This window comes from Lissotriton vulgaris, chromosome 3_2, assembly GCF_964263255.1.
Source record: "Lissotriton vulgaris chromosome 3_2, aLisVul1.2, whole genome shotgun sequence".
Taxonomy (NCBI): domain Eukaryota; kingdom Metazoa; phylum Chordata; class Amphibia; order Caudata; family Salamandridae; genus Lissotriton; species Lissotriton vulgaris.
Window position 1 is genome coordinate 222,332,574 of NC_141690.1, and position 72,089 is coordinate 222,404,662.

Genomic DNA, 72,089 nt, shown 5'->3' on the forward strand with positions numbered 1-72,089 from the left:
GACTACCATCTTCTGCATCTTCTGCATAATAACTATGTATAGGGTCATCCCTTTCTTCATCCTTGGCTGACATGACAGCGCAAGGTAGACCCCTGAGGGTACCTTTTGGGTATATAAGCACCATATCTTTGCTGGGGCAGGCAGAGGAGTAAGACTTCCATGCTGACACACTGAAGTGAGACGCTGAGTTCCTGCACACAGACATGCCAGCATGCAGTGCTCTGTCATCCCTCATGGGATGTCCATCTTGAGACCAAGACGGGGTCCTTCATTCTACCATACCAGGTAATGGGTTTGGTTATATCCTAGGGGGATTCTTGGCTATACACATACATACATTTAGGTACGTCTAGTTAGGGTCTGTATTGTAGGAGTGCGCATTATTACTGGCATGTACTTACATGCCTGCATATATTCATTGTTTTAGCACTATGGTAGAAATCGACCATCTATTTACTCTGTTGGTGCTTATAATCATTTATATCTGGTTCTGCCTTATGGTTGTTGCAGCACACATAGTTTACACCAGAATGACGCTGGTTCAATAAATGCTTATTGAAAATGTCCCCACTGTTTATTCTGTGTATCTCTCTGAGACAAAGTGCGCAAGAGTGACAGAGCGAAAAGTACTGTACTGTTTCCATGATCCCTGAGGGGACAGGGTTGTCATGTTCGATAGTTGCCAGAAACTATTCACTCCTTGGTAAGAGGAGGTCATAGTGGCACTGTGAGCTAGCTGGTAGACAGGCAAGCATATCCGGTGGATGTGTTTGGAATCAGTCTGGACACCACTCCTTCAGTTTACGTTGTCTAAATGTGCAGGTCCTATATAGGTTTAAAGTAACCCTGGGCGGAGTTCGCGGAGTGGGGCTTCGCGGAGCTACGCGAAGTGGGCGAGAAACTACGCCCACCTCCGCACTCCGCGTAGCCCCACTCCGCAAAACCACTGGCCGCCAGCCCCGCCACCCGCCTCCCTCCCGCCCTCCCTAAATACTTTAAAATAAAGGAATGCTAGAATTTAAAAAGCACTTACCTTGCCGCCGCTGCCCGCCGCGTCCCCGGGGCTCGCTATCTTCCGTCTTTATCAGTAATGCGCATGCGCGGGCGGCCGCGCATGCGCATTTTCTCGTGAAAATGCGCATGCGCGGCCGCCCGCGCATGCGCATTACTGATAAGGACGAAAGACGGAAGATAACGAGCCCCGGGGAACGCGGCGGCCAGCGGCGGCAAGGTAAGTGCTTTTTTAATTCTAGCATTCCTTTATTTTAAAGTATTTAGGGAGGGCGGGAGGGAGGCGGGTGGCGGCCAGCTACGCTCCGTCTGCGGAGCGTGCGTAGTGCCGCCTGGCTCCGCCAGCTCCGCAAAATGCGGAGTGGGCGGCACTACGCACACTCCGTGCACGGAGCGTAGCTGGCCGCCCACCCCTAGTTTAAAGGAACTACATGACATGGCGCCCACTGTTGGTTTGCTTATTATTTAACAGTAAGATTTGAGTAGTTCAGTTGTGGTTTCTCAGAGACCCCTACTATCCAGAGACGCCTAGACGGGAAGGAAAGAATTTGCTGCAGCTAAGTAGGCATATCCTATGAATTGGCTGAAGGTTTATTCAAGCTTGAAGAATAATAGTTACATATTGTGCATAAAATCTTATATCAGTTTCCTTGAAACTCTTTTCAACAATGTCTGTCGAAGAGGACGCTGTGGTAGTATTAAGTGCAACTGCAGCAGGGGAAGGAGAACAAGAATGTGATATAAATATTTCAGAATATGTCAGAACTGCCCTTACTTTAGGAGTCACAGCAAGGGGTGGGACAGAAACCTTCGTGATTGAGGCACACGAGTCATACAGGACAGAGGTGTGCTATTCGTGGGTCAAATTCCCACCAGCAGATGCACGCACAAATACATTTCATTCATACAATGAAATATTCCTGCAGTATGAAGAAGAATATCCTCTCCCGGATTAAATATTGTCTCTAAATCAGTATGAATACAACAACAATGAGGTGCCAGACAGTCATACGCCTTGGAACCGAGGAGGAAACACCCAATTTGCATGTTCCACCCTCTCTTGTCACAAGAGAATTTGCAGATGACCCCTACCAGGAACACAGAGACCAACTATCATTAGAGTCCATTGTTATCCCACAGCAAGGGCCTAAAACTCTCAACTGCAGCAGCCTGTACACTCTTCTACCCGGAATATAGCTCCAGGGGCCTGGTTGATATTTTAAACAGGGTCAGCATTTTCAAACTTGTGTGGTCATTAAGCTCGTTTAGAGAAGTCACAAAACGATACATCCTTTCAATAGAGTTTATCAACCTGGGCCCTGGGCAGAGATACAAATTGACAAAGGTAACCTGGCAATCTTCTGAACTGGCACAGAAGGTCCTGGAAAATGGCGAGACCTTTAAGAACTGGGGGATCATAATCACCTCTCCAACGATCTACAGGTTCTGAAGAGCTTGAGCAAAGAAGGCCCTGATCCGATTCGACTTAGGCCAGTCTGCTTGGTCTTAAGAAATGCCCTAAGAAAATCCCCAAACTCTCCGCCTCGTCAAATTGATAAATATGGGAAAACTGTGGTTCCAGTGGATAATAGGAAAATAATTTAGGCAATAAGTATGCACATTCGCAATAAACCTATAAAGGACCTAGTAATGTCAGAAAACAAAATTAACTTTCTACACAGTTTGCTCTATAAAGTTTTTTTTTTTTAAATAGCGAATGAGTATAAACACTTTCTTAAATTCAAAAAGCGCAACACTTTGTGCATCGTGTCCACAAGTGAAGGGGGCGTGGTTTGGGCGCTGATGGCGGAGGCGGCGTGAGCGGCTAGCTCCGTGCCTGATCCCGCCGATTATCCTGCAAACTGCCTGAGAAGCGGTTCTAACGCCGGGGAAGGACGTCGGAACGACTCCGGAGGCCTTTCTGCCTGCCGGGGTGCACCCTGGTAACTCGGGCACCCCTTAAAGTTACAATTTTGTAAGGTAGGCGACATCGGCAGTGCAGCCCCAAGATGGCGGCTGGGCTCGCCAGGAAGAACTGACCCGCGACCCACTGCTCACAATCTATTGAGGTCGGCGCTGAGGGACCAATAGCAGAGGGAGCGCGGCTGGCAGTCCGTCGCTCCGCACAGGATCCGGTGACGATCGATGGGTGGCGCAGATAACGGACCGACACGGCCTCGGAACGGCCGAGAGGACGGGAAACCTAAGATCGCGCCCGCACCAGTGAGGGCGTAGGCTTCGTAGCCCTAAGCCGGTGTCGCCGTAGTGCAAGCGGCGGCCCAGAGGCAGAACAGTGGTGCAGCCCGCAGCAACATCGAGACCGCTGGAGAGGACCGGCGGGGAGACGCGGCTCTAGCACAGTGGGAGCTGTGGTAGCATCGTGCGCCTCCGAGGCTCCGGGAACAGGCGCTTGGAGCCCAGAAAGAAGCCCGACTGAGAGGCAGATGCAGCAGAACTCCGCAGCCGGACGTATGGTGTGGTGGCTGCTGGAGGCCCTTTCCTTGGGCGACCGGTGAGTGCGGTGCTGCGGGCCTGGTCTTGCCGCTGCGGAGGTGGGGGCAGGATCGGGCAGGCAGCGCTGGGCAGCCGGGGGCCGAGGAGGGCAGCACAAGGTGCCACGAAGGGGGACAAACAGAGGTGATACCCGGGAGTGGTAGCAGCGAGCTGTGCGGAGCGGCCTCCATTGAGCACGTGCAACGCATACACCGGCAGGAACAGAGGCACTACCAGCGACCAGCTGGGGACACAGCGCTGCGGCCCCGGAGACGGGGTGGAGGCACATTGCGGTGCGGTTTGGTGAGCGCTGTCACAAGGGGCTGGAGTCCTTCACTGAAGAGTCGGGGGGCACCCGAGAGGGGAATTGCGGCTGATGCGGCTTATACCCAGGAGGGAGGTGATGGGGCCGGAATGACCGTGTTGGCCTGCTAGGACTGCGCAACTGGGAGTCCCTGTGATACCCAAGTGGAGAGATAGCGGAATAAGTTATCCCAGGCTCCAGAAAAAGAGGAGAGGTTATAGGGGGACACCTTCGTGTTGTGGCTCTCCGGTGGAACGCGCAGATCTCAACCCTGGTCTGTAACTTGGGAGAGTTGGCGTAGGCCTTGACGAGCTGGACGAGGTTGGCTGGCAAAGAGGGGTGCCACATGTCCTTAAGGAATGAAACCTAAAGGCAAGAAAGAAGAGGCAATGGACCCTGCGGGAGGACACGGAGACGACGGGGACTGGGCGACTGCGCCCTCGGAACAAAGACTGAACAAGCGCCTTGATCAAATTCTGAATGCTATAACGGCGAAAAAAGAGTCCCTTCATCAGGACATTACTCAAGTGGCGACAGGGCTGGGGCTCTTGAGAGCAGATCACTCGAAGTTGGCGAGCAGGGTTAAAGATAATGAGTCGCTTCTTCAGGGCCTCAAACCAGCGGTGGTCACGGTTGAACGCAAACTGGAGGACGCCTTCAGGAGATTGGAGACACTGGAAAAGAAGGCCGAGGATGCTGAAAGTCGTAACGGACGAAACAACGTTCGGGTCGTAGGCCTGCCCGAAAATATTGAAGGGACGGATATGGTTGCGTACATGGAAAATTGGTTCAAGACTGTGGTTGCCCCTGAGGGCCTCTCTCCTTTCTTTACACTCGAGAGGGCTCATAGGGTCCCGGCCAAGCCGCCTGCACCAGGCCGACCCCCCCGCCCTGTGGTGGCCAGAGTCCTTCACTATAAAGACAGGGATTTATTGATCCAAAACGCACGCTCAACGGGCCCCTTCCAGATAGACAATAGCACTGTAACGATTTTCCCGGATTATACTCAGGACATACAATGGCGTAGGGCCTCATACCTGTCGGTCAAGAAAGAGCTTAGGGAGGAGGGCATACAATATTCACTACTGTTCCCGGCCAAACTGAGAGTGATACTGGACGAGTCGACGCAGTTTTTCCTGACACCTGAAGATGCCTGGTCTTGGCTCGAAAGATATAGGGCAGGTACTGATCGCAGGGGCAGAGGTGAAGGGGGCACACTCAAGCCGGTGCGGATGCACCAATCACAGCGCCTCCGCAAGAAGAACAAAGCACAACGGGCATTGCAACGTGTACAGATAGAGGCTGAAAAACAGGGGGCCCTGGCGGCTACAGCGGCGATCACTGGTTCTCAACGGGAGGACTCGACCAAAGGGACTGAGTCCGAGGAGGACGGGAGACAATCTGGTACAGAGGTGTCGGAGGACGAGAGTACCAAAGGCCCAGAGATGACACCTAGATTAGCCGATGATCTGTAATAGAATTACCTCTGTCCAGAACTCACTGCTGACGAACTGAGGGTGGTGGTGCTAGAGTGTCCAGTCACAATTGTGAATTCCGTAACTGTGTCTTATTATTGCGGGATGTAGAGGGTGGGGGGCTGGCGCGGGAGCTGCCACCTGTCGGAGCCGGATCACCAACCCCCTTGCCCTTAAGGCGACCTGTGGTGGCTACTACAGGATAGTATTGTGTGAGTTGTTAGGGTAGTTTGGATGGGGATTGATATTGCGTTATTGGGACCTGTTCTGGGGGGGAGGGTAATGGAAGTTTGGGGGGGTGTTTTGTGTTTAGGGGTTGACAGCGCTGGTGTGGGCGAACGAACTATGCAGGAGGGGAAAGACTGGGAGTGCTGCAATGGGGACATTACCTGATTTGAAGTGTTTCACGTGGAGCGTACGCGGATTACATACCATGTCGAGGCGCCACAAGGTGCATGAATATCTGATAAGAAGAGGTGTCCAGATAGCGTTGCTGCAGGAGACCCATCTCACTAAACAAGAATGTACTGCGCTACAGAGAAGGTGGAGAGGTCAGGTGTTTGGTACTGCTTATTCTGCGTTTGCTAGGGGAGTGTTAATATGGGTGAGGGCGGGGACACACTGTGATAGACTCTGAGGGTAGATATGTGGCGGCAGCAGGAAGATTGTATGACACAGAGGTGGTGTTATGTAGCGTCTATGCGCCAAACACAGACCAGCCCCGATTTTTGGATGTCATCTCCGGAAAACTGGCTCATCTCTTATCGGGCCGAGTGATTATGGGGGGAGACTTTAATTTGCTTACAGATGTAGCTCTAGATAGTTGGCGGAATCCCAGGTCCGCAAGATTGCGAGGAAGAGGGCAGAGTGGCAGAGCGGATGGGGGTTGATTGACATGTGGAGAGTGCATCACCCTGAAGATAGCGATTATTCCTTCTTTTCGGCTATCCACAAACTACATGTTAGAATTGACACTATTCTATGCACCCAGGCACTGGCTCCCTTAGCGGTACACTCGGAATACCTAGCCAGGACCATTTCAGATCATAACCCACAGGTAGTCTCCTTTAAATGGCAGCGCATGAGAACAGAGGTCCCCACTTGGCGTTTACACCCAGACACCCTGGAGGATCTAGTTGTTAGGACCACAATCAAAGAGGGTATTGAGAACTACTTAGCCACCAATAAGAAATCGACATCTACTAGGGGTATGGAATGGAATGCGTTTAAAGTGGTGGTGAGATGGCTATGCATCAGTAAGCACTCGGGTGAAAGGGCAGTGGTTTTAAAGGAGGTCGCAAAAGCGGAAGAGGCGCTACAGGAGGTGGAGAAACAGAGGCCAGAACAGAGGGACTTGCAGGACCGGCTACTGGCGGCTAGGGAGCTCGTGGCCACTGAGACAGAAAGGCTGCGTAGTTACAACTATAAGCGATATAGGGTAAAGGTACATGCTGAGGGAGATAAGGTGGGCATGCTCCTGGCAAGAATGGCGAATCCGAGGCAGGGGGGTTGCCAGGTCCTGAGTGTTCGTGAGGAATCTGGGAATGTGATCCACTCTCAATCTGAGATCATCTCGCGCTTCCTAAGTTACTATACGACACTGTATCAAAATAACCGGAGGCGGATGCACTGGAGATTGAGGCTTACTTATCGGGGATACAGCTACCGCAACTAGAGGAAGAGGGCGCAAAAAGTTTGGGTCAAGCTATCCCCGTTGCTGAAATTAGGGGAGCAATTATGGGTATGTCAAGGAACAAGACTCCGGGGGTGGATGGACTCCCTATAGAGTTTTATCTGACGTACATCGACCCATTGGCGCCCCGGCTGCAGGAGGTCTATAACGAGGCGCTGGAGCTGGGATACCTGCCCGAATCCATGAGGGTAGCGCTGGTAGTCCCCCTGTTGAAACCTGGGAGGGAGGGAGATAATGTGACCTCTTACAGAGTGCTGTCTATGTTGACGGTGGACAACAAGATACTGAGTCGTATACTGGCCACAAGACTAATGTCCCATATGACTGCCTTGGTCCATGAGGACCAAGCAGGGTTCATACCAACTAGGAACACCTCGACCAATATCCGCCGTCTTATTAGAGTATTGGATAGTGATCTGGTAGATGAGACGACGTCAGCGGTGCTGTCAGTGGATATAGAAAAGGCGTTTGACAGCCTCGAGTGGGAATATCTTGATAAGGTACTGGAAAGATTTGGCTTAGGCGCACGTTTTAGGCGCTGGACGAAGGTCTTGTACTCCTTCGCTATGGCTCGGGTGCGACTGGGCTCGGTCATATCATCAGAATACCCGGTGCAGAGAGGTACGAGACAGGGGTGCTCGCTCTCGCCCCTGCTGTTTGCGCTAGCAATAGAACCACTAGCGGTCTACGCCAGATCGGGTATGGCATCCGATGGCCTGGTTTGTGGTGGACACCCGCACTATATCTCGTTGTATGCGGATGATTTACTACTGTTCTTAGCGGACACAACGTTGGCACTAGAGGGGGCGATGAACATGTTGTCGGACTTGGGGAGGCTATCGGGCCTCCATGTAAACTGGACTAAAACGTGTGTCTTGCCTCTGAGGAAGGATGCACCCCAACCGCGCCTACCCCCTGATTTACTGTGGGAATGGTCGTGCTTTACCTACTTGGGAGTCCGGATTTATCATAGGGCGGAGGATATGCTGGAGTGGAATATTGGACGCTGCATAAGAGCACTGAGGGGCAGTATGGCGTTTTGGGCAACCTTGCCTCTCTCGGTATTGGGGAGAGTTGCACTGCTCAAGATGGTGGCTTTGCCACGCCTCCTCTATTTTTTCCGTACACTTCTGCTCTGGGTGCCTCCTCTGTACTTTCGGGAACTGCGGACGCTCACTATTGATTTTTTGTGGGGGACGGGAAGGAGGCGGGTAGCCTTGGACACGCTGTTGAGGCCTAAAGTGGAGGGGGGATTGGCAGTTCCAAACTTCGAACTTTACTACTTGGCTGCACAATTGCAGATCCTCACACAGAATGTAGCTAGGGAATTTAGGGGTCCGGAACAGGCTCGTCGATCTGGGATACAGAGGCATGTCCTCTCCTACATTGTTATGCAACAGCACCTGGTGGTCAGGAATTTATCTTTGGAGGAGAGGACGCTGAGGCTGTGCTGGAATAAAAGCCGAAAGAGGGCGAAAGGGGCACATCCCTATGCGCCCGAAATCCCTCTGGGCATGCTGACGGCACTGCCACATGGAGGGGACTGGTTCCAATGACTGGAATGGGAGGAACTGGGGTTACAAATGGTGGGCGACTTGTATGCTGAAGGCGAGTTGCTACCCTTCCGGGCGCTGCAAGACCAATTTGGCATTCCAGACGGAGATTTCCTATTACATATGGCGGTTACCACTGCCATGCGGAAACACTGGAGAACAGGGCAGTTGGAACCACAAACCACGATGGCATGCCAATATGTGGTCATGGCGTTAGGTACGATTAAGGCAGTCACCTGACTACATCCATGAATGCTGTGTGAAGGACTGGAACCCCAGATGACTCTCAAACAAAAATGGGAGGCAAGCATAGGGAAACCCATTCCGGATACGGTTTGGGGTCATATTCTGACGAGGACATGGAAAGGGTGTAGGAATGCGAGGTTTCAACAAGTACACTTTTTTATACTACATAGAGCCTACCTCACTCTGGGGAAGATCCGAAAATATTTTCACGTGCAGGACGCAGCGTGTCCCAGATGCCTGGCACCTGATGTGGAGCTCGACCACATGATGTGGGAATGTCCGAAATTGGGGCTATATTGGTCCCAGGTAGGGAAGCTCCTTAATGAAGTGACGGAGCGGCAAGTGGAATATGATATGGCGACCTGTTTGTTGCTTTGGTTTCCTCACACTAGGACAACTAAGATCACTAGTAAATTCATTGACTTGGGCCTTATATTGGCCCAGAAGGAAATCACATGGCACTGGAAATCGAGGGAGGGCCCCTCTAGCAGGCGATGGGCGAATGAACTCCATAAATGGGCCCATAGTGAGAGCACAATCAGATTACACCAGGCAGCCCGTACTGCTAATGAGAGGAGCCTAGAGGCAGCACGTGCATGGGCAGAGCTAGTGAATGCGCTCAGTGACAGCCTTTTACCAGCAGAAGAATAGTGGTTGAGTGTTCTGTGCGATGTTCCTTGTGAGATATGGATGGTTGCATGCAACCCTACAGATTTCCTCCCTTTAGATGCTCAGAATCTGAAAGTAGGCCCACACCAGCTACAGCAGTTTTAGGGGGGGTGGGATTTGTTGGGACATGGAAGGCATTTATTGTTTGTACGGGGAAGACGGCCCTTTTAGCATTAAATAGTTGGTTCCTGGGAGGGTGTAACCAGACTGGTGACTCCCCGTAGGGGCAGCCGAAGGGTACAGGCTCTACACTAAGGATGACTATGGAACACTAAGGGGCTGACATTAGGCCGGGGCCTCATACTTATAGCACCCACGGTACACACCACACAGGTCATTAGTCCGGTTAGCGATAGGGTCACGCATCTGGGATCACAAGAAAAGCAGAAACTAGATGATCCGTGGAGTGGAGATTGGGGTCCGCCGCAGGAACCATTAATTGTGACACTGATTTGCTATCGTCGCCCGACCTCCGGGATGTGGGCTAAATGGCTGTGTTATACCAGAGTTAAAATGATGATGAAGCATTGATTTATTTCACTGGCAAGGTACCCAGTACAGGTGGATGTCTTCTGTATATTTCTGCATTAAAAATAAAGTAAAAAAAAAAAATTGTGTCCACAAGTAAAAAATGGAACTAAAAAGTGACTGTACACAGTGAACAATTTACAAAGGGTTTCCATAAATTGTAAGTAGCGACCATTCAAATATAAATTGTCAACAGCCTAGATATACAGTGACACTAGCTGCGTGATGGTGTCAAGCGGAATGATCTCCGCGTGTGGCGTTGCAGGCGCCTCAGTCTGCAGCAACCCAGCCTTGCAGTAAAGCTCTTGGTGTGATGATACACACGGAGATCGTTCCACTTGACATCATTCATCAATCAAAGCGCTCTGTGAAACACACAAAGCCTGCGCCTTTTTTAAAAAATCCAGATGTCCCTACATCGTTAGTCCTGAGGGCACTCCACATTCATAGGAGGGTCGAAACGCCATCGACAAGTTCACAGAATGGACCATCACACAGCTAGTGTCCCTGTATATCTAGGCTGTTGACAATTTATATTTGAATGGTCGCTGTTTACAATTTATGGAAACCCTTTGTAAATTGTTCACTGAGTACAGTCACTTTTTGGTTTCATTTTTCACTTGGGGACATGATGCACAAAATGTTGCACTTTTTGAACTTAAGAAAGTGTTTATACTATTCCCTGTTTTAAAAAAAAATGTATAGAGCAAACTGTGTAGAAAGTTCATTTTGCCTTCTGACATTACTAGGTCCTTTACAGGTTTATTTCGATTGTGCATACTTATTGTCTAAATTATTTTCCTATTATCCACTGGAACCACTGTTTTCCCATATATAACTAGAACCCTGGTTTATTTATTTATTTATTTATTTATTGAAAAGTTTTGTATAGCGCGAACAAGACCCGTGGGTATCAGAGCGCTTTACATAGAGGTAAGATACGCATGTTAATAATATGAAGCCCATTAAACAGCATATAGGTATGAGGCAGATGATTATAAGTCTTTGGTGAATGCATAAATAACTTCCTTCCATTCTAAGATGTTAGTCTATTACATTATATAGTACTTTCAAGCATGAGATATTAACATAGTCATTTTCGTCGTACATATGAGGTAGTAGGTTATATGGTTATATAGTTTCAGGTAGAAATAATGGAATAAGTTCACTTTAACATGAGGTAGCAGTAGGTGTTCTGATTAATCACAAGAGGTGTCATCAGTTTTGCCTCATCGTTTCTCTTCATCTAAATCACGTCGAATATTCTCATTAGAAGGCGTAAGAGTTTAGTTTGAGTACAGGATTGTATCACATAGTGGTCCATGAAATTCTCTACGTAAAGTATTTACTCATCAAGAAGCTCTTCGCTTCCCGCTTAAATGTTGAGGTGTTAGGAGTTTTCCTGATGCTAGGGGGGAGTGAGTTCCAGATTCTAGGGGCCGCTCCAGAGAACGCTCTGTCATAAGTTTTTTTCTTTCTGAAGATGGCTGGTCGCAGCACCAACTCCTTGGCACTCCTGGCCGGTCTGTTTCCTCCTGACAGCACAATTTTCTTGGATAGGTATCCCGGAGTATTGTGGTGAAGTGCTCTATGGGTGATACATGCGATCTTTAGTTGAATCCTGGCCTCATAGGGTAGCCAGTTTAGAGCTTTCAAGTGCGGGGATATGTGGTCAAACTTCCTCGATCCAGAGATGAGTCTCGCCGCAGCGTTGAGGCAAGCTTTGGTTCCTTTGGTTCCTTTGTGAGTAGCGTTCCCTGTCTTCAGTTGTGACTCATCAAATTGATAGGCTTCCGGATAAGCCTGCCCCTAGTCTTGAAGTGGACAGCTAAATGGGGTTGGCTGTCCGGTGCTCTTAGTTCAGCCAGACTCCTACAATGACAATGTCAAAGCACTCTGGCAGCCGACTCTACAGATTGGATGCTAAAGTAAGCTCTTGGAACATCAACTTCCTGGCTAATAAAATGGAAGACCCTGAAATTCTTCAAAATCTGTGCTCATTCTATATAGTGCTCATACAAGAGACATGGTCAGAGATGGCGCACCATTTGAAGGGATATATCAACCATGTAATTCCAACAATAAGAGAACGCAAGTATGGGCATCATAGTAAGGGTGAGCTTGCCATTTACATTTCAACCACCAGCGCAAACTAATGCAAGGAACAGGTCCCTATAGAGGGTCTCCCCGAACTGGTGCATGAAGCTAAACAATTAATAGCAATTACACCCAGGCTGGGGGAAATCCCTCTGACTGGATGAGAAACGTTTACTCCAAAATTTTCCAACCTGCATGCCAAGCCAGCCCCGGTCACGAAAATGCTTCAAGGACACCACACGTCCCTCACACCAGGGCGGGGAAGCAATAACACAATATGAAGGACCACAAGAAGGGTAAACTATCTGTGGAGAGCACTCAAATGATCGCCAATGGACCATACTATACTGCACAACATGTGGGAGGCGAGAAAAATATTAAAAAGAGAGATAAAGAACAAACAAAGGGAGTGCCGGAACTCCTTTCGGCAAAACTGCTGCATGATATCAAAACAAATAACTCAGCAAACTTCTGGCGGACCGTAAACAGAATTGGCTGACCGCTGTCAAATATGGCTTCCGCCAATACATTTGAGCCAACCTGGCATACATTTCAGTTTTATCATTTTAATGCGCAGATACAGCCAGGTCAAGTGAGTGCTCAGGTAGATGACTAGGACCCCAAAAAGCCCTGCTAAAGGACACTATGGGAAAGGACCTAAAATCAACTTAATGCAATGTCTCCACAGGAACTCTAAAACAAATTGCAAAGGGACACCGGGAGGGGGCCCCAGTTCCAAATGGAATTCCTCCTGCTATCTACAAAGATGGTCCAACATTTTGGACCACACAGCTATCACCTCTCTGCTCCACCATCTTGCATCTTAAGCATACACACCCCTCATGGCAAAGCTCGGTTTTTGATGCCAATCTTCAAAGAGGGCAATAATGGGGGTCACTGAAAATTGAGGCCAATGCCATCATTGGAGAAGTGTGGCTCAATGATTAGAGCGGCAGACCCTGATGCAGAGGTCTAGCCCGGGACCAGGGTTCAATTCCCGCCTCAGCGGGTCTTGGGCTCAAAATTCCACGGATCTGATAATTCTCGCCTCGTGCCTATTCCAATCATGGAGTCCCACTCTGCAACTCTGGGCAATAGCTTACTTAATCTCCACAATGGCCCCCACAACGCTAAGGATGCCTGGCCTCCACCTTGGGGGTGCCCAGGAGTGGCGCCTCACAGGGAAAGCTAGGATGGGTTCCACAGTGGTATTCGTGCAAGCGCCTTGAGACCCTTGCGGGTGAGTAGTGCGCTATACAAGTATCAATTTACATCATTCCGCCAAATCAAACTGGCTTAACCAAGAACAATGGGACCTAAGTCAACATCATGACACTCTCTCTATTTACTGACTAGGCAAAGATCCATCACCTCCCAGTCTATCTGGGCTTCATTGACTATAAGTCAGCATTTCATAGGGCTGCACGAGGGTAAATTGCCCAACCTAATCATCCTAAGGGCCCTCAAACTCTTGCACACTGATATATGGGTCAGAATCAAAATTGGAGAAAGCACTTGCCTATGTAGCCAATCAAAACCATGCAAGACCTTAATCAGGGTTGCAACCTTGCCCCCACATTATTCAACTTGTTCATATCTGATCTTACTCTTAGTCTCAGTGCAGTTAACTCCCATCCGCCCAAACGACGGGCTTTCAGCTTTCGAGTCTGCTATAAGCGGATGACCTTGTATTGGTCAGCAGACCCCTAGATTGGCATGCAGCGCTATCTTGATGCCGCCTTGGCTTTACTCTTCAAGGAATGGACTGACAATCAACAGAAAGAAAAAAAAATCTTAGCAGTTCAGAGTTTCAGAATTCAAAAGCCGAAGTGGTTCCTGAACCAAGAAAAACTAGGGTTGGCAAAAAGCTTTAAGTATCTGGGGTCTTCTTCAATGAGAATGGGAAATACAGGGAGCAGCTTAAAAAAAGACAGGAGGAAGTGCAATTCCCTGGCCTTTGGCCTAAGGTCACTCTATAGCAAATTGAAAGGGCCATAGCTAATGCCGATCCTGCAGGTGGCCCAGGCAAAGGTACTTCCATCCCTGGCCTATAGAAGCGAGGCCCTTAAACGGCGGGATGGTGCAATACTGGATCAAATGCTTTTGAAGGTGTATAGGTCAACTTACTAACTACCCTCTTACTCATCACCTGCCCAGATTACTCTGGAGTTTTGGATCATCAAACAATCACTGGCAACTTTCACTGTGTGAGGCCACAAGCTTAAATTATAAAAGGAGGGCTTCTTGTGGTACTATCTCTGGTCGGATCTAGAAGCAAAGCCTAGGACTTATCTTTCACAAGCCTTGAGCCCCCTTGGCCTAAATAGTGCTTTGGACTCATCTGTTAGCAATCTGGAGCTCAAATAGCTGGTTAAATCAAGTACACAGTTGCTATCGCTGCTTGAGGACAAGGATTCTCTGCCTCCTTGCAAACATGGCTGGATGACGTTGCACAGCTACGCCAGGGTGAAACCCCATGGCTACCTCGGTGAACCCAACAGTAAGTGGACCAAGATCCCGTTCCTGAAATATAGATTGGGTGTACTACTGATGTTAAACCCCTTTCCTGTATGGATTAGAGAAAAAATACAGGATAAATGTTGTCTATGCGCTCAGTGCCATGAAGACATCATTCACATCCTGTGCCTGTGCACCACTGTTAAGGAGGACCGGCGAGAGCTCCTACGAAGAATATGGAACGAGCGAGGTTTAATGTCTTGCAGGGAGGCAGTGATGGCCTGCTTTGAACCAATGGGCATAAAGTTGAACTGTACATTGGTGCAAATCCTTCAGAGACATAGGAAAAAGATCGAGGCCAGGACCCAGCCGCTACAGAGGAGGGTGGTGTCTAGTCAAGGCATAGTTTCGAAAACTAGCACTTTCTATGGTTAAAATTCCATCATCCCTTGTCCAGAGTATCTGTCGGAAGACACGAGTGGTCGGAGAAAGCACTTTACTTATGGTATCTGCTGCGCCTGCACTTTATGCTGATAACATCTACTTTAACATTCTGCTTCTGCCCCTGCACGCCACACTTAATACTTCCTAATACTCCTACTTGCTATTTACACCTGGATATCTTTGGTAGCACATCCCCAATGGCACCTTTGCTGCGGTACTTGCACATTATTGCTGAATGACACTGCACCCTCACTTTATATCGAAAAAATCTACTGCAACATTTTCCTTCCATCTCTGGACGTAGCACAGAACACCATTGCTTTATTTATTTATTACTTACAATTGAACATTTAATAAGTGAAGCACTTTTTCTGCAGTACTTGCGCATTACTGTTACAACGTCGTCTGCACTGCGCTTGTACTGTTTGGTTACATAGACCTCAACATCAGCTTCCTCTTACAAAGCCAATCTGCAGCCCTGGGGAGTCTCAATTACACCTGGAAATAGGCACTATCTTTAGGGGCAAGGTATTGGCACTTTCCCGCCACTGATCCATCTGACTTCTGTCTAGGGGACATTTTAAACTATTTTAAGCATGGGGCAGGAAGGGAGAATCCCTTGTAATTTTTCATAAACATTGAATCCTCTGCTGTGAGGGTGAAATTTTTTAATGATAATTATTTACTATATACATAATATGAATTTTACTAATATTTATTTTTTATGGCATTGCAATGGTTTTTAACGGATCATGCAATAAAGATTTAATATTATTCAGAGGAAGATTCACCATCTGGAAAAGATTTGTCAATCCACCCAGGACTACTAGATCATTGAGGCCCTCTGGTAGACAACATGTGCCAAATGTCGGCAAATCGTGACAGACAATGGTGAGGTCAAACTAGCTGAGCCTTGCAAAAATATGTTTATTAGCATCTATCTTCCACCTGATGAAGGATGAAAATTACCAATTTTTGGTAGTTGATTAATGCATTGTATAAGCAATTAGTTAGACAGTGGACCTCATGCACCTTTTGCACTACAGATATCATGCTCACAATATCGAGACCTCTGGAAAAAATAACTTTCACAATAGCTCCTTTCTCTGTTTGTGTTGCAGTTCGTTCCTTATGGCACAAGTTATATTTGATCGAATATAAACGGCTGAGAGGAAATGCCCAAAACGTACAACTTCCTGATGCATTCATTCATACCGTGCAATCCTAGTTTCACCAAATTTTGTACAGCTTTCTACTAGTATATAGTAGGCAACCTCCCATTAGGAGATGCAAAGTGAGAAAGCAGAAATGCATAAATCTTAGCTGTAGTTGAATTTAGCATGACAGCTATCTGAAGTATGGTGGAGATGACACCGCTTCTGCTGGCTGATCCAGATTATACCTGCACCTTACTACAAACCAGCTTGCTGCACATACCTTCTGGTCTAAATCCTGAAAGTACATTTGTTTGATTTAAATTTGGAAGAAAATTGAATATTGCCCATAGATAAAGCACTTACCCGAGGTCTTCCTAGGGTTTATGCTTTCTAATCCATTGACCAACCAAGTTTATTGGGCAGATCAAATAGCTTCGCTGCTGCCTCCAGGTCGCAGTCTTTAGAAGCTATCTCTGCTGCCTTGTCTTTGGATGAATGGCAGCAGGACAAACCATCTACTCTTTATTGAAAGGGTCATATTGCCATTTCCAAGAGAAGACTCTATGGAATTGCACAGACTTGCCTCTTTCTAATGTTTCAAACTTTCTAATGTTGGGCCAAAGCTTCCAATCTCAGGAACTGAAGTGTGAAAGTTCTGTTAGCGAGAGAAAGGTGTCCACTAGCTGCAAACACTTCCCTCTATCTGTTTTCTTCCATTTCGACTCTCTTCTGGATTTATGTCTATACTCTCTGGGCTGCTTTCAGTTTAGCCTTGATTGCCTTTTGGACTTCTACCCATGAAACTAGTCTTAAATAAGGAAGCACTAATGGATAAATAAGGAAGGTCCTTCATCTCTGAATTGCTTCTGAAGGGTATTATAGGAACAGAGTAAATCTGTTAGTTATGAGAGGAGCAGTCCAGAATGGCACTTTTCATGACAATAAGATCTGCTATGATAAAACCTTCATCAAAATATGAATCTGTTGCTGACAAGGTGACAGAGGAGAAAAAGGGAGATGATGTAACTGTTGAAAAGTGGACAGTGGAAGCCACTCCAATGCTCTTGCTTTCATTGTGTGAATGTGATGGTTCCCAGTGGCAGCTATAGGATGTCTCACAAGCCCCACCCGGGACACCCCTTGTTTTTTTTGCCCCCGTGGTCCCACTGGCTCCTTGCAAGTGATCCCAGTCCACAGGGCTAAGAAGGAGGTTGGCTTCACATATGATAATAAAATATTACGTTATGGAGCACCACGCAGCTGGTCCTTCATTGGGGGCTGCAGAGGGGTGCCCAGAGCCCCTGCAGCCCCACTCACACCCCTGCTTGCATCCATCTCGGATAGGAGCAATTTGCTGTATTTCTCTGCCCCGGGGTGCAGGTAGGGAAATGTGTTGGACTCCCACCTGGCAGGAGCAGTTCTCAGATGGGAAATAGATGGTGTCCCATGGGTGGACTCCCAGGGCACTGTTCCGGAGCCGGCCCTAGGGGACGGTGTCTCCGGAGCCATTCTATGACTCTAGAAGGAGGCCACGTACCCTGCCCTTCCCATTTGGTGACTTGCGCCCGCGAGAATGAGGTCCAGAGGGCATTTTTAAGCTGGGCCTCTCCCCTTCATTAAACCGATGCCCTTGGGGAATGTGGTTCTCAGTGCCTCATAAAGATTAGAGGAAAGGACCACGTGCCCCCTCCCCTTTATAAAGATGTTGGCCTGGGGGGAATGGGGTCCCCGTGGCATTTTTAGGCTGGGAGAGGGAGGCTGCATGCCCTCTGCATCTTTGTTAAAATATCTGCCCTGGGGATGGAGTCTCCGGGGCCCCTTGGAGTCTTATTATTATTATTATTATTATTAATAATGAGTTTTATATCGCACCTGGTTACCCTTGGGCATCCCCGCGCTCATCCAGAGAGATACGCCAAAACAAGAGACACAGGAATTAGGCAGGGAACAAATGACTTTTTAAAAGTTTGCGAAACCGTAAGGTGCTCGTTTCCGCGCTCAGGTGCAGCGGAAGGGAATTCCACAATGTTGCCACGTTTATGGAGAATCTTCTTATTTTATTTATTTAATGTATTTGTATAGCGCAGCTGACACCTTGCAGGTTTCCTGGCGCTGGAGAATACTCTTAACTGAGGAGAACAAGAACGGGTGGCAGGCGGATGGAGTTAGGGAAATAGCCAGGTCTTGATAAGTTTCCTAAAGGGGAGGAGTTGTGAAATTTGGCGGATGTCAATGGGCAGACTGTTCCATAATTTAGCCGCTGCGACCCTGAAGGATCTGCCCCCAGTTCTGACTTTGTTGTATCTAGGCACTTTTACCAGACAGGCTGAGGCAGAGCGCAGGGTTCTGTTAGGAGTGTACCAAGAGAACAAGGCTTGCAGAGGTCTGGGCCGACTCCATGCAGAGCCTTAAAGACAAGGCAAAGGGCCTTGAATGCCACATGCTGCTTCAGAGGTAGTGTGTTAAAAGGTAGGGCTGATGACCTTTTTCAGAGTTGCCCGGCGTTAACCGCCTCTATACCCACTCAAGTTACCAAACAAAGAGGCAGGCGCTGGAGACTGGAAGGCAGGAAACAGAAGTTTTATTCCGACGGAGCAGAACACATCAAATCAGACAACAGGGTATCTTCTCGAGGTGCTCTAACCGCATCTCTGAGGCCTGGCCTCTTATACACAAGTTTATTGTTTTATTACGTTAAACACATCTCTGTCACTACTTTGATGTACGGAAAGACATCCTCGGAATCCCCGCTTTAGGCCCGTTCCCACACACATTTACAGTTGAAGTCCCCACCCCGGTCACAACAGGTGATGATTATCACGCAGCTGGACATTCCGCCGATTCACGGAATGTATGTGGTTGATCGGATCTCATGGGGTGGGGGCTTTGATCAACTCATGGATCCTTTGATGGGGGAAGCTTCCTACTGTACAGGGGGGGGGGCAATAAACAGTATCCGCAGGGCCAGGTGGCGGCCTGGGAACGAGTAAGACAAACGGGCACAAAGGAAAGGGGGTTTTATCAAAGGATCCGGGACCATGAAAGGAATGGAGGGAGGTGTCGCGCTGGGAACAGGATGGGGTTCCGAGGCAGAGCTGCGCTGAAGAGGGGTTTATGACCCAAGGCATGTGAGAGCGGGGGCTGTCAGCGTGCGGGGGATGCTTTGCGAGGTCAGGAGAGAGAGAGACGCGCTGGCTATCAACGATGGGCAGAGAGGCCATGGTACTCAAAATGGCTGCCGCTTACGCGCACGAATGGGCTCGAAAAGGGGCAAGATGGCGCCGATAATGTTGATGCTGCAGCCTAAGTTTTAACAGTCCTCCCTTTTCAACATATCTAGCCAGCTTGCCTACTCGATATCGATCTTCATGAAATTCCTAACCTCGGTATCATACAATGCTCCCATGCGTTCATTTCCAAAGTCCACAGTCTTAGGGCAAATACAATTCGTACATAATGAACACAGAGGGGGCAGGCATTGAATTCCTAAGCATAGTCCACATATTACAATTACAGGAATCAGGATAATGGAAAACAGTCTCCAGCCCCAGTTCTTAATAGTACTCCAGAACCATCCACCAAGTGACCATTCTTCCTGCTCCTGGTGGACTGCTGAAGAGAGTCTGTGGAGATGTTCGATGGCCTTGTACACTGAGGGTGAATTGTCCGGTATATATGTACAGCAGCTGGACCCAATAATGCGGCATGCTCCACCACGGTCCGCAAGAACCACATCGAGAACAAGGTGGTTCTGGAGAGCCACCAAGTGGACTGCTTGAAGCTAGGCGGTGTTGTTAGCAAGGATACCAGCTGTGATGTTCATTGTTGTCTCAACTGCCTGAGTCAGATGTCGGATGGCACGGCTGTTTGCCATCGGGCCCCAGAGCGGAACAAGTCCCTTCATAGCATCGAGGAACTGTGCTCCTGTTGAGTCGGCTTGTTCAATATCCTTGGCTCGTTTTTGTCTATGGTGATTCGCTGGAGCCACATAAGTCGGAGGAAGGATGAAGGAGATGAAACAAGTGCCCCCCCAGCCTTTGGGGAGCCAGGTGTAAGCCTTTGTGCCGCAGACGAAGTACATGTTTGGAGACGATACGAAGGAAGGTGGATCGGTGGAGTCCAAAGTTCTGGTAAAACGGCAAGCACTGCGGCCTACCAACTGTGTCCCAAGCCCTTCTATGCACATGTGGCCTGTGACGTTGATGACAGATAGAGCCACAGTCAGGGTAGCAGCCGTTCGTTTCCGTAGGTAGGAGAAGGTGAGTCTGGTTGGATTGTTGAACACCTGCATTTCAATTTGTTCTTTAGCAGGGATGTCCATGTGGATAGAGTCGTTGGAGGTCTGCGGGCAGAAGTGAGTCTTGGTTTTGTTTCGCCAGACCTCATGAAAGAAATGTGTTATGGTTTTGCTGGAGGTAGCATTGTCCTTATAGATTTCTTGCAGGAGGATCAGCCAAGCAAGGCAGGAGCCGTGAATTGAGAAGGGTGAAGGGATGAAAGGTATTGAATGTCCAGTGGCATGGGGTAGCAACCCACAGATCCAGCAGTTGGTGGCATTGGTGGCAAGATTGTGCTGGTGCAGCAGCTGTACAAAGGAGTTATTCCAAAACTCCTTTCGTCTCTCTCTGAGTTGAGGAGAGAGCGAAATCAGATAATGTTCCTTCATGGTGGTAGGCTGAGCAGTGGTCAGGAATGTTTCATGAGCAGGTGCATTCTCTTCCACAATCCAGAGTGTGGTCATGAGGAGAAAGCAGAAAAGGATTGTGATGAAAAGTGCAATTGTCTTTGAGCTGTGTAGTCTGTCTGTTTTTGGGTTTCTGTAGTGGGTATTTCCAGTTGCTTCCATCATCTTCTTATTAGGCGCTTCCATCATCTTCTTATCTGGCGCTTCCATCATCTTCAAGGTGCTCGGTAGTGGGCAGAACCACAGACTTCATTTAGCTTCTCTCCGGGTGACCCTTGGTGGTGTTTAGGTCACCGTTCTGAGATTTAACTTAGTCCGTGGTCTACTTAGCCGAAGCTCCCTCCTTTCGACGCAGGAAATACCCTTCTCTGGATGGCACAGTGGGATCAGGGAATTTTGCAAGTTCAAGTGCCTCGGTATCAGGATAGCAGTTCAGTGATGGTCGGTCCTTGTTCAGGAGCTCTTCCTGGTTGTCGATGCTTTCTGTTGTGGCCAAGGTCGAGGAGACCTTTTTGCAGTGGTGTGTGTGCAGCCAGTGCCGTTTCCCCTCCACTCGAAGAGCCGTCCGGGTGGTGATCAGTACTTGCCAGGGGCCCGTCCACCGGGGTTCCAAACTCTTCGCCCGTTGAAAATTTTGGATTAGTACATAATCCCCCGGTTGGATGTCGTGGCCCGGACCCCTGGAAGCATCGGGGATGGCCTGCTGCACCTGCTGATGAATGACAGACAGAGTTTCAGTCAACTTATACAGATAATCAGACATTAGGACGTCCGGGACGTCATGAATGGAAGTCGGTTTTGGTGCAGACCAGACGCTCATGGGTCGGCCGAAAACGACCTCGTAAGGTGTCAAGTGGTGTTTGGTGGGGGTGGAACGCATCGATAACAATGCCAGGGGAAGAGCGTCTGGCCATTTCAGTCCTGTGGTAGCCACTATCTTGGGCAATTTTAGTTTTAATGTGGCATTGTGTCGTTCGACAAGTCCAGCAGACTGGGGGTGGAAGACTGCGTGGAACTTCTGCTTGATACCCAGCCCCTTTAAGATGAGCTGGATGACTTCGGCTATGAAGTGGGGGCCATTGTCGCTCCATAAAATTCGACAAAGGCCGTAGCGAGGGAAGAATTCTTTTAACAGTACTTTTGCAGTGGCCATAGCAGTGTTGTCACGGGTTGGGTATGCCTCTACCCACTTGCTAAATGCACATACCACAACAAGTACGTATTTCAGGCCTTGGCATCTGTCTAGCTGGATGTAGCCCATCTGCAGGACTTCAAACAGGTGATTTGGGACCCCAAACCCTCCCCGGGGTACCACAGTTCCTTTCCCGGGGTTGTGTTGCAGGCATATCAAGCATTGTTGGACCAGACGTTTGGCGGAGTCTGTGATTTTATCATTGTGCCAAACTCTGGAGATAAGTTCAATCATGGGGGCTGATCCTATGTGAGCAGGGGAGTGTGTCATAGTCAGTATGGGAATCAGGTATGAGTCAGGTAGCAACCATTTGTTTGTGTCTTTTGTCCGCCAGCAGCCTTCGTCGTCTTTTAATCCCACCCGTGCCCATTCAGTCAATTCGTGTTGTGTGCTAGCCATTTGAATGTCTCTAATAGTGTCCCTAGCGTCGGTCCATTTTTCTGCTTGTGACCTGGTCACGTACATACGTGTTGTCGTCCTATTTTCAGCTGTCGTTCGGGCAGTGATGTCGGCTAGTGCATTTCCCTGTCCAATAATGTCTGTCACCTTCTTGTGTGCCTGGCATTTGATGACCGCAAGTCTTTTGGGGAGAAGGACAGCTTCGATCAAGGCGGAGACTAAATCCCCATGTAAGATGGGAGTGCCGTGTGAGGTCAAGAATCCCCTTTCCTTCCAAAGGAGCCCAAAATGGTGAACCACCCCGAAGGCGTACTGGCTGTCGGTGTAAATGTTCGCTGTCGTTCCTGCTGCTAGGATGCAGGCTCGTGTCAGGGCAATCAGTTCCGCCGCCTGAGCAGATCGTTGCGTGATGCGGGCTGTCTCGACTACAGTTCGAGCCGTGGTGACTGCATAGGCAGCTGAAGTGGTGCCATCGGGGAGTTTGATGCAAGAGCCGTCCACCCACAGCTCTCCGTCGGGGTCAGGAAAAGCTGTGTCTCTGAGGTCAATTCTACTTCTAGTCTGTTCGTCCGTGAGGGTCACACAGTCGTGTACAGGGGGCGCATCGGGATCATTCTCTGGTAGGGGTAACAGAGTTGCTGGGTTCAGGGTGGTGCATCTTTTCAGGGTGATATGGGGTGCAAGCAGAGTCAGTTCGTATCCAGTCAGTCGTGCACTCGTCAGGTGTTGTGTCTTGGTCTGATTCAGGAGGGTGTCAACTGCATGGGGTACTAGTACCGTGAGGGAATTCGAGAGTACGATCCCCTCACTCTGTCGGATAGAGATAGCAGCGGCAGCTACAGCTCGAAGGCAGGCAGGTAAGGCTCTGGCTACAGGGTCAAGAGTGGCAGAGAAGTAAGCGCACGGTCGTTGCTTTGGGCCAATGGACTGGGCAGGACAGATAAAGCGCACCCCTCCCTTTCGTGAGTGTAAAGGGAGAAGGGCTTAGTGTAATCAGGGGTACCTAGGACAGGGGCCGAACAACGGGCATCTCGTAATTCCGTGAAGGAGGATTGGCATTCAGTGGTCCAAGGGAGGGGGGAAGGGACATCTTTGGCTAGCAGAGAAAGCAACGGTTTTACAATGAGACTGAAGTTTGGTAACCACTGTCGACAGAAGGAGGTGAGGCCTAGTAGGGAGCGAACCTGTTTCTGAGTCTTAGGGACAGGGGTGTCAAGAATGGTTTGGATCCGGTCGGGAGTGAGTTTCATTCCGTCTTTGGACAGGAGGTGGCCTAAGTAAGTGACCTGGGGTTGGCAGAATTGCAACTTCTTTTTGGAAACCTTGTGGCCATTTTCCGCAAGGAAGTGCAGGAGTTGAATGGTGGCTGTGACTGCTAGTGGAGTGGTGTCAGCTGCCAAAAGGATGTCATCGACGTATTGTACTAACACCACTCCATCGGGTAACTGGACTTGATCCAGTTGTCTCTTGAGGGCCTGGCTGTAGATGCTGGGGCTTTCTGTGTAGCCTTGGGGTGCTCGGCAGAACCTATATGAGCGGGCTTTTAGGGTGAAGCCGAAGAGATATCGGCTGTCTGGGTGGATGGGGATAGAGAAAAATGCATTTTTGAGATCAATGACAGTGAAGGTGGTGGCAGTAGAAGGAATCAAAGTCAGGATGGTGGTGATGTCTGAGACCACGGGGTACTGGGGTACAACCACTTTGTTGATCTCCCGAAGGTCAATGATAAAGCGGTATGCTTTCTCATCTCCCTCTCCTTGTTTCTTGATGATGGGCAAGATAGGGCTGTTGCAAACGTTGCTAACCACTTCCTCTACCACTCCTGCGTCTATCAGTGACTGAATAATCTTTACCAATGCCTTCTCGCCCTCGGGCGATATCCGATATTGTGGGAGTTTTGGGAGTATCGCGTCCGGTCGGACAGTAAGGTGTACTGGGTCAATCATCATGCGCCCTACGTCCGAATCTGTCTTGGCCCACAGATACGGAGGCAGAGTGTCAAGCAGGGATGTGTCAGCGTCAGTGATGGAAAACATGCGTCGGGAAGGGCAATGTCTAAGCAGAACGGGGTTGTCGTATAGGAAAACTCGAACTCCGTCTTGGGAACATCTAATGGTCGCTCGGAAGTGTTTCAGTAAGTCAAGTCCCATAATGGCGTCAGAACTATTGGAGGAAAGCAAAAATGTGGTGTCAGTGGTGTTGTTTTCTAAGTCGAAGAGGATCGGAGCGGACAAAGGGTTAGTGGAGGGCGTTCCATCGAAACCTGTCGATGTTATAAGTGAGCCAGACAAGGGTGCCCTTGGAATCAGTCGTTTAGATAACGCACTACGTGTTGCGCCAGTGTCTACCAGAAATGGAGACTTTGTACCCAGGACCTTAGCAGTGACATAAGGGCCTTGCTGGTCAACATAGAGCTCGACTGGATCCCTCCCTTGCCCTTGGCAGTCCTATGCAAAGTCGTGGGCGTCGTCGTAGTCAGATTGCTGGCACTGGTTCTGTCTGGGTCGGTCAAATGTATTTGGTCTGCTTGATCTATCGTTAGTCGTGTCATTTGCGGGCCCTCGTTGCTGTCCCCTATTTCTCGGTCCGCTTGCTACGTCCTTGGGGTCCCTATTTCTGATTATTTCCAAAAGAACCGGGCACTGGGATTTCCAATGGCCGGATCCCTTACAGAAAGCACACTGGTCCTCTCTAATGTCTGTACGTCCAATGTGGGGAGTTGAGGTGCGGTCTTTGGGAGGTGCGGTCTTAGGGACATTCGTCTGATAGTTTCCTTTGTATTGGTCTCGTCCTATAGTCACCCCTTGCAGTTGTGCAATCATCACCCTCTCTTTCAAGTCTTTCTTCTTTTTCTCTGTTGCTCTATCGTTTTCATTTTTCTGGTGTTCGTAATATTGGGCCATCTGAAGGATAGCCGCAGGTTTGGAGGCTGCCCAACTACTCTCGCTGGCCTGCAGTTTCTGGGAGACCTCTGGTGACAAACCCTTAACATAATTCTGGACAAACAGATGGTGTCCGGTTGCAGTGGTCATGTCCTGGCCGCTGTAATCGGAGAACACCGTTTCAAACCGGAAGAAGTAGTCCGATACATCCTCCTGGGGTTTCTGACGACAAGCCGTTACTATCGACCAGTCCACTTTCTTTTCTGGAATCAGTGTTTTCAATTTCTGTATGATTTTATCTGGGAGGTCTAAAATGGATTTCAAAGGCTTCTGTCCAGGTTCTCGTTGCCTATCTATGCCATCGAGTTGTGACCAGGTATGTCCAAACAGCTCAAGGTGGTCGACTTTCCGGATTTGCTTCCACACATCAGCTGGTAGACATAACCCGAAAAACAAGTCGATGTCAGCCAGGGTCATAATGGTTGAACCTAGGGCTGTACCTAATTCAGTATAGAAGGCAGTGGGGTTTTTACGTAGATCAGGCAGAGATTTCCGGAACGTCAGAATATCTTGCCGATCCCTTGGCTGGTAGACCCAGTTGTACACTACCCTCCCTCTTGCATCTTTGTGGTTGACGTCATCGTTAGTTCCTTCACCTCGTGGAGGAACCCAGTAAGGGGCAGCCTCTCTTATTGGCATCATGGCGTTAGATCGCTCAGTTTGTGGTTCGGTTGCTACGGGTGTCGTGGGTTTAGCTTCCGATTCTTGTTCAGTGAGGTGGCGGAAAACCTCAAGCGTACGCGTAAGGAGGTCCGTCACATCACACTCGCCCTCATCCCCGATATCGACCTTCCTGTACAGAGTCGTTAGGCTCTCGGGACCTTTGTCTCGATATCGGTCCTCGTATGCGTTCAAGACATGATAACACAGTCGTACGGTAAAATGTCGTCTGTGACTCCCTGCATACGAGTTGAACATATCCGTGATGTACTCTTCACCTTCCTTTCTTTCTACCAATGTCCTCGCTATCTTGTCAACCCCTGCTCGCTAATCCTTGCTTAATCTGTTTGTTCTTGCGGAACCAGCCTTCGGGTCTCAGGGTCGCCTGACGTTGTCGCTTGTGTAGTATCTAATACAAGGAGTTCGGCCGGCACAGAGGCCATGGGGGCCGAAGCTGTGGCGCTACTCTCGTTTGTGCTTGGGGGTAGCGGGTGCTGTGCTAAGGGTTGGGAAGGGGCGTATGGAGGGGGCATGTAGATGATCGGAGGACCTAACAAAAGATCATCGTTGGCCCGTTGTTTCAAGGGCAATTCAGGATAGAGCGTAGAGGACGTTCTAACCGGACACTGGTTTGATGTTTCTACCTCTGGTTTCTGTTTGGCTTCCTCTCTTTCCTTAATCTCTTCTTCTAGTTTCTTAGCAGCTAGGTGGGCTGCCTTTTGCAGCTCTTTTCCCAACCTACTCTCATTTCTCTTTTTACGCTGTTCGGTTTCTTTGCGCCACATGCCAAGACTATCAAGCATAGTGGGCGTTGTCTTGTGTTTCCCAAGGGCTGTTTCTAGCGCGCTTATTTTATCCTCATGAAAGGACCCTATCAGTGGCCACTGACTTTCTCGATCCTTTCTCGTATATTTGTGCCACAGCTTGCTATACGCTATAGCGGTCAATCCATGCTTCATGAACATGTCCTTATTAGGGGTGCCTTCCAGTGGAGCTGGATGGTTCATCTCTAATAAGCGGTCCGGGCTAAACAGGCTACCAATCAGTGGGGAGAAGACAGGCATGACGGATTACAATAGGGACAAAAGTCTGCACTACCTATCTTATCACTGCGTGCAAAGACTAGACAGAATATTTCTATTCTTCGTTGTTTGCAGGCGGTGAATACCTCAAAAGAACCAATATCGAACAGTCAATGTTCGGTCAATCAAACAATCAATGGGGAGAATAGGTAGGTACGACGGGTTACAACGGGAACAAAAGTCTGCGTTACCTACCCTTTCACTACCTGCAAAGAGAGAACCTGTTCTTTCCTGTTTGCAGACAGAGAATCTCCAGAAAACAATCCGCGAACAACAGTTCGGGTCAAATAATCAATCAGTGGGGGAGAAAAGATAGGCACGACGGATTACAATGGGGACAAAAGTCTGCGTTACCTATCCTTCACTGCTTGCAAAGAGAGAGCCTGTTGTTTCTCCGTTTGCAGACAGTGAATCTCCAAACAAATCAACAAAAGAGTAATACTAGTATTGTCCAAACAATCAAACAATCATTTCGCAATTTGTCGTGTTTACACGACCTTACCCGGACCGCATGGACAGTTTCTTGTCTTCCGAATCCAGCGCCCGATCGTCCTCTATTCTTCGTGATCCTCGCGGCACTCCTGATGGTTCCCAGTCAGGACCGTAGATCACTCGAGAGAGGTCTGTTCGGAACCAGTGAAGTTCGGATGATCGGCTGTCAGACGAGGGTCTATCGGACAGGAGCTCTCCCGATCGTTGCAGTCGTTCACTCTGTCGCCGGGACCTCTCCCACTGGATCCACGAGTCGCTGATGGGCCCCACGTTTGGGACGCCAATTGTGGAAAAAGGTAGGGCTGATGACCTTTTTCAGAGTTGCCCGGCGTTAACCGCCTCTATACCCACTCAAGTTACCAAACAAAGAGGCAGGCGCTGGAGACTGGAAGGCAGGAAACAGAAGTTTTATTCCGACGGAGCAGAACACATCAAATCAGACAACAGGGTATCTTCTCGAGGTGCTCTAACCGCATCTCTGAGGCCTGGCCTCTTATACACAAGTTTATTGTTTTATTACGTTAAACACATCTCTGTCACTACTTTGATGTACGGAAAGACATCCTCAGAATCCCCGCTTCAGGCCCGTTCCCACACACATTTACAGTTGAAGTCCCCACCCCGGTCACAACAGGTGATGATTATCACGCAGCTGGACATTCCGCCGATTCACGGAATGTATGTGGTTGATCGGATCTCATGGGGTGGGGGCTTTGATCAACTCATGGATCCTTTGATGGGGGAAGCTTCCTACTGTACAGGGGGGGGGGGGCAATAAACAGTATCCGCAGGGCCAGGTGGCGGCCTGGGAACGAGTAAGACAAACGGGCACAAAGGAAAGGGGGTTTTATCAAAGGATCCGGGACCATGAAAGGAATGGAGGGAGGTGTTGCGCTGGGAACAGGATGGGGTTCCGAGGCAGAGCTGCGCTGAAGAGGGGTTTATGACCCAAGGCATGTGAGAGCGGGGGCTGTCAGCGTGTGGGGGATGCTTTGCGAGGTCAGGAGAGAGAGAGACGCGCTGGCTATCAACGATGGGCAGAGAGGCCATGGTACTCAAAATGGCTGCCGCTTACGCGCACGAATGGGCTCGAAAAGGGGCAAGATGGCGCCGATAATGTTGAAGCTGCAGCCTAAGTTTTAACAGTAGCCAATGTAGCTCGGCTAGGGCCGCTGTGGCCGAGGATCTCCTGGTCCAGCCGAGAGCTAGCTTAGCAGCGGCCGACTGAATTCTTTGAAGCCGATCCAGCAGCACAGCTGGAGACTCAAGTAACAGCGCGTTACAGTAGTCGAGGTGACTAAGAATAGTGCACCTGACTATCAATGCCCGAGCATGTGCGGGGAGGAGAGGCATAATTTTGCGCAGGGAACGCAAAAGGGCTGAGCAAGTCCCTACTGTTTTTGCAACCTGGGTTTCCATGCTAAGCTTGTTATTGAGCATGGCCCCTAGGTTGCGGACCGAGGTTACTGGCAGAGGTTTATCCGGTGTTTCCGGAGGCCAGAAATCGCTCGGGAACGGGCGAGGTATTCTATTTCCAGCGCAAGACAGACCCTCATTTTTGGAGGAGTTAAATTGTAAGGAATTTGTGTGCAACCACCCAGCCGTCTCTCTTAGGCAGTCACGGAAGGATGTTAAGGGGATAGAGTCTTCTCCCTCCCAAGATAGAATGAGCTGGGTGTCGTCGGCATAGTTGATCGTTTTTATCCTGTGGGACTTTATTAACGTGATCAAGGGCTTAAGATACACGTTAAAAAGAATGGGACTGATGGAGGAGCCCTGGGGAACTCCCTGGGGCACGGATGCAAATGCGGATTGGAATGGGGGGAGGGATACCGCCTGTCTCCTGTCCCGCAGGTAGGAGTTAAACCACAGCAGAGCTATGCCATCCACACCGGCCTCACCGAGTCTCTCCAACAGAGTCCTGTGGTTGACCGTATCGAAAGCTGCAGACAGGTCCAGCAGTATCAAAGCTACTGCCTGGCCCCTGTCTGCGTGCATACGAAGATCCTCCATGGCTGTCAAGACAGCTGTTTCGGTGCCGTGGGCTGGGCGAAAACCGAATTGGAGGTCATCCAGGATGTGGTTCTGCTCCAGGTGAGTGGAAAGACAGGAGCTGACCCATCGTTCGGTGACTTTTGCTGGGAATGGCAGGAGGGAGATAGGCCGATAGTTTGACAAACAGTCAGGACTTAAGGAGGGCTTTTTCAGAAGCGGGGTAACAAGAGCCTGCTTCCATAGAGTTGGAACATATCCACAATGCAATGATTGGTTGCAGATTCTGCGCAGAGTGCCGAAGAGTTCGGTTCCAAAGCTTTTCCAGATTTTAGGAGGTAGAGGGTCAAGAGGGGAGCCCGAGGTGATTCCGAGCGCCAGTCTTTCAAACTCGGTTTCTGGAATGGGGGGGAATTCCCGCAACCTTACCATGGGGGGGGACCTAAAAGCGTCGAGTCGTAGCTAGTGGTGCTAGCTCCCGGGCTGTTGGGGCAGCCCAACGAGGGGGAGGTCTTCAGATTGTGGATAATGGTGTTGATTTTATCTATAAAAAATGCTGCAAGATTGTCACAGAGTGCTTGTGTAGGTGGCAGAGTCATTGTGGCACAATCTGGGTGGGTTAGATTTTTAAGGATCTGAAAGATACTTTTCGAGCTGTTGGAGGCGTTGGCAATGGTTGAGCAAAAGTAGTTGGCTTTACTTTGCACAATAGCAGTTTTATATGCCCGAAGGTTATCTTTCCAGAGAGATTTGTTGGTGTCGGAGTAGCCTTGCCTCCATTTTCTCTCCGATTGTCTGCAGGCTAATTTGAGGGCTCTCAAGGAGTCGTCAAACCAGGGGGCTGGTGCTCTGCTCTTAGGTTTGCACTTTTTCTGGGGGACGAGGGAGTCCGAGGTATTGGAAATCAATGTGCAGAGGGTCTTGTAGTTGTCCTTCACAGATATAGAGGGGGAGAAGCTGTTTTCCACATTGAATACAGAGCCGGCCGATCTTAATTTGTCCAGAGCTTTCCAGTCTCTGTACAGAGCATCGGGAGAGGTGCTTTGTGGCGGCCTGCTGGCTCTGCTACCAGCTATGTGGAATTTGATAAGTGCATGGTCGGTCCAGCACATAGGCAGGATGTCGCTTAGGTATACTAGCTGAGGGGAGGAGAAGATTAGGTCGAGTTGATGCCCTGCAGAGTGGGTGGGTTTGTTGACCAGTTGGGAGAGTCCCATACTTTCACAAGACATGATAAGATTATTCAAGGCAGTGTCCAGGCTGCCGTTTGGCCAAAGATTGAAGTCGCCCAGAACAATTAGCTTGTTGTGGGTGGTGGCCATATTGGTGAGGGTGGTGAGTAGCGACTGTTGCTGCAGGGAGTTGAAGGCTCCAGGGGGGCGGTAGCATATCATGGCCGTGAAGGTGACTCCGGGGTGACAGTTTATGGAGAGGCCGAGGATTTCCGTTCCAGCGACTGGATCCATGTCTAGGATGTTTATGGACCAGGAGGCTCTATAGATGATGCCTACTCCACCACCGCGACCCTTGGGTCTGGGAAGATGTAATATTTTAAAATCTTGTGGACAAGCCCAATCCAGTTCGATGTTACAGTCGGAATGGGTCCACGTCTCAGTAAGAAATAATGCATCGAGGTGATGATTATCAATGAGTTGTAGGATTTCATTGGCGTGTTTAGGCAATGACCTAACGTTCAGCAGGCCACCCGATAGCAGACCTCTGCAGGCAAAATCATGCAGAGGGTAGGCAGTGTCAGCGAAAGAGAAATGACCTTCATGAGCAAAATCTCTGAGACGGAGTAGAGACTCGCGAGTTAGATGCGGAAGGAGGGGGGTGGTCTGGGGGGCCAGGGCATGGGGAGTCGCTCCGGTCGCGGCCGAGGCGCGGACGAGCGCAGACGAGCTTGCCTTATGCGCGCCTTCGGCGCGCAATCGTCGCGCCCGCTGCGCTCGTCCACTGCGCTTCCTGCAAGGACTCATGTTATATAGTGGGGCTTGGTGCGTGGGAGGGGGGGCGTAGCCAGCCGAGGTGGGCGTGTCTGGCGGGTCCCTCGACCAGGAAATGGCGGCAAGACGCGAGACCAGGGCAGAACAACAAGCTGTCTGCTGCTCAGCGCTAGCGCGGTAATGCCAGGAGATTAAAGTGCAAGAAGGTAGTAAAAACACAATAATTACACTTTTAAAATACGCACAAGTTTTAAAATAGCTGCTCCCGGCTTTCCGCCTCAGGAGTTTTCTCGGAGTGTAAATGCAGCGCTAGCGGTCAGCGCACATTTATATAAGCCGGGGAAGGGGGGGCGTGGCCAGCCGAGGTGGGCGTGTCTGGCGGGTCCCTCGACCAGGAAATGGCGGCAAGACACGAGACCAGGGCAGAACAACAAGCTGTCTGCTGCTCAGCGCTAGCGCGGTACTGCCCCCGGTTCTTGCCTTCCTGACCCTCGCAACTTGCAACAGATGTTGGTGATCTGAACGAAGGGCACGGGAGGCCTTATAAGGTTGAACCATATCCCGTAGGATAGGAGGGCCTTTCCCCTGCAGAATTTTGTGGGCCATACAGAGTGCTTTGAATTTCACCCTCTCTCTGACAGGGAGCCAGTGTAGCGCCTTTAGCGCAGGGCGAGCTGACTGACGCCTAGGAAGATCCGTCAGGAGCCTGGCGGCCGCATTTTGTACTTGCTGCAGTTTATTTAAGGTAGATTCTGGGGCCCCCAGAAACAACGCATTGCTAAAATCCAGCCGTGAGATGATAAGCCCCTGGATGAGTGACCTCCTAGAGGCGACTGGGAGGAGAGGTAAGATCTTCCGGGCTGACCGGAGCAGACCGAAACACACGCATGCGGTCTTTTTAGCGTGTGTCTTAAAAGAAAGGTCCTGCTCCAGCCACACCCCCAAGCTCTTGATCTCCTGTTTGGGGGTGGGTGCCGCTCCCAGGCAGCTAGGCCAGCTACTAGGAGACAAGGAGGGAGGGGAGTTCCCCAGCATCATCAGTTCCGTTTTTGAGCCGTTAAGTTTAAGTGCTGAGCTGCACATCCAAGTAAAGATCTTAGCCAAACACGTGTGCAGCCGGTCGGGTTGGTTTGCCGACTGGGGGAGCCCTACCACCAGCTGAGCATCATCAGCGTAGCTGATGGTCTTGATACCCAGTGGCAGTACCACACTCTCCAGTGGGGCCATATAAATGTTAAACAATGTAGGGCTCAACGATGAGCCCTGTGGCACACCACACTGGAGAGGGACCGATGATGACTTCTCGTGGCCTTCCCACACCTCAAACGTCCGGCCTTCCAAAAAGGACGCCAACCACTTCAGGGCCATCACGGAGACCCCCACCCCCGACAGCCGTTGGAGTAGCACCTGGTGGTCTACGGTGTCAAATGCCGCACTGAGGTCCAGGAGGATCACTGCCACCGATCCTCCTGAATCCAAAATGCTCCTGGCATTCTCCACGACTGCCAGCAGGGCAGTGTCCGTCCCCTGGCCGGGGCGAAAGCCCGTTTGGGAGTCACCTAGAAGGGAGTTGGACTCCAAAAAACCCGATAGGCGACTATTCACCAACTTCTCCGCCACCTTGCTAAGGCCAGGGAGCAGGGAAATAGGCCTAAAGTTTGCAAGGTCGGCGGCATCCAGGTTAGGCTTCTTCAAGAGGGCCTTAGCGAGCAAGCCAACCCTAGGAATGTTTTTGTTAATTGTGCAGGCTTTTTATTTTTTATTTTGCCATGGATTCATGGATCCTCTGCAAATTTGTGGCAACATTAAAAATAGATATTTTTGGCCCAGTCCTAGGGTTCAGGATATCCGTACCCTGCCCCTTATGGTTTTTTTAACTTTTTATCTAGGACTCGGGACTTAGTTCCGAGTTCTAAGATGGCTGTCATCACATCTCTTTTGATGTGGTGACAGCCAAACAGTTCTCACCATGAGATCTGTTGGCCCCATGTATCCTCCGCGGTATGACATATGTAGTGTCTTCCCAGCTGGGGTACCCATAAATGACTACACCACAATATATAGACATATATACACTTAAATCTCTTCAATTAATCTCTGTGGCGCAATTGTTTGACCTGAACATGTCGTATGAGGTTGACACCTGCCACCATCACGATCCAAGATCTGTTGTCGATCCAAGATCTGTTGTAATGGTGAAAAGGCAGCAGCAGTCACTGGTGCTTCAGAATCAGTCCTTCCTTCAGCATAGAGGCTGGTGAACGATGAATTAAATGCTGAAATTGAGAAGAGTCTCTGGTAATAGACTTCTGATGGTGCTGGGCAGTCACCATGTGTCCTTTGGACGACTTGAAAAGGTTCTGCATCAAAGGGAGCATCAGATTTTTTTTTCTGCATCTGACGTGCGAGCACGCTACCTCCTTCAGGAAGACAAAGTTTCTCGTATGTCGTCTTCGGTCAGCATATATCTTCATCTTTTGTTTCGGAACCAAATCCCTTGTATGAGATGTATTTTCAACTCTTTTTCTTTGATTGGTCCACTGAGGTATCTTGGTCATCATCGCTCTCCCAAACATCAATGCCCCCAGACTTTCACTGGTGGTTGAGTGAGGTGTTAAATGGTGAGCTCTCAACATAGAGTTTAACACAGTTCGTAAATTGAGATTCTCAAGGGTAGCACGCTGCACAGCTTTCTTTAGTCTGCTCATAAATCTTTCAACCAGTTTGTTGGCCTGTGGCCACGGAGGAGTGTTCTTTTGATGTTTTATATTCAGATGCAGCAAGAAGTCTTTGAACTCCCGACTATTAAATGGCGGGCCATTGTCAGAATTTAGTACGGCTGGACCACCCTATGTCGCAAAGATGCCATCCAGTCTCTCTATAACTTGGTCTTGAGTGGTGGATGAAAGATCCTCAATAATGGAAATCTGGAGTGTTCGTCCACAATCACCACAAGGTGATGTTCATTGTTGAGTGGACCGAAGAAGTCAATGGTCATTTTCTCCCAGGCATGCTTCAGGAGTTCTGACAAGTTTAGGGTGTGTTGAGTAACTTTTGTAGATAGGCAGTTGCATAGATGTCAGGCCTTCAATTCCTTCTCAACCCGTTCGTCGAGATTTGGAAACCAGACTCAGTCTCTGATAGCTCGTTTTGTTGCAACGATTCCTGGACAGTTCATCTTTGACATTTCTGTATTTTTGATATTCACCTCGCTGGTGAGAGGTCGATTGCACTGGTTACACACCTGATCTGTAATTATATATTTCAGCTTTGTCATGTCACTATCATGGAACCTGGCAGTGATAAGCTGCGCTAACGAAATGGCAGCTGGTGTGTTCGAGTTTACGATAAAATTGATAGCTTCAGCTGACTTGGATTGAGTGCCATGACCTTGAATGGGCACTCTGGAAAAGTAGTCAGCAGGGTTCTGATCCTTTCCTGGATGATGCAAAATGTTATAAATGTACTCTTGTAGCCGTAGTCCCCAACGTTTAAAGCGAGGAGGCATCCTGGCCTTTGGATTACCAAATATTGTTAGTAAATGTTAGATTTGGCATCTTTTGGCGTGTTTCCCCTGAGTTTTTGCTTTCTGACCTCCCGGTTTTGACTGTTTTTGCTGGCGTAGTGTTGCTGCGCGTTTTTCTCACTGATCATCAGTGGTAAAGTGCAAGTACTCCTGTGGTAAATTTTGTTATGGATTGGTGTCTCCATGATTGGATATTTGATTTACTTTTTAGTCCCTGGTAAAGTGCACTGAGTGTGCCAGGGCCTGAGAATCAAGTGATACTAGCAGGCCTGCAGCACTAATTGTGCCACCCATGTGAGTAGACTTCAAAATGTAACTCAGACCTGCCATTTATTTATTTTAATTGTTTTTATTTAAGAAGTTTTATATAGCGCTAGCCTGGCCGGTGGGTATTGGAGCGCTTCACAACAATTACAGAGCAGTGCAAAAGAAAGCAGAACATATTACAATAAAGCGAGACATTCAGGATAAGAATTATAGTAGAGAGAATGTTGAAGAGTTCCATTACAGGGTCTTGAAAATCTGCATCCGAGAGAGGAGCAATGTCACTTTAAACACTCCGCCTGCTCCTATCTGATAGATAGGGAACTGTTGAGGAAAAGGATTTTGAGCTGACTTTTGAATTTAGGGAAGGAGTGAATAGTTCTGATGTAGGGGGGATGGAGTTCCATATTTTGGGTGCATTTCCGGCAAAGGACCTGGCCGTAGTTTTTTGTTTTCGAGCTTTTAGCGGGATAAGAAGTAGGGTGTTAGAGCTTCTGAGGTTCCTTTTCTGACCTGCTTTTTTGAGTTTGGACGCCAGATATTCTGGTTTGCCTGTGTGAAGGGCTTTGTGGGTGAGGCCGGCTGTTCTGAAGTTCGCCCGCATTTCTATTGGAAGCCACTTGAATTATTTTGGTGCAGGAGAGATGTGATCAAATTTCTTTATTCCAGTGACCATTCTGGCAGCTGCATTGAGGGTTGTTTTCAGAGGAGCAAGATGAGTTTTGGCTATTCCCGAGAGGACTACGTTTCCATAGTCCAGTCTTGACAGCACCAATGCTTGGGTGGCTTGTTTGAGATCTTCGAATGGAATGAAAGGTTTTATTTTGTTTTGTAGTTTCAGGTTAAGGAAAGCGCTCTTAGCCGAGATCTTAATGTGTTTGGTCATGTCTAGTTTGGAGTCTAGTGTGATACCTAATGATTTAACGGAGTCAGCCAGGGTGAGGTTCCCACTGAGCGCATCGATATGTTTTAACCACTCAACCATTTGTGGGTTCTCTTCTTTGTTCGAGATGAGGAGTAGTTCGGTTTTGTCCAGATTCAATTTCAAGTGATTGCTTGACAGCCAACGTTGCATTTCCCTTAGTGTTTCAATGAGTCTAAGAATGTCTTCAGCAGAAGAAATTTCCAAGTAGATTTGGGTAGCATCGGAGTTTGCACGCAGTTTGTAACTGCCATGTCAACTTAGCCAGTGTACACACTGGCCAGTCCCTCACCTTCCCTTTTCTTACATGTCAGCCACCCCTAAGGTAGGCCCAAGGTACCCGTGTGGGCCAGGTGCAGTGTATGTGAAAGGTAGGACATGCCCTGGTGTGAGCGGCATGTCCTGATAGTGAATTACGGGCAATTTCGTTTTTTGCTATTGCAAGGCTACCCGTTCCCCATAGGACAGAATGTGGAGTTTGTTTATAACATCTTATAAAGATATCTGACCAAGGGAATCAGGTAGGAAAATAAAGTTTAGTATGCCTGAACTCAAAATATCACTTTTAGAAAGTAGGTATTTTCTTGCTCAGTCATCCCCTGTGCCTCTGCTGGAATGTGGATTGCCTGTCTGGGTTTTGGATGACAGAAGGATGAGGAGGCTGCAATTGGGGAAGTGGGAGGAGATTTATTTGCACCTCAAAGGGCCTGGTCTGCCTCTGACCATGCCGTCTCCACCTCCACACACCAGAGAAGGCAGAACTGGTTCTGGCTGGGCACAGACACTCTCTGCCTAAGAGATCAAAGGATTTTGGGATATAAATATTGGGGACCAGACCCCTGAACTTTAAAACTTTTTTGGATCAAGAAGACTGCTAAGAAGAAGAGCTGGAGAATCTGTGAGGAGGAACTACCACTTTGCTGTGTTCTTTGCTGTGTTGGTCTACAGTAGCTGCTTCTGTCTTGGGCAGTGAAATGACCGGACTGAACTTTCTGCAATCTACTTTTATGAGTTTCTCCAAGGGCTTGATGTAGAGCTTTCCCCTGTTCAAGAAGTCTCGGGAACAGCAAAGAATTCAAGCTCTGCTGCCATCAGCACTGGGAACTGTGTGTTTTGTGCTGCAACAGAGGAAAAAGCAACCCTCCGCCGTCTATGACTCCACTGCTGACTCTGTGTCCTGAAGAAACCGCAGCACCGCAGAGGGCACTGCCGCAATGCTGCATCGCGACCCTGGTCTCACCGACGACACTGGCTGATGCTGCCATCGAGCCGCTGCTTGCACCGCGACCTGTGGGCACCGCTTCACGATGACGCCAGGGCCTCCCCGACGACGATGCTCCATGCTGAAATTGCTGCCGCTGTTTGCACCGTGGTTCGAGGGCACCACTCAAAAAGTTACATGAAGCACAGCCCTGATCCCGCACCGCAGCTTTGGCCTACCGGCGCCGGCGCCATTGACTCCAGATGACAGCGCTCCAGCAACAATGACGAGCACCGCATTAACTTCGCACCGCGACCCTGGTCTCACCGATGACGCCATCTGTTGCCACCACTGAGCCGCTGCTCGCACCGCAACCTGAGGGCATTGCATTCCGCACCGCAGCACCCGATGCCTGCCGACGCTAGCGCTCCTGGCTTCAACAGAGAGGAGTTCGATCTGCAACACGTGTGACTTCGAGGGCCTCGACGACTCCATCACCGACCTCCGGAACCAATGCCTGCGAACGCCGCACTTTCGAAAGCTCAATGAGAGGTCATTGATGCATTGCATTTCTCAAAGGTACTGTTTGCGGATCTTCCCGACACTGTAGTTGGCCCCAGATGGTGCTATCGACATCAAGAAACTGTTTTTCAAGCATATTTTGATACCCGAAGATTTTTAAGTACTGTATTGTGGATTTTCTATCGTTTTTGGTCTTGTCTTCAGTATAAAAAAAAATTGGATATTTTTCTAAACTGGTGTGATGTTCTTTTGTAGTCCTTACACTGTATTACTGTTGGTTAGGTGCAAATGCTTTACACACTGCCTCTAAGATAAGGACAGGGATGTGTGTGTGAAGAGAGGGTCACGTCGTGGTCTGTCTTCCCTCTAGTAGGGGGTGCAGAGTTTCCGGATGAAATAGAATGGATTGACTTCCATTGCTGATCAGGGAAATAAATGAAGTACGGCACGATTCAATTTGCAATCACAGACACTTCCTTGATACTGTAGTCTTTTTACCTCCACCCCCAATAAACTATCACAGTCTTTCATCATTTTCTACTACCATTACAGAGAACCCAACCAGATCATGGTTGTTCAAGTTAACTTCCGCACTGAAATTTTTGCGATCTCCTAAGCAACAGAAGCATGATGTCATGTAGCCTTTAGGTTGAAATCAACACCAGGGTCCATTCGAGGACTCAAGAACAGTTCTCATAAGGTACACCGGCGTGTCTGTAGTGATTAAACTGGATGAGGTTTTACAACATGCAGGAGAACCACTACAAATTGTAGGGGTGGCAGGGTTGCCGGTAAACTCTGTTTTGCAGTCTAGGCGGAGTTGTTTCCAACTCCACCCTACAAGCGGAGTGCGAAGTGACAAAAACTCCATGTGCTCTGCCGGCGGAGTAACGTTTACTGCCCACCACTAGTCTGTAATGCGGTGCTGCCGCAGAGGCGAAGGCATTCCCTCATTTGCATTGGGCACACCCCGTGTAAATGCGGGAATGCCCTCTGACAGTACAGCTGGCGCTTTAAGTGTGATAGCAATATTGGTATCACAGAAGGGGAAGCACAATCGTCGGCGGCCCCTTCTGTAATACCAAAGTCCACCGGGGACAAGCAAAGCCAGTGCAAATGCCCATTGCGCTCCAGGGGACACTTACATAATACGGCCCCAAGATGGATCATTTGAATACATTATTATAAAACTGTCCTTGAGATGAGAACACCTTAAATCCAACTAAAGAGGATCAAACTTGCTTGCTGTTCTCAGACATTTCAATAGGTAGCACGTAGTAAAGTATTTTACGGGGATACGTTTCCAGTCCAGCTCTGACTGTACATATCAACTTCAAGAGTAGTTGTAAATGCTAAAGATACAGCAGGGCTACAAGCAATGCAAGACTGTAAATAACACTATAAACATTATTTTAAGATTTTTTTTCCCAGAAGTCGATATAAAAATCAATTGCAGACAGAAAGCTGTTAACATTACATGTATTTCTGAACAACTGTTGGTGCTAGTGGTATTTGTAAAAAAAAAAAAATATCAAACAAGCCACTAAGTTTACTCCACACTGCTGGTTCATAAAGTATTCTGTTACAATTAGAGATAGGAAAGCACCTATAATACAAATACTGACCATTTATAGTTGAAATACTTTAAATTTAGAGTCTTAAGAGCTCTGTTTAGGCTGATTTAGACACCGCCTGATGGGATTAACATTTCCTTTTCTTGTCCCTGCTCCTAAATCTACCTTTAAAAGTAATTGTCCCCAGAGTGAGGATTAGCATACAGACCTGGAATTACTTGATCTTGTTCAGCATATCCCATTCCAGGTGAAAATAAGCTCCCATTTACCACCTGCTGTGAGCTGGTGGTACATGGCAGCAAGAGCCTGGTGTGAAATGGAGGTGGATGGTGAAAAGAGGGAAGAGTGTCAGGAGACAAGCGGGCTCTTAACTGGCATGGGGAAGCAATCTATGCTCCTGTGTGCCGTAATAGGGGTGAGCATGGGTCAGGATGCGTTTGTGCCCTCACCCCCTGCCCTACCCGCATGTGAATTTACAGCCGGTGTCCCCACACCTTGAAAATCGAAGTGATGGGGACATTGGGTTTGCTGTAATTGAGCCAAGTGTTACCACTCAATCGACTCATAATTGGGGACTTAAATCTGAAACCACTTTGTCATTTTCTTTTACTGATATTATGGACATTTTTAACAGGGCCTAATGTGAGGCTTAGCTTCAGTGATCCAAGTTAGCATTGGTAGCAGTTTTACACTCAGGGTGAGGATAACTGTCAGGTCTGTGGTTGAAGTTATACTTAAAGCCAGCAGCATAGCAGGGCTATCATGGTCCCTGTTGCATGCAAGGAAACTGGCCCCTTTGACGGTAGAGTTTCCATGTGTTACAGTGTGTGTACAAATGTTTTACACATTGCCTCTGAGATAAGCCTGACTGCTCGAGCCAAGCTAGCAAGGGGGTGAGCAGGGGTTATCTTGGCTGTATGACTCCCTTACCCTGAGTAGAATAAGGGTCCCTACTTAGATGGGGTGCAAACCTCTGCCAACTAGAGACCTACATTTCTAACAGCCCTTTTGACTGCTGTTGGAGTAGTAAACTGCAGCAATTACCAGACTTTAATCGGGCTGGTGCCACAGAACCTACTGCACAAATGGTAATAACTTCCTTGCTTAAGGTGGCATTTGACTTAGGCTCAGTGCTTAATTTACGGTTCTCAGCACCAGCACCTAATCATCAGCACCGGAGCTTATAGCACCAATCATGGCCACACCCATTTGGAAGGAAGTAGATTTTCCCCATAATCACAGAGTCACACCGAGACTCGAACCTGGTTCCCCAACTTCGAAATCTGCAGCTCTAGCCATTAGGCCAAGTCCTCTTCTGGATACTAAGGGCCAGATGTAGGTAGCCCTTTACCGATCGGAATCGGCCTAAAATACCGATTTTCGGCCGTTTCCGATCGGTAAAGGGCTAGGGAGATGTAGGTGCACATATTCAGTAATTTTACCGAATCGTTATTATTACCGAATCGGTAATTAATGAATTGTTAAGGATTCGGTAACGAATCCAGATGTTGGGACCTACATCCCATTTACCGATTTTGAAATACCGAATCGGTACAATTCGGTATTTCAAATTCGGTAAATGGGACTTACCTACATCGGGCCCTTGGTGCTGGGGCTCTAGTCAGGAGGCAATTTGCACCAGCACATTTCTCCTGTTAGCACTGCCTCTTGAAGAGAGCCCCAGCACTTTTTATATTACAAATTAACCACTGCTTCGGCTCATACTTTAGTGTTCGGCTTCGTCTGCGCGTCAGTTCATTACATTTATTTTTCTCCATTTTAAATGTATTTCGGGATTATATTTGGAGAACATAGCCATAACTAAGCTACTAAAGATCTGAATTTTCTTTATTTAATTTTGATGGAGTTTTGTAAAGCCCCCAGCGGTAACCTCAGAGCCCTTGGGGCAGGGTAGAACACTGCATAAATATGTTATTTTGTATAAATGCCCGTAGTCCGAAAAAATCAATTTTTCTGATATCAAACAGTTGAAATATGCATGGCTAATTTTGCACTCTTGCAAGTTAAGACCTTTGCTTTGCACTAGGGGAGTTATCAGTCCTTTGAGCCTGCTCTGATGGAGGCCTTCCTGGACAGTGGGTGACCAGCGCAGCCCGGTCCAGTGAGTGCAGATGTGTTTGACCGGTGCTAACAGAAGCGCCGGTCAATCTTTTCTCACTCAGTACTCACTGGTGATTCAACAATGCCCAGCAGGGCTTACAAAGCGGCCTGTTGGCCTCTCACGGTGACCTTTCCAGGCAGGCGGGAGACCCTTCCAAAAGGGCGGCTCAAAGGTACGCCAAAGCAACTGTTTGCACAGAGCAAACGGCCGAGTGCAGAGGAATGCCAGTGTGAGGGGGCAGCGGACGGTGACGGCCTAGCCGGGGCCACGCTGACAGGCGGACACGCTGCTGTTATTCCACCGCCCATCGGGGGGCTCTGCCCCCTGTTGTGTCAGTGGGAAAAGCAAACACCGAAAGTCAAGAATAGAACATCTCGTTTCTGCGACCCTGGAACACCAACAGAGCAGCCATGTTTGTTTCAGATCAGAGGTGCCTCCGGAAGGGGGGCCAGCCGTGCTGAGAGATGACGCATCGGTGGCGGCGCGCCCTCCGGTCACCTTTGAAACGGGCTCTCTGCCCTTATTTCGCGCCACAACATTTCGGTTGTACACGCACTAATCGTACCTGTGGTAGAATACAGAATATTTTACATGTGAAATTGTTATTATTTTGGGAATTTACCTCGTGGGGCTTGCCCTAAGAGAGCTTTCTGGAGAAAATAAAAAAAGGATGATAAAATCCAGCTTTGGTGTTTTGTAGAACTTCCAAAAACATTGCTCCACTTAACCTACTGCCAAGTTTACAATCTCCCACAGCTTAATGCTTTATTTTTTTTTTACTCGAAGAGATGGAAGGTCCTTTTCTTGACATATGGCTTGGTTTTATGCAACAGATGATAACATATTAACATATGGGGGAAATGAGGCCTAGTGCCTAGAACTGCTGCTGTTTTTGAATCATGAACCAGGTACAAACTCACAACATTAGCTCATCATCTTGTGATTTTATGCAAATGACTTAATCTCCCAGGATGTAAAACGAAATAAATGTATATGGCAGTTGGGGGGTCACTTATAAATCACTTTAATTCCCTTGAGCCAGGGCCACACTATGAAAAAAACTGTAATATATGTATATATTTTGGTGTAATGCATGCATGTGAAACCTTTGTGCCTAGACATTTAAATCTAGCTCTTTCCTCAATGGCTGTCCGGGTCTCTGAGACAATCCCCCAGATGTATCAAGAATCCATTTTGCTATTCATTATTAGCGAAAAATAAGGATTCACTAATAAGGAATAGCAAAAGGTTATGCATGATGAAATCACTAAAAAAATAGTGATTTCTTAAAAATCCTTAATTGCGACTCGCAAATTGCGAGTCGCAATTAAGGAATACCTCCCCATTCATTCCTATGGGCCTAGAGGCTTATATGAATGAATGGGAAGACAATCTCAATTTGCGATTCTCAATTAGAGAATCGCAAATTGAGATTGCAATTTCAAGGGTGCCAGGGTGTCAAAAGGACACCCTGTTGCACCCCTGAAATCTGCATATGGGTACATCTAGCACACACACATGCCCTAAGGGCATGTTTGTGTGTAAAATGGAACTTTGAAAAATGCACTTTAGTGCATTTTTCAAAGTTTTTGCAAATTACCATGAAGTTCAACTTCATGGTAATCACCTAGCCCCTCTAAGAGCAGTGCGGAACATGTACGCTTGACTCGTATCTGGAGTTAAAAGATTTGAACACATCACTCCAGCTCTCAACTGCCTAAATTGGCTTCCCATGGAAGGGAGATGTATCTATAAACTGGCCTGCATCAAACACAAAACCCTTCACTCTCCTGACCCCAACTATTAAATAACAAAATGATAAGAGCAGGTCAATCCAGAACGCTGAGAAGCTCCAACTCACTCCTTCCTATTCCTCCGAAATTGAAAAAGAAAGCCACCCAATGCTGAACGTTTTCTGACAACGCTCCCAGGATATGGAATGCTCTCCCTAGAGTCCTCAGATGCAACACCTCCTTCTCCTGTTTCAAAAGGGACCTGAAACTCCATCTCCTAAACAAATACTTTCATGACAAACGTCAACCAACCTAGTCTTCTTTATCCGAGTTGTCTCCTCTCTCTCTGGACATTCTAGGATAGTGGGTGACCGGACTATGTCATTCTCACCTTTTTCTTTTTCTGCTCTCTCCCCCTCCGCTGCACTGCATATTTATTTCCCATGCTGTATTTTTTTTCTGTGGTTTGCTTCCTTACTGCCGACCTACTATGTAATGTCCTTCTGCTGTTTGCTGTTCGTATGTAAAGCGCTCTGAAACCTACGGGTCAAGCTAGAGCTATATAAAACTTTAAAAATAAAAAATAAAGGAGATGGTCCTCTTTCTTTCAAGCAGCAAGGCAGGCCTCAAGCAGAAAGAGAGTCTTCTGAGTACAGGGTGGTCCTTCTGAATTCTTCCACATATCCAGGAGTGTCCTGTAGAGTTGGTCTGAGCATCTACTATTTAAACTTGGTGCTAGCCTTTGAAGTGGGAGAAAATTCTAGGACTTCCTACACCTGGGTCTCATTCTGGGAATTATCTTCCTTCCCATGCCTAAGCTCCAAGAGGTCTAGGGTGACAATAGGCTGGTGTCAAGTTCTTTTTGAGTGTGCTGGATGCAGCCATTTGAAATGTAATTGGGGCAGGGAACAGCTGTGTCCCACCCATCCTGGCAGGATGGACCACCCTGCCAACACCTAGACCACCTTTGTCTCACTGTCTGGGAAGAATGCACAAGAGCCAAATGAAAACTATTTACAGTCATGTGGCCCAGGACACAGGCTGTAGGCACCAAATGGTTTGGACAAGAAAATGACAACTTTCTAAAAGTGGCATTTTCACAACTGTGACTTAAAATCTGACATCCCCATTAAAGAAGATTTTAAATTTTAAATTCTTTTGAGACCAAATATGACATTTCTACCTGTTTTCAATAAAAAGTTACCTATTAATAAATGTAATAAGGTAATACAATGTTATTATATTGGAGAGATTGGACTCACAGTAGTGAATACATATTCAGTAGTTTTTCATTACCAGGACATTAACCAGGACTTATGCAATTTAAAAGTATATGTCCACCTTGTTAAATACCCTACCTCCCTGCCCTAGGGGCTGATAGTACCTGCCTTGGGAGTGTCTTATATGCATAAAAAGTGAAGTTGAGTCATGGTACAAGGTTTATTTTGCCAGATCAAAGTGACAGTGTAAAACTGCACACAGGCTGCAATGGTAGGCCTGAGACATTTTTTAGAGTGCTACTTATGTGGGTTGCACAAAAAGTAAATGTTGCAATTGGGTGTACAACAATTTTACCATGTTTAAAGGAAAACGCACCAACACTGTGGCACTGGTTAGCAGTGGTAAAGTGCAGAGAAATGTTGCTCACATCAGATTTCCTGAAAAAAAGAAGACAAGAGGCATTTGGCAAAACAGCAACAGTTTGTTTAATTAAACAGTTTAGCCCGAAGAACAGTTACATGTACTACGTCTGAGGCTTGTCTCAATTTACATCAAGTTTGAGGTTCCTTTGTATACAATATTGCTACAGCAATACATTAGTGATCAATAGTTACTACAGGTGGGTCTTGACCTGTGTGGATACCGTGTGGCCAGTGTTGAATGTGTCCGGCCTGGGGAGCACATGATCACTATATGTGCTAGGCCTTGATTGGCTATGTGTTCCTAGCTCTTGTGACATCTGTCTTTATAGTGTTTTTAGAAGCACACTGCCCCCCACCGGCCATGTGTGCATTATTGGGGCAATATCCCTTGACCATTGTAATGTTGCAGCTCCTATCTGTAGAACTGAACAAGTATTTCCTGTCTGAGTGTTTTCCTGCCAGCTATGCACCCACCCACCTATGACCCATCAATCAGCAATCCCAGGCCTAGGTCGCACGGCCTGCCTGACCACGTACTTGTGTGGTGAGGTAGATATGGAGTTCAGAATGGGTGATTCTATTAATAAGGGCAATAGTTCATTTTAGTAGACAAATGCATCTATATCTATATTAACATTCCCCCCTCTAGCTTATTCTTCTGCTACATTATCTAACTCATGCATTTGTACCATTATTTGATCTGGGTCCTGCTGTTCCCTAATCTCACTTGTGACTACATCATCCTTCCTAATTACTTGCATTCTACCTATTTTGAGGATTGCATTTTACAGCAGGTGATCCCTAATTGTATATCACAGCAAACCAATAGAAACACAACAATAACTAGCAACAGTGATTTACACAGACTGGATATCCACTGTGGGAGCCAGAAAAAACAATTTGAGAACCACTTCTGCTCAGGGTCATATCCTTCTTTAAGCATGCCTCTCTGTAGGTTATTCTGTGCTTGAATGGTAATTTTCAATATTCCATTGTCCATGTTGTTCCCTGGAATAAATGTGCAACCGCTGGTGCCTATCTTAGCGCAGACGGTTCGCTCCATTGCAGTCATCAAGTCCACCACATATCAGTGCAGCATTACCATAAGGTGGATGGCTCACATTTCTTCTTTGATCAAATTGAGGCTGAGCTCAGTGCTGTTCATCATCTTGAGCAGTTCCCATCGGGCCATCTGGAGCCACCGGGTGTTTGGTTTGTCTGTAGGGTGAAGAAGGCTATCAAGCCCACTGCCCTCAGCTGTGCTTCAGTGAATAGCCTGAATTCTTCTGGAATGTCTTTGACCTGAGCTCAGCCAAAATAGTCTGCCTCTCTCTTTTTGCGTGCTTTGCCCAGCAAGTTGGCCTTTTTCTTTAATGGGTGCTGGTACAACTCTGTTAGTTCTTCTCCGAGAATGACCAGGGTTAGGTTGTGTAAGGTCACCAGGGAGCACAGTCCCTCCAACCGGGAACCAGTTGGGTATAGGCGTGTTCTCCACACTGCCAGTAGGAATCTATCAGCATGGAGGTGCACCTTTGCATATGTGTAATGTGTAAGATTACTCTGCAAATATCAATTGTTCCCACTGGAAGCATTCCTTTACCCTCTGAAACTTAAGGCATACAGTGTAAGTTACCATACAATCTGGGACTGACCTTTTCCTTTCAGCCAAGTATATCCACCCACCTCAGTGTCCCAGATTTCCTGACATGGGTTAGGCTTACTTTTGTTGAACTATACCCCATGCAACACATTCCCCATTTTATCTCTGAGCTGGAGAGCCCTACATAGAAATCCATGTCGTGAAACCACTTGCTAAAGAACACCGCCACAGATATGCTAAAGGCCACCCTTGGTCCACAGATGGATGCTGGAGCACACGTGTTCGTGCACAGAGTTGTAAGTTTTTCTACCTCCAAGAATCTCTTCTCTGGGAAGCCTCAAGACCAAACAGTACCTTTCTCTATGGTGCCCTTCCTACGTATGCTGTCCAGGTCTGTTTGGATATCATTGGGTTCAATGAAGAGGTATAATCCTGTTGGGTTGGTGTCATATCGGGTCAGGTTTACAACTACCCTGTGTGTGGCTGCATCCCCTATTCCAGTGGGTGGAGATGTGTAAGTCTACACTTTTAAGTAACTTTGCACTCTTAAATGGTCAATAGCCAAAAGAAAAGTAGTAATGTTACTCAAAAGTGTAAGAGTAAACCTAATGTGTGTCTTACTCAAAAGTGCAAGTTAACTTTGTGATTAGCCCTGCAAGTTTTTATCTAACATTCTTATTTACTTTTTGTGGTTCATGTGTATTTTATTGCTTTTGTTATTACAACGCTGCATAGGACAGAGGGGTTGCACACAGCTCTCCCCTCCTGCACTGTAATATATGACAAAAATACAATGCAATCAAGCATACCCAACTCTTCCTCCTTATCCCCCCATTTGTACTCACTCCACCGTAGTTTGCCTAAACTGTGTGGTGTGTCCGTGGCTCACCCCTGCATCACAGCTCCTTACTTTTCATCAGTCTCGGGTAAGTGCAGTATGTATAGGTTTCTAGGGCATATCAACTCACAGAATTCAGTAGAGAACAGTGAAGTATATGGTTTCCAGAGTTCTTGAAAGGTGTCTACTTTAGAGGTTAATGCTAGGGTCAGGCGCACCATTCCCAGTAAATGCCTTAACCTGTGGAGCCATGCTGTGTGTGTCAGAAAGTTCTCAGTTCTGCAGTGAGAAAGAATGGCTTGAAGTGCTGCTCCCAATGTCAGGCCAATGTTTTGCCCGCTACGTGGTTTGAGTGGAAAAGTCAGTGGGTTGGGGAGTCCCAGGACAATGTATGCTGTGGAAATTGTGTGTCAAGATACTTGTTGATGTCAGCCAGGACCACTTCCCAAAGGCGGCAAAGCAATGCAGGAGCCCCACAGCCTCTCCAGCATTCTGCACTATGGCTGCAGTTGTATCTGCCTGCGCAGGAGATTAGGGACCCACAGGCCCCCTCTCCACTCAGTTGATAGCCTTGTTCGTGTTACATACATGACCTACATGACATACATGACCTCTCGTCTTCCTAAACAAAGCAATTAATTCTTTCTGCAAACCATATAGCTGGTGGAAGCAAGAGGCTGAGAGCTTGTGATTTCTGAAGATTGATGCGAAATCCCGCGGCCTCTCTAAATCGCGGCAGCTTTTCTCTGAAGGTCTTCTAGTGCCACTATTACATCATCGGTGTAAAGGCAAATAATATGCTCCTCGCCCTCCAAATCGCACCCCAATGATGTGCGGGTTGTTCCATATCCTCTACGCCATTGGCTCCATATAGAGAGCGAACAATAGGGGTGACAGTGGGCACCACTGTCTTGTTCTTCTGCAGATCGGAAAGGGGCGATTTAGAAAAGGGGGTGGTGATGAACAGAGTGTCTGAGTTAAGCAGACCAATCTTACCCAGTCCAAAGATCAGGGCTTGATCCATCACCGTTATTTATCTCACTGCCCCATCCCAGCTTAGAACCTGGCTATATGCAAATCAGTCTGTCCCTGGCCCAGTGCATCATGGGAACAGGGCAGATTAAACTACCAAGCCAATTCTTCACCAGAAAGGAGACAAGCTACTGGGGACCAGTTTCTGGCATTTCAGCCTTCTTCGGCCCGGCTTGCTTGAATCCTGATGGAGCAGTGAGAAAGGGACTCATGTCTGAGTATACCCTGCCACACCTATAGTGGCCAAAAACGATTTAGAAAAGGGGGTGGTGATGAACAGAGTGTCTGAGTTAAGCAGACCACTCTTACCCAGTCCAAAGATCAGGGCTTGATCCATCACCGTTATTTATCTCACTGCCCCATCCCAGCTTAGAACCTGGCTATATGCAAATCAGTCTGTCCCTGGCCCAGTGCATCATGGGAACAGGGCAGACTAAACTACCAAGCCAATTCTTCACCAGAAAGGAGACAAGCTACCGGGGACCGGTTTCTGGCATTTCAGCCTTCTTCGGCCCGGCTTGCTTGAATCCTGATGGAGCAGTGAGAAAGGGACTCATGTCTGAGTATACCCTGCCACACCTATAGTGGCCAAAAACGATTTAGAAAAGGGGGTGGTGATGAACAGAGTGTCTGAGTTAAGCAGACCACTCTTACCCAGTCCAAAGATCAGGGCTTGATCCATCACCGTTATTTATCTCACTGCCCCATCCCAGCTTAGAACCTGGCTATATGCAAATCAGTCTGTCCCTGGCCCAGTGCATCATGGGAACAGGGCAGACTAAACTACCAAGCCAATTCTTCACCAGAAAGGAGACAAGCTACCGGGGACCGGTTTCTGGCATTTCAGCCTTCTTCGGCCCGGCTTGCTTGAATCCTGATGGAGCAGTGAGAAAGGGACTCATGTCTGAGTATACTCTGCCACACCTATAGTGGCCAAAAACGATTTAGAAAAGGGGGTGGTGATGAACAGAGTGTCTGAGTTAAGCAGACCACTCTTACCCAGTCCAAAGATCAGGGCTTGATCCATCACCGTTATTTATCTCACTGCCCCATCCCAGCTTAGAACCTGGCTATATGCAAATCAGTCCGTCCCTGGCCCAGTGCATCATGGGAACAGGGCAGACTAAACTACCAAGCCAATTCTTCACCAGAAAGGAGACAAGCTACCGGGGACCGGTTTCTGGCATTTCAGCCTTCTTCGGCCCGGCTTGCTTGAATCCTGATGGAGCAGTGAGAAAGGGACTCATGTCTGAGTATACCCTGCCACACCTATAGTGGCCAAAAACGATTTAGAAAAGGGGGTGGTGATGAACAGAGTGTCTGAGTTAAGCAGACCACTTGTCGTATTTTGACGATGGCTGGGTTAGCGCTTAGCTTTGCTACACGATTCCCGCTTAAATTAGCTACACATAGAAACGCCATTTTGTATGTGTTGGCGGCCATCTTCGATCATGAACGGCCTCGTGGCCGGCGTGCCCTTTAGTCCGTTGTCCGTTCCACTGACCACTTTAGTCTGCCCAGCAACAGGCTATTTTTAGTACTGGTCAAGCCACACATGCGCAGTTCACACTGACCAGTCGTTCCTCAGGAATGTGCCGCAAACTGACCAGTGGGTTTGAAACCCTCCAATGAGCTGGCAGTATTCCAAAATATGCCCTTATATGTACATAATGTTCTGTAACTTTGTGCCGCGTGTACGTTTTATTACCTGTAGAATCATATAAAAGAAGGGTCACACCGATGTTCGGTGTGATACCTCTTGCATTACCGAAGGGTGCTGTTTGAGTGTACCACCACCCATGGGGTCTTAATAAACTTGTTCTTTGACTTTTACAGTTTCCGTGCCAACAGTTCTTGAATGTAAGTGGGTTATCTTCGGAACATGTAGGCCTTGGGAACCCTGATTACTTCAAATTGGCGACCACGAAGGGACTCATCGGCGACTCGGATGCCCGAAGGAGAGGTCGTGACGAAGGCTTGGAAACTCGCCATGGACGCGCGCTGCCACAAGTGACCCGAGTCTTGGCTGCCACGGTGTTTCTTCCTTTCCTTCCGATCTGACCTTCCAGGTGGCGCCGGTCTCCGACTGAGTTTTCGAGTGTCTGCATCGCTGAGAAAGTGCCGTTTGGCTGATTTGGCTTACAAGACCTTGGCAGTTGGAATCTGGACATTTGAGAATTTGGGTAAGCTTTGTGTTCGGTAAGGTAGTCTGCGGACGCTTACTGGAGTTCTATGATTTGTGATCGGTAAGGTAGTCTTCGGACGCTTACTGAAATTCTGTGATTTGTGATCGGTAAGGTAGTCCTCGGACGCTTGCCGAAGTCCTATGTTTTGATTTGAGTTAGCTAACATTGTGAATTTGTGATCTTTGAACTTATATGTGTAGTGCACTTCACATAGGCAGGCATGTAGAGATGTTTCTCTAACTTTGTTTTTTTCCCTTTGAGCGGCACATTTGTGTGAAGTACTGTAAGTGCCTTTTTTATACGGTGTCACGCTTTCGTGATACTTTTTGAACATGCCTGTTTTCAGCACACTCCGAGGGATGTGCTGTCTTGGAGAGGGTACCTCAATTAGGTTAGCGGAGGCACAGCCGGCTCCCCCAGAGGGAACACCAAATCGTGAAATGCACATTAAGCATGGCCTTCCCCCTATTATGTACAGCAAATTATGGCATAAATATACAAAGGCCGATCCTGAATTGCAATGGCCTCTACATGGGTCGTTCGATTTACGTAAAGTACAGTTTGTAGAGCAATGTTTGTTTCAACGCAGGTCTAGACAAAACATGTTTGATTGTGTGCGAATGTGGGAGAAAGCGGTGCGTGAGCGAATGAAACGTGAAGTTGCCTTGGCGGACAAAGAGCAGCACAAGGCTGCTCGGGATAAGGCTTTACAGCTTGAGGAAAAGGAGGCTCAGGAGAAGAAAGAAAGGGAGGAACGGGAACGTAAATTGCAGACGACTGGTCAATTTCCTATCCGCCGACCGCTTTATCCTGTCCTTAATAATGAAATTGATGATTTTTCATTACTAGATCGGTCGCCGCCTCCGTATGTTTCACCGACGGCCCCAGCTGAAGATTCAGGTGATGAGGGGCAGGATAAGTTGGAAAAGAAGGGTGTATCTGCTCTCAGGTTTTCTACGGAGAGGTCCGCACATTTACGTAGTTGGGCTCGTAAAGTGAATAAGAAATGTGTTTCTCAGGAGGAGGTGATTGCGGAGAGGAGTAAGTGGTCGGATCTTGAGTTAATGTATTTCTTGTCTTCTTTGGCGGATGAAGTTGTTGTCGCGTATCGTGACTTTTCAGACGTGTTAGAACCTAAAGCTGTCTCAGTACATCGTGAGAATTTGGATAAAGGTTTATTTGCTCTTTCAGATGTCGACGACCTTTTCAAGCGATTGATCCAGCTGCGGGATGAAACAGTCAACTTGCGGGAGGAGCGAAAAAGGAGGCAAAAGGAGTCTGAGTCGAAGAATAGCGAGTTGACTAAGGAGTGTTCTCTCCGGGGTTCAGATAAGAATTCTGCAATGCATGTTATGCATATGCGTGAAGCTGAGCCTCTGTATGTTCCACCTAAAGGGGAAGGTACAGATGATGATAAATTGTCAAAGGATGCGAAAGGGTATTTTGTGTATAATTGGGTATATACGCCGTGGAATAGAGCAGACGTTATGGCGTTGAAAAATTCTTTACCTGATCTTCGGAAAAACCCGGCGGCATTTTATGAAGGGGTGGAAGGGGCTATTTCATCTTGTGTGATGACTCTTGTGGACATAGATTTGTTCTTTGGGTTAATTCTGCCACCTGATATGTGGCGGCAAATTCGTAAAAATAATGATGAAACGATATTGGGGGGCACATGGAAAGAAATTAATGCTGCAGATTTAGACAGGGAACCAGCATGTAAGCCTTGTCAGTTAATTCTAGATCTCCCGGCAGCTATTCTGACTAAATTAAAGACGCTTGTTCCCTCTAAAAAGATTGATTGGACTATGTTGACGTCGTGCAAACAGAAACCCGATGAAACGGTCTCAGATTTATTTACACGTTTTGAGGAGGCATTTCATGATTACAGTGGTCAATCTTTGACAGACGATACGGGTCGGCATTTGTTTGTAGATAAGTATGTGGCTAATCTCCTACCGGAGATTGCTAAACGATTGAAGTCGAGTGAAAGTTCCTGGGCCACGGCGACCCCTGCGTCCTTGTTAACTATGGCTCAGTATTATGAGCGGCAGGAATTGGAGGCTAAAGAAAGTGTAGAGAAAAAGGCGAAGGAATTGAAAACGAAGGTGATGTTGGCGCAGGTTCGGGGAACACAGAGTAGAGGGAATGATAGAGGTAGACGGGGTGGAGGAAATACGTCGTATGGTCGTACGGACATAGCGGAGGATCAATGTGCTTATTGTAAGGAGTTTGGGCATTGGGCCGAAGATTGTCCGGTACTTCGTGAGCAGCGCAGTCAGCGTGGTCGAGGAAGCGGAAGGTCGAGAGGAGGTTATGCGGGAGTGAGAGGTGGCGGAGGTGATCATGGAAAGGTTGAGGAGAGGGGTCGTGGCCAGGATGAACGAAATACGTTTGATAGGCGGAATCAATATCAGATTTCGGAGGGAGAGAATGTGGAACACCAGGATTATGTGCATGCATAGGACTGCGTAGGATGGGGTGAGGAATCAGTTGAAGTGCCGGTAGATCAGCAGGGCCCATATGTAACAGCGGGTATTCTGGGTTCTACTGATCAATTTCTAGTCAACACAGGAGCTACACGTAGCGCTTTGTCGAAAAACTTGGTTCCGAGGGCTCCCCTGTCTGGCGAAATGATTACATGTGTAGGGTTTGATGGCACACCCTCCCCCAGCCCATTGTCCAAGCCCCTTGCACTATGTCTTGACAAATACTTTAGTTTTGGTCAATTCTTGTTATCGCCCCATACTCCAGACAATATCCTGGGTATTGACTTGCTTAAATATTTTCGAGCGACAATACGTTGCGCTCCGGAGGGAGTACGGGTTATTCTGAATGACAATTATCCTGACCCTGACAGGTTTTACGCAATCTCAGATATTTCAGCTTTGGCCTCTCTCCCGCACACGTTATGGGCGACCTCAGATACGGATGTGGGAGAGATGCATATTCCACCGATACATATTACTGTTAAGGAGGGGGCCCCTCTACCACGAGTGCCACAGTATAAGATTTCGAGAGAAGGTGAAATTGCATTGACACATATTGTTCAGGATTTGATTTCTGCAGGGGTTGTGGAGGAGGTCCCTTATAATGTTTGCAACAGTCCTATTCTTCCGATCCTTAAGAGAGATACTGACGGCAAAATCTATCGCTTTATTATTGACTTGCGAGAGATCAACAAAATTGTCATTCCTCAATACCCGGTGGTGTCTGATATTACGACCCTGCTTACTTTGGTTCCACCAACGGCCACCACGTTTAGTGTAATTGATTTAAAGAATGCGTTCTTTTCTATTCCTGTTCATCTTGATAGCAGATACCTGTTTGGCTTTACGCTAAATAATAAATCGTATAGATTTTGTCGTGTTCCCCAGGGATATACTGAAAGTCCTAGCATCTATAGTCAGGCTTTGAAAAGGCAGTTGGATTCCTTTAAATTGCAGTCTGGCGTCGCTCTTATCCAGTACGTGGATGACCTTCTGCTGGCTGCCGACTCTTATGCACAATGTGAACAGAGTACACTTGCGTTGCTTTCCTTTTTGGCACAGAATAATCATAAGGTTTCGAAGAAGAAGCTTCAATACTGTAGACCTCAGGTGACCTACCTTGGTCATCTGTTGTCTAAGGAGGGGCGTGCATTAACATCTGATCGAATTCAAGCAATTTTAGACACACCAGTCCCACGCACGCAGAGAGATGTACGTGCCTTCATAGGGTTGACGTCCTTCTGTAGACAATGGATCATGGGTTTTTCACATATCATAAAACCTTTGCTAGCATTACTGTCCAAAGCTACACCAATGCCCCTTGAGTGGACAGATGAATGTCAGAAGGCTTTTGAACAGCTGAGGCAGGCTCTTTGTTCCGCACCCGTGTTAGGCACACCAGATTATACGAAACTTTTCACATTGTACGTGCACGAGAATGATGGGTGCGCGTTGTCAGTATTAGTGCAATTACACGGGGATAAGCAGAGACCATGTGCATACTTCTCTGCCGTTCTGGATCCTGTAGCACGAGGGTTGCCTGGGTGTTTTCGAGCGGTAGCAGCAACAGCAGTGGCCATACGACAGAGTGAGGGAATAGTGTTATCACATAAATTGTTGGTGTTAGTTCCTCATGCAGTAGATGCTCTGTTAAACCAAACAAAGACCCAATACCTCACGAGTGCACGGCTAACAGGATATGAGCTGACACTTTTGGCGCCACACATTACACTGAAAAGATGCGCTACTTTGAACCCTGCCACTTTATTGCCCTATCCGGCTGGGGAGGGTCAGGAAGAAAAACATCATGATTGTGTTTTCCTGACCGAGGAACAGACAAAGGGTCGTGTTGACTTACAGGATGTCCCACTTCCAGATGTGGATGGGGAACTGTGGGTCGATGGATCGTGTTTAAGGCTGCCAGATGGCACGACTTCCGCAGCCTATGCGATCACGACACTTAAGACAGTGGTAGAAACAGCTAGGATACCACAAAAGTCGGCTCAGGCAGCAGAGCTGATAGCCTTAACAAGAGCCTGCGAACTGAGCGCTGGTTTATGTGTGAACATATACACGGACAGCCGGTACGCCTTTGGAGTGGCACATGACTTTGGGCTACTTTGGAGAGAACATGGGTTTTTGACATCTCACGGAGAGCACATTATGCACGGAGAATTAGTGCGTGATCTCCTAAATGCGCTGCTAGGCCCAAAGAAAGTAGCGATAGTAAAATGCAGTGCCCACAAAAAGATTACGGATAAAGTGGGTCAAGGAAATGCCTTTGCAGACAGCATAGCTAGACAAACGGCTATGTCCCGAACTAGCTCCCCCATGTATGTGGTACAATCACAGGCTGAGCGATGGAGTGATGCTAGAGCAGAAATATTGGATATTCAAAAATCAGCTACTGAATCTGAACTTGCGGCATGGGCAGCAGATGGGGTACTAGATGACGAGGGTTGTTGGAGAAGCAAAGACATGGAAAAGTGGAAATTGCCTGCAGCTTACTTGCAGGCGATGGTCCAGATGACACATGGACTGGCGCATGTCGGAGCTCTTGCAATCGCTCAGCTTTTAACACGAGTTTGGGAACATCCCGAGATTGCTAATACTGCAAAGAGAGTAGTGCAGACCTGCCTGGTATGTTTGCAACACAATCCTGGAAAAGGGGTCCATACTCCGAAAGGAGGGTTCGTTCCACCTTCTGCACCATTTGAGGTACTCCAAATGGATTACATCCAACTTGAGCGCTGCAATAACCTGAAGTACGTCCTAGTGGTGGTATGTGCTTTTAGCAAATGGGTTGAGGCCTACCCCACGAAAGACAACACGGCTTTGACAACAGCTAAGGTGTTGCTTAAGGAATTCTTTCCTCGCTTTGGAGTTTGCAAATTTCTGTGGAGCGATAATGGGCCTCATTTTGTTGGAAAGATTGTGGAATATGTACTGAAGGGGTTAGGGATTCAGCAGAAGTTCCACGCTGTATTCCACCCTCAGTCAGCAGGCCTGGTCGAGCGGTACAATGCAACGTTGAAGCTTAAGCTGGCCAAAATTGTGGCGTCTACATCGTTGAAGTGGCCAGATGCTTTGCCGCTAGCACCTCTCTCTCTTAGATCAGTACCCCACTCACGAACTGGCCTTACGCCCTATGAGGTGGTGTTTGGGCGCCCTATGAATATCTGGGGGGTGCCCAAGCCGCGATTAATACATGATGTGCCTTGTGTTATGATGAATGATTATTTGGCACGATTAACAAATGATTTGCTCTCTATTCACCAACAGGTTCGAGAAGCGCTCCCTGACAACTCTACTGGAGAGGGCCATGATCTCCGTCCTGGTGACCATGTGATGATTCGGTCGTTTGAGAGAGCAAGCAGTCTGGAGCCCAGGTGGAAGGGCCCCGAACAGGTCCTCCTTGCAACCCGTACCGCTGTGCGAGTGACCAACAGGAAGCGGTGGGTGCATTCGACACATTGTCGCCGTGTCTCTCCGGACCTGGTGACTCCTGCTGTGCTGACCGATTACAAAGAGATCCTGGAGAAGGAAAAGAGCCCAGCTGTGATGTCGGCCGAAGTTGAGGGAGCCTTCCCGGACCACACTGTTACCGGACGAGAACGCTACAACTTGCGTCCTCGATAAGAAGATTTTTTTTTGTATTTTAATGACTGGTTGGTTACCGCTCCAGGTTTGTGAAACGGAAACCGGGAATTCCAAGGGGGGGGGATCAGTTCTGCCAGTGTAGCGACACCCGTCTTGGCCCGGAGAAGAAAACAACGGCTACCTCGGAGTTCAGCACCACATTTTTTCTTTTTTAGGTATACACGTATGTGTATGAGACACTTTGTGACTAAATCGAATTATTGAGACTCAGCGAAGGTTTTCAGAACTATGGCATTATCAGCAGTGCGAGATAAGAGACTCTTGGGTGCCATTCTCTTTGTTCTGACTATCGTAGTGATTGCGGCAATAGCCTGGGTAGTCGAACTTGTGGTACCTGCACGTGAACATTTACTGCCAACTACCCCGGCTCCATCTGAACATTTCCATTTCACCCTGCCCTATCATGAAGAACGGCACCGACAGACTTATCTGAACAATAGCTTTATTCAGATCCTACATCACACGCACAATATGACAAACACTTCAAATTGCTGGGTGTGTGGGATGTTGCCTGGGCATCAGAAGAAAGGGGGTACTCCACTCATCCCTCTACCGTTCTCGCATAATGGGTCTTGTAATGCATTTTATACTCTCCTCTTTACTTTGAGATGGCCCACAAAAGGGGGAGTGCTTTTTCGTTTGAATAAATTGTGTCATCATGATCGGGATGGGTATCCACAAGCTGAGGGTACTCGATTTGAATATGAGGAGTACCGCCCTGACAACGTGTCTGCTTCACGAATGTATAGCAACCAGCGAAATGTCAATGTATCGAACGCACATGTTATCAATGTTATCGCTACCAAAGCAGACCTATGTATACGTAATAAAGGTGTAATTTCTGTTGGGAGAAGCGAATGTAACACTACACTTACGTTTGATAGTCCTATTGGTATATCGTTTGTCACTTCCCGAAATACTTACTTTATCTGTGGAACGAAGGGTTATCATCAGCTTCCTTTGGGATGGTCAGGCACTTGCTACGTGTCTTTTGTATTGCCGCCTGTATTCATTGCCCCACCCATGTATCACAACAACTACGTCCTCTATCACAACTTTGTTCTGAATCGTGATAAACGCTCCCTTGTCTTGGACGATGTTGACCAAACGGACACTACCTTGCAACAATATGTGGACTTCAATTTGGGTTTGTTCTCTTTTGTTGGGGCAGCTTTGAACAGTCGAAAGATCCGACGACTAACTCGTGTTGTTGAGGCTGTGGCTAATGATACCGCAATTGCACTTGGAAATATCACTGAAGAAGTACAGATTTCCAGAATTGTTGCGCTTCAGAATCGGATGGTTCTGGATGTAGTGTTAGCTGATCGTGGGGGGGCATGTAGAATCATCGGAAGTAGCTGTTGCGTTACATACCTGATAATTCACCTTCTGTATATGATGCCATCACTAAACTACATAAGATAGCGGCTGAAATACATCCAGATAATGGTACTTGGACTCTGTCAGGATGGTTCTGGTCAATACTCACCACCTGGGGATGGAAACTGTTAACGATTCTATGTATTATTGTGGGAATTCTGTTTTCTATTTGTTTATGTATCCAGTGTGGCCCAGTTTTTTGTTCTATGTGCCTGTCAGTTTGTGTACCCTCGAGACGAGCTCTTGCCCATGATAAAATGATGCTTCATAAAGAAGTAACGCAAATAATGCTAATTGACATAGAAGATGAATACCCTGACTATGTCCACTATGAGGTAGCTTCAGCTAAACGCTAAAAGGGTCGTCTGTCGTATTTTGACGATGGCTGGGTTAGCGCTTAGCTTTGCTACACGATTCCCGCTTAAATTAGCTACACATAGAAACGCCATTTTGTATGTGTTGGCGGCCATCTTCGATCATGAACGGCCTCGTGGCCGGCGTGCCCTTTAGTCCGTTGTCCGTTCCACTGACCACTTTAGTCTGCCCAGCAACAGGCTATTTTTAGTACTGGTCAAGCCACACATGCGCAGTTCACACTGACCAGTCGTTCCTCAGGAATGTGCCGCAAACTGACCAGTGGGTTTGAAACCCTCCAATGAGCTGGCAGTATTCCAAAATATGCCCTTATATGTACATAATGTTCTGTAACTTTGTGCCGCGTGTACGTTTTATTACCTGTAGAATCATATAAAAGAAGGGTCACACCGATGTTCGGTGTGATACCTCTTGCATTACCGAAGGGTGCTGTTTGAGTGTACCACCACCCCATGGGGTCTTAATAAACTTGTTCTTTGACTTTTACAGTTTCCGTGCCAACAGTTCTTGAATGTAAGTGGGTTATCTTCAGAACATGTAGGCCTTGGGAACCCTGATTACTTCACACTCTTACCCAGTCCAAAGATCAGGGCTTGATCCATCACCGTTATTTATCTCACTGCCCCATCCCAGCTTAGAACCTGGCTATATGCAAATCAGTCTGTCCCTGGCCCAGTGCATCATGGGAACAGGGCAGACTAAACTACCAAGCCAATTCTTCACCAGAAAGGAGACAAGCTACCGGGGACCGGTTTCTGGCATTTCAGCCTTCTTCGGCCCGGCTTGCTTGAATCCTGATGGAGCAGTGAGAAAGGGACTCATGTCTGAGTATACCCTGCCACACCTATAGTGGCCAAAAACGATTTAGAAAAGGGGGTGGTGATGAACAGAGTGTCTGAGTTAAGCAGACCACTCTTACCCAGTCCAAAGATCAGGGCTTGATCCATCACCGTTATTTATCTCACTGCCCCATCCCAGCTTAGAACCTGGCTATATGCAAATCAGTCTGTCCCTGGCCCAGTGCATCATGGGAACAGGGCAGACTAAACTACCAAGCCAATTCTTCACCAGAAAGGAGACAAGCTACCGGGGACCGGTTTCTGGCATTTCAGCCTTCTTCGGCCCGGCTTGCTTGAATCCTGATGGAGCAGTGAGAAAGGGACTCATGTCTGAGTATACCCTGCCACACCTATAGTGGCCAAAAACGATTTAGAAAAGGGGGTGGTGATGAACAGAGTGTCTGAGTTAAGCAGACCACTCTTACCCAGTCCAAAGATCAGGGCTTGATCCATCACCGTTATTTATCTCACTGCCCCATCCCAGCTTAGAACCTGGCTATATGCAAATCAGTCTGTCCCTGGCCCAGTGCATCATGGGAACAGGGCAGACTAAACTACCAAGCCAATTCTTCACCAGAAAGGAGACAAGCTACCGGGGACCGGTTTCTGGCATTTCAGCCTTCTTCGGCCCGGCTTGCTTGAATCCTGATGGAGCAGTGAGAAAGGGACTCATGTCTGAGTATACCCTGCCACACCTATAGTGGCCAAAAACGATTTAGAAAAGGGGGTGGTGATGAACAGAGTGTCTGAGTTAAGCAGACCACTCTTACCCAGTCCAAAGATCAGGGCTTGATCCATCACCGTTATTTATCTCACTGCCCCATCCCAGCTTAGAACCTGGCTATATGCAAATCAGTCTGTCCCTGGCCCAGTGCATCATGGGAACAGGGCAGACAAAACTACCAAGCCAATTCTTCACCAGAAAGGAGACAAGCTACCGGGGACCGGTTTCTGGCATTTCAGCCTTCTTCGGCCCGGCTTGCTTGAATCCTGATGGAGCAGTGAGAAAAGGACTCATGTCTGAGTATACCCTGCCACACCTATAGTGGCCAAAAACGATTTAGAAAAGGGGGTGGTGATGAACAGAGTGTCTGAGTTAAGCAGACCACTCTTACCCAGTCCAAAGATCAGGGCTTGATCCATCACCGTTATTTATCTCACTGCCCCATCCCAGCTTAGAACCTGGCTATATGCAAATCAGTCTGTCCCTGGCCCAGTGCATCATGGGAACAGGGCAGACTAAAGTACCAAGCCAATTCTTCACCAGAAAGGAGACAAGCTACCGGGGACCGGTTTCTGGCATTTCAGCCTTCTTCGGCCCGGCTTGCTTGAATCCTGATGGAGCAGTGAGAAAGGGACTCATGTCTGAGTATACCCTGCCACACCTATAGTGGCCAAAAACGATTTAGAAAAGGGGGTAGTGATGAACAGAGTGTCTGAGTTAAGCAGACCACTCTTACCCAGTCCAAAGATCAGGGCTTGATCCATCACCGTTATTTATGTCACTGCCCCATCCCAGCTTAGAACCTGGCTATATGCAAATCAGTCTGTCCCTGGCCCAGTGCATCATGGGAACAGGGCAGACTAAACTACCAAGCCAATTCTTCACCAGAAAGGAGACAAGCTACCGGGGACCGGTTTCTGGCATTTCAGCCTTCTTCGGCCCGGCTTGCTTGAATCCTGATGGAGCAGTGAGAAAGGGACTCATGTCTGAGTATACCCTGCCACACCTATAGTGGCCAAAAACGATTTAGAAAAGGGGGTGGTGATGAACAGAGTGTCTGAGTTAAGCAGACCACTCTTACCCAGTCCAAAGATCAGGGCTTGATCCATCACCGTTATTTATCTCACTGCCCCATCCCAGCTTAGAACCTGGCTATATGCAAATCAGTCTGTCCCTGGCCCAGTGCATCATGGGAACAGGGCAGACTAAACTACCAAGCCAATTCTTCACCAGAAAGGAGACAAGCTACCGGGGACCAAGCAAACCGGGCCGAAGACGGCTGTAATGCCAGAAACCGGTCCCCGGGAGCTTGTTTCCTTCCCAGTGTAAGAATTGGCTTTTGTAGTTTGGTTTGCCCTGTTCCCATCATGCACTGGGACAGGAACAGGCTAATTTGCATACAGCCAGGTTCTGAAACTGGGATGGTGCAGTGAGCTAAAAAACGGTGTTGGATCTAGCCCTGATCTCTTGACTGGGTGAGAGTTTTCTGCTTAATTCAGAGACTCTGTCCCTCACCACCCCTTGTTGTAAATATTTTTGTCCACCCTAAGCGTGGAAGGGTATACTCAGATGTGAGTCCCTTGCTCATTGCACCATCAGGATTCAAGCAAACTGGGCCGAAGACGGCTGTAATGCCAGAAACCGGTCCCCGGGAGCTTGTTTCCTTCCCAGTGTAAGAATTGGCTTTTGTAGTTTGGTTTGCCCTGTTCCCATCATGCACTGGGACAGGAACAGACTAATTTGCATACAGCCAGGTTCTGAAACTGGGATGGTGCAGTGAGCTAAAAAACGGTGTTGGATCTAGCCCTGATCTCTTGACTGGGTGAGAGTTTTCTGCTTAATTCAGAGACTCTGTCCCTCACCACCCCTTGTTGTAAATATTTTTGTCCACCCTAAGCGTGGAAGGGTATACTCAGATGTGAGTCCCTTGCTCATTGCACCATCAGGATTCAAGCAAACCGGGCCGAAGACGGCTGTAATGCCAGAAACCGGTCTCCGGGAGCTTGTTTCCTTCCCAGTGTAAGAATTGGCTTTTGTAGTTTGGTTTGCCCTGTTCCCATCATGCACTGGGACAGGAACAGACTAATTTGCATACAGCCAGGTTCTGAAACTGGGATGGTGCAGTGAGCTAAAAAACGGTGTTGGATCTAGCCCTGATCTCTTGACTGGGTGAGAGTTTTCTGCTTAATTCAGAGACTCTGTCCCTCACCACCCCTTGTTGTAAATATTTTTGTCCACCCTAAGCGTGGAAGGGTATACTCAGATGTGAGTCCCTTGCTCATTGCACCATCAGGATTCAAGCAAACCGGGCCGAAGACGGCTGTAATGCCAGAAACCGGTCCCCGGGAGCTTGTTTCCTTCCCAGTGTAAGAATTGGCTTTTGTAGTTTGGTTTGCCCTGTTCCCATCATGCACTGGGACAGGAACAGACTAATTTGCATACTGTCAGGTTCCTGCAGCACCGCGCCTACCCAATCTTTAGGGAACTACATCTACCATGATCCTTGTAGGGAGGAAGTATAAGGGAGGTGTTTCCAGGAAGAGAGTTGCTCGTAATTTTGTGTCCTTTCTTTGTGTTTTCGAGTTCCTGGGAGAAGACAGCGTCTATCGAGCTGCTTCAGAGTTTTGTGAAGTGAGAGCGCTGATCAAGATTTCCCGGCATTGAGGTATTGCAACATTGTATCAGCTGGGAGCCCTGTCCGGGCGCTTGCCGGCTTTGCAACATTGTATCAGCTGGGAGCCCTGTCCGGGCGCTTGCTGGCTTTGTAACATTGTATCAGCTGGGAGCCCTGTCCGGGCGCTTGCCGGCATTGTAACATTGTATCAGCTGGGAGCCCTGTTCACGGGCGCTTGCCAGCATTGTGAGAATTGCTACTTTGTTTCCTTGGCTAAGGAAAGCACCGTCTTGTGTGTGCCATTTCCAAACCCGGCTCTACTGGGTTTTCTGTTCCCGGAGCTTGGCGGCGGCTGCTGCAAGTTACCGTGGAAGGATCATTTCTTGTCCTGCAATGTCCGGAGTAGAGTGGTATTCCACTTCCTACTGCCGGCTAGTTGTTTTTGTTTGATCTGAATCAGATTCTAATAGCGGAGCGTGGTGGTGGTCGCAACCACACACTGCCGTTATATGGTTTAAAAGACTCTTGTTACTACATAAGTGTACACCAACGTATCGCCTCTTTTGGGCTTAAAGATATCGTATGCGAATTCAAGGGACAGTACTGTGCTTAATGGAGTGACAACGTGGGGGATTATACCACAAACTCTTTTAGAATACATCCGGATGATAGACTTGTGCATTATCTCAAAGACTAATTTAGAGGAACAAGTCATTTTTACCCGGGGGGGGTCTATTACAAAGGTTCTTTCTCCGCATAACACGGTGTGTATTACAAAGGGTACACTGCTGCTAGATCTTACACCTGTGTGTTATATGTTATGATAACCATTGTGTTTCCTTTCAGGAAGTTGAACTGATATCTCATTTAAACTTGTTGGAGGAAAGTGCACAGCCCTGCAAGGTATTCAGAGTTTGAGAGAGTATTACTGAGAGTAGCCTTGATATTTGATTGGTGTTATAAACGTATGCTCTGTCGTTTCAGATCCCTTGTCCCTGCTGACCCCTTCCCGTCCCCGGTCTCTTTTCATTATTTATCCCTCGCCTGATGGTTCGAACCCCCTGTGTACACATTCAGGGTGTTGGTAACATCAGGAGGTGGACCCCTTTGTTCATCAATCGGATTCTGCGGAGCAGGCCCTGACAGAATTACGAGCCCACGATATATGCTCCGCCTGATACGATTGGTGAACAAACATGGCTACCCTAGAGGAAGTGTTGCAAGCGCTTGTTATAGTCCAACAAGAGTTAGTGGCCTCTAGAGCTGAGGCTACGGCTTCTAGAGCAGAGGCTACCGCCTTGAGAGAAAGGGTGGATAGGTTAGTTGGTAACCCTTTTGATGCTGCTACGCTCAATCCCCGTATCCAAGTAACGGTACCCCCCCCTATACCGTTGGCAAGTCCTGAGAGGTATTCGGGGGATTCATCCAAGACGCAGATATTTCTTACACAAATCATGATGCTATTCTTTCAGATTGGGGGGCCTTTAGGACCGAGTTTGAGAGGGTGTTCGATAGACGGGCCACCACATTCAGGGCTGACAGGGAATTGATGGAGTTAAGACAGGGACGTAATGAATTGATTACATACTTAACGTCATTTAACAGATTGGTGGCAGAGTCTTCCTGGCCTGAAGAGAAACAGATGTCCATTTATTATCAAGGGCTACGGGATGGGATGAAAGATGTCATAGCGCAAATAGATCCCCAACCGACTACCTGTGCCGGTATGATCAATCTTTCCTTACAACTCGATGGTAGAATGTCAGAAAGATCAGGGGACAGGAGAAAATGGGACAGAGGTTCCCCTAGGCCAGAGTATTTCAGCAAGAAGGGGCCATCATCAATAGGGGAGAGCCATGAACCCATGGAGATAGGAGCAGTGAGAGCTCCCTTAACTAGAGAAGAAAAGGAAACCCGTAGAACTCAGGGGCTGTGCATGTATTGCGGAAGAAAGGGACATTATGTGAGAGAATGTCCCTCCAAGCCAAAGACTACAGGGAGTTGGGTTAAGAAAAGGTTAGCCATATCTAGCACCGAGTCATATGACAAAGATAATGAAGGAAGGGGTGATCAGACTCCCTTAAAGCTACCTTCTTTGGTTTGTGAGGTTCTTCAGGATTCGGTATCCCACATCGTGTTGTCCATGTGTCTGGTGAGTCAGTTAGGGGGTCATCAAGTTCTGGTGATGATTGACTCTGGGGCCACGGGCAACTTCATAGACAGCGGACTAGTAACATCTTTGAACTTGAGACGCATACCCCGGATGCACCCAGAAGAAGTGTGGGCGGTGGATGGGAAACCCTTAAAGTCTGGGAAGATCACTGAACAAACAGAAGAAGTGTTGTTGGTGATAGACTTACCCGAAGGGGAACACCAGGACAGGTTAACCCTCAACATAATCGAGGCTCCACAATATGAGGTGATTCTGGGCATGCCCTGGCTATCCTACCATAACCCAGATATTGATTGGAAAGAGAAGAAATTGAGGTTTCTTTCACCTGTATGTCAGGAACATATGTCAGCACATCCGGTTACTCAGGCTAGAGAGCTGTCTATTCCTTTTCAGGTGGCTACTGCGGCCGAAAAGGAGGTTTCATTACCTAGTGCATATCAGTCGTTTGCGGATGTATTTAGCGAACAGTTGGCTAATGAACTACCACCCCATCGTTCATACGACTGTTGCATTGATATGGTGGAAGGAGCCCTGATGCCCTCCTGTCGTGTGTATGCTTTATCTGTGCCCGAAACTACTCACCTCAAAGAGTATCTAACTCATTATCAAGCTATAGGTTTCATCCGCCCTTCCAAGTCCCCTGCAGCCTCTCCTTTATTTTTCATAGCGAAAGCTAATGGTGAATTGAGGGCTTGTGTTGATTACAGAATGCTGAACAAAAACACTGTCCGTAACCGGTACCCTCTTCCCCTTATTCCGGTGCTGTTAGATCAAGTAAGGAAGGCCTGCATTTACACAAAGTTAGATCTTCGGGGGGCGTATCACCTTGTGAGAATGAGGGAGGGCGATGAATGGAAGACGGCCTTTAAAACATGCTATGGGTTGTTCGAATATACTGTTATGCCATTTGGATTGTGTAACGCCCCGGCCGCTTTCCAATACTTCCTGAATGATGTTTTGAGGGATCTGGTAGACATCAGTGTGGTTGTTTACATTGATGATATCTTGATATATTCTTGTAATGTAGGGATTCATCACGACCATGTGTCACAGGTCCTACAGAGATTGAGAGAGAACAATCTGTTCTGCAAGCTTAGTAAATGTGAGTTTGGAGTAACCACTGTGGAGTTCCTGGGGGTCATGCTATGTCCAGAGGGGTTGCAAATGGCAGAGAGAAAGGTGCAAGCAGTACAATCCTGGCCCACACCGAAAACAGTGAAAGAAGTCCAATGTTTCCTGGGTTTTGCGAACTATTACAGGAGGTTTATTGATGGCTTTTCGCGCATTGCTGCGCCTCTTTCTCGATTACTAAGAAAAGGGGTGGTGTACGGTTGGTCGCAAGAAGCAGAGCATGCTTTCACTCATCTCAAGAGGGCGTTTGTCACCGCGCCCATTTTGGCTCATCCACAACCTGAATTGCCGTATATTGTGGAGGCTGATGCCTCGGATGAGGCAGTTGGGGCTATTTTGTCTCAGAGACATGTGCAAACAGGTCAACTCCATCCAGTAGCGTACCTCTCCAAAAAACTGAGCCAAGCCGAGAAAAACTACACCATAGCAGAAAAAGAACTACTTGCTATTAAAAAGGCCTTCCAGGAGTGGCGACAGTATTTATGGGGGGCCATACATCCAGTGACTGTGTTCTCGGACCACCGTAATCTGCAATACATGCGAACAGCTAGACATCTGTCGCAGAGACAGATGCGGTGGATGCTGTTTTTTGCGGAGTACAATTTTTTGATAACCTTCCGCCCAGGTGCCGAAAACAGGAAGGCGGATACTCTGTCACGCTTGGGTGATACATTGGAGGTAAAGGCCGATCCTCCAATGGATGCCATCATTGAACCTAGTAAAGTGATCTGTGTTCTTAATGCTGATGTCTTCCTAGAGACAATCAAGGGACAAAAGACCGAGGCTGCCTGGAGGTCATGGAGTAGCAAAGACACCAGACGATCCCTCGTCCGTGGTCTGCCCTTCGTAGAAAACAAACTATTTTTGCCTACCATGGAAAGCAGGAAAAAGGCTTTTGAGTGGTGTCACTCTTCACCAATGTCAGGTCATCAAGGCATAAAGAAATCAGTGCTCTTGGTTCAAAGACAGTTCTGGTGGGATACCTTGTCCAGAGACGTAACACTTTGGGTGGGTCAGTGTGAGGAGTGTGCACGGGCCAAGACATTGCAGAGTCAGAGCAAGGGAAAACTTATGCCATTGCCCACCCCAAAGAAACCATGGCAGAGTATCAGTATGGACTTTATCACAGGGTTGCCTTCTGATCATGGACATACAGCTGTGCTAGTGGTGGTAGACAGCCTCACGAAAATGGGACATTTTATACCATGTAGGAACCTCCCCACGGCTGGTCAAACAGCACAGCTGCTTTTGTCTAATGTCTTCCGTTTCCATGGGATTCCTGAAGTCATCATTTCAGACAGGGGACCTCAGTTCATTGCGAGCTTTTGGAAGTCGTGGTGTTTGGCGTTGAAGATCAAAGCCTCTTTGTCAACCAGTTTCCATCCCCAGACAGATGGTCAGACTGAAAGGCTCAATCAGACATTGAAGAAATATCTACGATGCTATGCTACTGAGGCTCATGATTCCTGGGTGTCCCTGTTGTGGCTAGCTGAATTTGCCTATAATAATGCCTGGCATAGTTCGTTGGGGGTGTCCCCTTTCTATGCTAATTACGGATTCGATGCCCGGGCCTTGCCTATCACCATTCCTGAAGAAGTGGGTAATCAACCTTCGGTGTTGGGTTCGGTCCAACGTTTGCATGCGGTCCAAAAGAAAGTGTCCAAACATTTGGTTCGAGCCAAACAAGAGTACAAGACATGGGCTGATAAGCATCGAGGTGTGGGTCCTGTTTACCAGGTGGGGGACAGGGTGTGGTTGTCCACCAAAAACATCAGGTTCAAACTCCGTTCGGTGTTCCATCCTAAATATATTGGTCCGTACGTTGTTGTGAAACAGGTGAACCCTGTGGCGTATAAACTGAAACTTCCTGCCTCGCTTCGAATCCACCCGGTTTTTCACTGTAGTTTGTTGAAACCGGCCTTGTCTGCTCGACGGAGGGCTCCTCCTCCAGTGCTGTGCAACGATGGACTGGAGTATGTGGTACGCTGCATAAAATACTCTAAACGTCGCAGAGGCACATTGTGGTACTTGGTGGCCTGGAAGGGTTACTCGGCTGAGGACGACTCCTGGGAGCCATCTACGAATGTGCATGCTCCTGTTGCTGTTAGGTCATTTCACCGAAGACATCCTGCCAAGCCGGGGCCTAGGAGGCGCTAGGAGGGAGGGCATACTGTCAGGTTCCTGCAGCACCCCGCCTACCCAATCTTTAGGGAACTACATCTACCATGATCCTTGTAGGGAGGAAGTATAAGGGAGGTGTTTCCAGGAAGAGAGTTGCTCGTAATTTTGTGTCCTTTCTTTGTGTTTTCGAGTTCCTGGGAGAAGACAGCGTCTATCGAGCTGCTTCAGAGTTTTGTGAAGTGAGAGCGCTGATCAAGATTTCCCGGCATTGAGGTATTGTAACATTGTATCAGCTGGGAGCCCTGTCCGGGCGCTTGCCGGCTTTGCAACATTGTATCAGCTGGGAGCCCTGTCCGGGCGCTTGCTGGCTTTGTAACATTGTATCAGCTGGGAGCCCTGTCCGGGCGCTTGCCGGCATTGTAACATTGTATCAGCTGGGAGCCCTGTTCACGGGCGCTTGCCAGCATTGTGAGAATTGCTACTTTGTTTCCTTGGCTAAGGAAAGCACCGTCTTGTGTGTGCCATTTCCAAACCCGGCTCTACTGGGTTTTCTGTTCCCGGAGCTTGGCGGCGGCTGCTGCAAGTTACCGTGGAAGGATCATTTCTTGTCCTGCAATGTCCGGAGTAGAGTGGTATTCCACTACCTACTGCCGGCTAGTTGTTTTTGTTTGATCTGAATCAGATTCTAATAGCGGAGCGTGGTGGTGGTCGCAACCACACACTGCCGTTATATGGTTTAAAAGACTCTTGTTACTACATAAGTGTACACCAACGTATCGCCTCTTTTGGGCTTAAAGATATCGTATGCGAATTCAAGGGACAGTACTGTGCTTAATGGAGTGACAACGTGGGGGATTATACCACAAACTCTTTTAGAATACATCCGGATGATAGACTTGTGCATTATCTCAAAGACTAATTTAGAGGAACAAGTCATTTTTACCCGGGGGGGGGTCTATTACAAAGGTTCTTTCTCCGCATAACACGGTGTGTATTACAAAGGGTACACTGCTGCTAGATCTTACACCTGTGTGTTATATGTTATGATAACCATTGTGTTTCCTTTCAGGAAGTTGAACTGATATCTCATTTAAACTTGTTGGAGGAAAGTGCACAGCCCTGCAAGGTATTCAGAGTTTGAGAGAGTATTACTGAGAGTAGCCTTGATATTTGATTGGTGTTATAAACGTATGCTCTGTCGTTTCAGATCCCTTGTCCCTGCTGAACCCTTCCCGTCCCCGGTCTCTTTTCATTATTTATCCCTCGCCTGATGGTTCGAACCCCCTGTGTACACATTCAGGGTGTTGGTAACATCAGGAGGTGGACCCCTTTGTTCATCAATCGGATTCTGCGGAGCAGGCCCTGACACATACAGCCAGGTTCTGAAACTGGGATAGTGCAGTGAGCTAAAAAACGGTGTTGGATCTAGCCCTGATCTCTTGACTGGGTGAGAGTTTTCTGCTTAATTCAGAGACTCTGTCCCTCACCACCCCTTGTTGTAAATATTTTTGTCCACCCTAAGCGTGGAAGGGTATACTCAGATGTGAGTCCCTTGCTCATTGCACCATCAGGATTCAAGCAAACTGGGCCGAAGACGGCTGTAATGCCAGAAACCGGTCCCCGGGAGCTTGTTTCCTTCCCAGTGTAAGAATTGGCTTTTGTAGTTTGGTTTGCCCTGTTCCCATCATGCACTGGGACAGGAACAGACTAATTTGCATACAGCCAGGTTCTGAAACTGGGATGGTGCAGTGAGCTAAAAAACGGTGTTGGATCTAGCCCTGATCTCTTGACTGGGTGAGAGTTTTCTGTTTAATTCAGAGACTCTGTCCCTCACCACCCCTTGTTGTAAATATGATCGGAAAGGGGCAGCGGTCATTCCGTTAACACTCACCATTGCCTGCGAAACCCAGTAGTTGCCTAAATGAGCCATTGTTGCTTCCAGTATATCCGATTGAATGCTTTTTCAGCCTCGATAGCAAGGAGCATTATTTCATCTCACGAGCGCATAGCCTTATCCATTAGGTGGATGATATACTTTGTGTTATCCCTACTCTGGTGGCGTTGTACCAATCTCTTTTAATTAGGAAGCACAAGCCCCAGCATGTAGGGGCCCAATCTCACTGATAGGATACTAGAGAACAGCTTTGCATCCACATGTATAAGAGAAATGGCACTATAGGAACCGCACTGCTTCTTTTCTTTCCCAGGCTTGGTTATGACGGTAGTGGAAGTCTCGAGCATGGAGGGCAGTATCTGCTAGAGAATTAAAGAGACTTGTAAGAATAGGGGTGAGTACCTGGCATAACTGCTCGTAGACGAGGGCAAGGAACCCACCTGAGCCTGGCAAATTCAGAAGTTTCTGGCACGCTATGGTAACTCAATACATATGGGCTGGTTCAGAGTGTCAGACTGTTGGGGCATGTGTTCACCACAAATGAAATCACTCGATGCCTCAAGTGTCAAGTCTGATGCCGTGCATAAGGACATATAGTAATTCCAGGAGGTGCCCGCTATTGGTACATCTCCAGTTATTTCATTGCCATTCGATTCAAGTATCACTTTCACCCTCTCTGCTTGCTTCTAGCCGCTTAATTTGCTGGCCCCTAACCTGCCACATTTATCTCCGCCATACAGAAGCAGTGGTGGAGGTGGAGGGCGTCATATTCCGGCATATCTAAGTCTAAGCACATGCCAACTCTAGTTTCCGCCATTTCCAGTCGGCCCTCTTTCATTTGTGGATAGTCTCCAGTTCCCTCAACTTCCCCTCCAGTTGCAGTCTTTTCTCTTTACATATTTTGTGGTCTGCAGAGGAAATAGCAATGAATTCTCCTCGCGCCAGCGCCTTCAGCGTCTCCCATATTCTCCAGAGCAATGCAGCGGATCGTTTCCAACCGGTGTAACAGATTGCCATCGGTGATTGGCTCAGCTTAGCTGCGACATCTGTAGAGTGGGGGTTACAGGGGCATGGTCGGATATACTCGGGGGTTCTATCTCAATGGCTGTGACCTGTGTGTGTATGCCCCGTGTGCTCAGAAAATAGTCAAGACTTGCATAGGTTTTATATGATAATGAATAGAAAGTTGTCTCTGGTGTATGGGTGTATGCTCCTCCATAATTCACTCAGGCCTATTTCTTGCAGCCAACTTACCCCATCAAAGGAAAGCGCCCCAGTGTGGCCATAGAGCTGTCATGACCTGTCAGTATCATGCCTCATCAGTAGATTAAGATCTCCGCCAATTAACACCATTGGTCAGGGGATGTTAACACCTCCGATATGACCCATTTGAAGAACTGGTCTCGGTTATCATTAGGGGCATATATGGAGGCCAAGGTGAGGGTCAATTGACCGAAGTGTACCTGGTATGTTAACAGTCGCCCTCTCAACTCTGTGATTTTTCATCATACCATGCCCCTGAAAGAGTGCACAAAAAGGATGGTAAATCCACCTGTCTTGGTAGAAGTGGAGAAATTTTGTCCTGGAAAGCGGTGTGAATTCAGTCTGTGCCAGTGCTCCGATATGAAATGAGTCTCTTCTATGTAAGATAAGGCTGCTTTGGGTTTATCTGAAATGTTAAGCCCTTTCACGTTTAATGTGATGATCTTCAAATCAGCGTGCAAGTAGGTGTGAGGTTGTTGAAGCGTGCTTACGAGGACAAAATTGTGCCAGGGCATGACCATGTGCCTGAGGTCTGGCTGTCACTGGCCATCTGCATGGTAAGGAGTCATCTGACTTGGAAGTATGTGTCAAGAACAAAGTGAGTACCCCTCCCACGAACCCCTGAAAAACCCAAACTGGCAACAAAACCAGAACATTAACATAAAGTTGTTCATATGCACCAGTAAAAAAACGGATAAGTCCCATGGGGGCACTTGGCTAAATGTCCATAAGGGCCAACTCCAACAG